This window comes from Cetorhinus maximus, chromosome 24 (assembly GCF_964194155.1).
Source record: "Cetorhinus maximus chromosome 24, sCetMax3.hap1.1, whole genome shotgun sequence".
Lineage (NCBI taxonomy): Eukaryota > Metazoa > Chordata > Chondrichthyes > Lamniformes > Cetorhinidae > Cetorhinus > Cetorhinus maximus.
This window is the reverse complement of record NC_135902.1, coordinates 5,405,872-5,477,960: the sequence shown is the minus strand read 5'-3', so window position 1 is coordinate 5,477,960 and position 72,089 is coordinate 5,405,872. Positions and strand designations below refer to the sequence as shown.

Here is a 72,089-nt window from a genome sequence, read left to right as displayed (position 1 = left end):
GAAGTTTACAACCCGTAAAAGTAAAAGTTAGCACACAAGAGTAGAAAGAATAGCGTTGTTGCCTAGCAACGGGGCTGAGGCGGAGGGGTGGGGGGGAGGGGGGTGCAGATAGGTTGGTTTCTCCCACAGATATACCCCCAGAAGTAAAGAAACAGCAGTTTTAAGTTCAGTTGAAGCAATGACCCCAGAGAGATTGGACACTGGGAGAGGGAACTGCAGATTCCCCAAAAGAACAAAGAGGTCCCAAGTAAAGAAAGACCTCAAAAATCCAGGAGAGTGAAAGAGGGGAAAGTCCAAAGGAGACCCTGTTGTCAAAAGAAGGACAGAAACCTGGGAAAAGTTCCTGTTAAGTGAAATTAAGAGTGAGGGGCAGAGAGAAAGGCTCCAAGCTTCAGGCTTAAAATGAGAACAGTTGAAGGTCTGTAATTCTTTGCTATGGGCATGTGAAGCAGTGGTGAACTGTTAAGGCTGAGTTGGTGAGAGAGAGAGTGCATGGAAGACAGTTTGAGTGCACGTGGTGACTCAGGGAAGAGGCACGTCAGAAGGAGAGTTTGAAACACTGGAGGTGAGGCCTTGTGGAAGGTGTCTGGAGAGGATTCCAAGGTGAGGTCTTGGAGATTGGAGATTAGAAACACTCATGTGAAGGGCAGAATTCAGTGAGACTGATTGTCTCACAGCGTGATAAGCGTCTGGGGGAAGAGTTGAGGAGAGATCCATCTCATCTGGTTGAGGTGACATCTGTTACTTGGTTTCAGAGTGTGGTGTGCGTGACCACAGGGCGCCATAGGTGTACATGGACTGGGTCCTCACTGTGTACATTAAAGTATAAGATAGCTTTTGTGACATTTGTTATGCTTACAAATCTGTATATATCTGTAAAGGTTCAGTTGTGGGTGAAGGAGTATTGTAATATAGTTAATCTTTTCTTGTTGAATAAATGTTTTATTGTTATGTAAAATGTTCACCAGTTGGCTCCTGTGACTCTGTTCAGTAGCTACTCTCCATGTATTTAAACAAACAAATAAATGTTAGGATCTATCAGGCTGGAATCCACCCTGGGATCAGACTTGTCCAGAGGTACTCTCAGCTGGGATTGTAACACAGAACTAGATAGATTCTTGATTAACCAGAGGGTGAAAGGTTATTGGGGGTAGGTGGGAGGTTACAATCAAATCAACCATGATCTTATTGAATGGCGGAGCAGGCTTGAAGGGCTAAGTGACCTATTCATGCTCCTAGTTCTTACGTTTGTACGTTCATTTGTTCGTATGTATCCATCCAGAATGACATAAAAACACATATGTATTAAGAGCTGGCCATTTGGCCCCTTGACGCTGCTCCACTGTTTGATAACATCACCTACATATATCAGTGACTACAACTCAAATGTACTCAATTGGCTGTAAAGTGATTTGGGACATCGTGAAAGGTGCTTTATAAATGCAGGTTTTGTCTTTCTTTCATTACACTGGCACACTGTAAGTAGCGTGACTGTAGCGATGGTGAAATTCGAGGCCCAATGCGGAGCCTTTAAGGATAATTAATCACGGCGTAATCAACAGATGTTGATCTGAAATTGCTACATTTACAAAACAGTTCAACCCTGTAGCTAATACGACCTTACAATTCTGACTTCTCCAGTGCCAATCCGCTGTTATACAATTATATTGCACACTGTGAATTTACAGCCTATCCACAGGTTCCGTATGACATTGCATTACATTTGTATTAAATAAATGTGCAAATAGCAGTTTAAGAAATCAAATTTTTGTTTGACGTGTGAGCCCCTCCACAACCTCCTCACCAACATCCCCACCATCCCAATCTTCCCACCAACTTCCCCATGAACTTTGCATCCAACACCCCCTCCAACCTCCTCCCAACAACCTCCCTCCAACCCCATCCCCAACCTCTCCCTCCAACCCCATCCCCAACCTCTCCCTCCAACCTCCCCACAACCCCCCTCCAACCTCACCCCAATACCCCACCAACCTCCATCCCACCAACATCCGCCCAACCCCCTCAAACCTCTCCCCCAACCCCTTCTCCAACCTTTCCTTCCAACCTCCCAACAACCACCCTTCCAACCTCACTTCAACACTCGCTTCAACTCCCCCCACCCCCTCCCCAACCTGCCCCCCTAGCCCCTGGACCCTGGTGTTTGGCACCATTTGCAACCCCCTTTCCTGGGCCCAGCATTCACTACACCTATGTTGTCCTGCTTCACACAATTTGAATTTCTGCATAAATTGCAAGGTCTTCCACTGAACACACTGTGCCTGATTTCCTGACCACTGCCACGATGCTTCTATTTTGTTTCCATCATCCAATGTTTGTACAACATGTTAATTGGTTAAATGGTTACTTCTTGGAGACAAGAGCTATTCCTTCTACTTCTCAAGCAATGATTCAGATACCTAGACAGATCTAATGGTGACATCCAATACAGTCCTAAAAATGATTGCTGAATGCTGCATAACTTTGTAACACATAGAGCCACCACTAGAGGAGGAACTTGAAAATTTTGAGGAACAGGTAGATGTATAGTTCTTTCCTCATTCTAATTTGATTTCTTTCAAAAAAATGTAATTTGTAAAGCAAACAAATCCAAATGTAAGGTAGAAAGGAAAGGGAGAAAATTACACTTTGTGGGAGTTTGCTGTGTGCAAATTGGCTATTGTGTTTTCTACAATTCAACAATGACTACACTTGAAAAATACTTCATTGGCTGAAGAGCACTTTAGGATGTCTTGATTTGGTGGAAGGTACTATATAAAAATGCAAGCCTTTCTTACATCATAAGTGAATCTCCAAAAGTGCTTTTGCATTTATCAGAAAGCACAGGGAAGCTAGGTCATGGATTCCTTTATTGAAGGATAGCTTTTTACTCTTCGTCCAGATGCCATAAATAGAACGATACATCCCTCAACCATTGTTCTGGTGATGCTAAATTTGTAGTCAGTCAAGAAGTAGGTAAAAATAGTACTAAGGATATATTATTCTTTTTTAGTTCTCTACAATAAATAAGATGATTATGAAAATTAATCATGCAAGATTTGATGCAAACCCAGGCACAACTACAACTGGTGAGATAAATGAGTGAAAGGTAGATTTGCGTAGGCTGACATAGACTGGTATTTTCCAGACTTATAAAATTCCTGGGCATTGAGACCATTTCCGGATACCTTTGTGGTGGAATGTCTGCCTGCATGATCTTACAGGAGGCAACAGCCAATTAAGAAGCTGCCTCTCCATTCACCGTCCAATTAGGGCTGGTGGGCGGGCACATGGATGTGTGAAGTCCAATTGGAAGGCCCAATGGGAAGGCCAGCAGAGGTGAGCGCTGCTCAGGCAGAAGGAGAGCTTGGGGGTGCATTAAAATGGAGGCGCTCATGAAAATGTGCCGATGACATGGTTAAAAAGAGGGCCCACAACTGTCAGGGCCATCAGCATGGAGAGGAAACGTCTTCACCAGGATGCGTTTGGTCATGGAAGTTCTACTTTTAGCCTTTGGGCTCATTGATACCACCATGTGCATCAGTATACGATTGCCCTCTGTCATCCCACCTTTGAAACATTGCTGGGCTCCAGACATGGCAAAGTGTTCAGTATATCATCAAAAAATGTCAATGCAGTGTCACAATATTAGATCATTGTCCTTTTAAGAACCTTAATTAGCTTCCCGCTGCTGTCAGATGGGTAGCCATTGTTGCTGGAAGCCCGCCTTTGGTAAATCTCCACGGAGGTGGAAACACATCAGGGACCGGGCCCCACACACCATGCTTGTTAGAGGGGAGACCGTGGTGTAATGGTAATGTCACTGGATGAGTAACCTAGAAAGCCCAGGTGAATGCTCTCAGAGCGCAGGTTCAAATCCCACCACGGCAGATGGCGGAATTTAAATTTAATTAATAAAATCTGGAATTGAAAACCAATAATGGTGACCATGAAACTGTCATTGATTGTCATAAAAGCCCCATCTGATTCAGTAATGCCCTTTAGGGAAGGAAATCTGCCATCCCTGCCTAGCCTGGCCTATAGACTCACAGCAATGCGGGTGACTCTTAACTGCCCTTTGAAATGGCCTAGTGAAACACTCAGTTCTAGGGCAACTAGAGATGGGCAAAGAATATTGGTTTTTCCAGTGATGCCCACATCCCATGAAAGAACAAATAAAGAAATTTCCATGCCCCCCCCCCTCCCACCCCAAAGTATTCTTATCCATGCTGATTTTCAGTAGTTGACTGGTAACCTGACAAGAAGCTGTTGAAGGGTCAATTTTGTTAGGCAAGTGATTAAGAGTTAGGGAAAGAGTTAGGTAGATGGAGTTAAGATGCAGATCAGTCATGATCTCATTGAATTGGTGGAACTGGCTTCAGAGGCTGAGTGGCCACTAATCTGGTTCCAATGTTTCGCAGGAGTAAACACGTACATCACTTTCCACATGGGGTTAGGGCCTGGGATTTCCACAAAGCAGCAAAAGTTTTAATAAAGTGAAAGGTGAATTAGTAAAAGCAACCTGTTTATAATCTTCTCTGGTAGAGCAAAAGCTATGGCTGCAATTTTCCCAGCCCTGTGGAGACAGCTTTAGAAATAGACCTCAGGTCTATTCATTCTGGTACAGTGATTGTGCCCCTCTGTCCTATTTGCAGAACAGTATCTAAGCCACAGAGGTTTCTGTTGTCATTGAACTAGATAGGGAAATAACATTTTTATTAGATTGAAGCTGATTCAGATTCAGTGGTCTCTAGTCCAGATATGAATTAAACTGAACAGCAGTTGCTAGACTATTCGCATATTCCTAGCCACGGCAATTGTTGTGTTAATTTTATGGGATTTTTTGCAAGAATGGAAGAAAATATAAATCACTTCTGTGAAAATTTTCAGCAGCTATTCAAAGAATGTTATATTTAACCACTCTTTTGTTTGAATAATGGTTGTACTCCTAGTTAAAATCTCACTTATAAATGAACAATGAACTCTTCAGAGATCCATGTTTTCAAGGTTTCCCTGTAATAACAAATAGAGAGCAGGAATCTATTCTAAACTGATTCTTACTGAGTAACGGAGTGGAGCATATAAATTCCTGAGACAGCGCTGGCTTCTGTATATGTCAGCAGATAGCAAATAAAATGAAATGGCAGTACCCACAGTCCATAGTCCCACTGGCCCAGCAATGTTAATAATGTTTGACACTGACACTGCTTTACTTATGCCTTAACAATACATATTGATTGAGTGCTACACAGCTTCTCACTGAAGAATGCATATCAATTCTCGCTTTCCCAGTATTGGTTTAAACCTTTCCTTGCGTCGGCAGTACTTCACTTTCAGAGCTCAATGGATTGCTGCAGCTCTCCAAAAGCCCTTTTAACCAGAGGAATTACTGGAATGCTTACCCTTGGCAATTTATATCAGCAGGAATGCTTGCAACAAGTTTATAAATCATTATCTATATACATATAGAGATCTTAAATACTATGAAATACTCTAGGTGGCAAGGGATATGTTAGGCGTTGGAAAGCTTGTTTTAAATAGGTTGCACTCTTGCCTTTAAGGTCTGGATTTTACGGGGTGCTGTATTCCACACCCCCCACCCCACCCCAGATCCACCCCCGGCTAAAAAGTTGGAAGGGAGTCCACCCTCGACCCTGATGGCTGCCTCGCAGCAATTTAACGTTGGAAGCAGCGTTCATTGCTTTAAGGTGAGATGCCCGCCCTTGCCTCGCGAGGGCATCTCGCCTTAGAGAGCTGTCAGCCAATCGGATGGCCGGCAGCTCTGTAGTTGCAGCAGTGCCACCCAGAGCAGTGGTCACTGCTGGGACGCAAGGCAATCCCAGCACACTGAAGAACTCAGGTGAGTCTGCGGGAGGGGAGCTCAGATAGTAGGGGGGGGTGGCATCCAGGTTCAAGAGGGTGGAGGAGAGGGTTAAAGGGAGGGGATGACCTTGGGGTGCTTCTCATGACCCAGGGGACCTCCAAAAGAGCCCCCTCCCCTACTTGCCTGACACCCACCCACGCAGCTAAAGCTGCTGGGACTCCCAAATGGTGTAGGCCTCCCCTGCTGCAGGTGATTGAGGCCAATTTCTGGAGACTGACTGGAATTTGCCAATCAGTCTCCAGGTCCCCAGAGGTGGCGGGGGATAGTTTAGCTGCGCAGAGTCCCTCCCTGCCTGCCTGAGAGCAGGAACAGCGACAGGCTGTCCTGTGGAGAAGTTTCCCCCACTCCCACAACGTCCCCTGATGAGTGGCCTGGCTGCAAGATCCATTTTTTAATTCAAGTTTAAAAAGCCTCCATGTTAAAGCGCCCTTTCCCTCTTTTACAGCCTGCTCCTCCTCTCAAGCTGGAAGGCCTCTGATTGTCTGCCCGGCTTCAAGAGCCTGCCCATCATTATCTGAAGACAACAAGCCCGTCTCCTGGCCAATTAACGGGGGCACCGCTGTAAAAGTCTCAGTGAGTGACGGTTCCCCCAAAACCCGGGAGTGGGTTCGGGACTCAGACATGGCCCCGACCTCTGTTTCCCGCCCCTGGAGGGAAAATCCTGTCTCCACTGAGTGCTCCAGTATTTTTGTGGTTTTAATTGTGATCGCAGAGCAACTAATGCACCAACATGTGCGCTTGACTTAACATGATTGTGTCAATAAAACCCAGTTGAAAGAGAACAGTATAGGCCAAATATCATCCAAGGTGTTGCATGCCTGAAGCTTTGCATTCATTAGATCCATAGACCAAACATCAGTTAAAGACAACAGCGTTAGCTCCTTCTGTTTTTTAGTGATCTGAGCGGCTATCCTCAAAAACTACTTGAAAATAAGTAGATAAAGGTAAAATACTGCGGATGCTGGAAATCTGAAACAAAAACAAAAAATGCTGGAAAAGCTCAGCAGGTCTGGCAGCATCTGTGGAGAGAGAAACACAGTTAACACTTCGAGTCCGTGTGACTTTTCTTAAGGTTCTTCTTCTGTAGAGTCATACGGACTCGAAACGTTAGCTCTGTCTTTCCACAGATGCTGTTAGGCCTGCTGAGTTTTTCCAGCATTTTTTGTTTTTGAATAAAAGCAGATATGCCTTTTTAAGAATAATCTCATGGAACAGGAAGCTTTCAATCTTTGAACTTGTTTAAAATATAGGGGACTGTTTTCCTCTGTGCACTCATGATCATGAGAATATGAACCTACTTAGACAGCCTGGGTTTATGTGGCGTCTTTAATGTATTAAAATACTCTAATACACTTCACAGAAGAGAGAATGGACCTCAACAGAGTTAGAAGCCTTAGGAGGGACCACAGGAATATGGAATGGAACTAGAAAAATGGAGAGGTTTAGTGAGAGAGTTCTAGAGACTATGATCAAGAGATTTGAATGATCAGCACAGCTGAGAAGAGTGGCAGGAAGGTGGGATGAGCAAGAGGACAATGAAGAGGATTGAATAGGGTAGGGCGGAATTAAAGGCCGGAGCAATTATTGCAATGGTCAGGTTGGGTGAGAGATTTGAAAAAAAAAAAAGAATTTTGAATAAAATGCATTGGAAGACAAACAAGTAGCTGAGGTCAATGAGAGGGTGGGTAAGCTGGATTTGTCATAGTGCAAGCTCTGTGGGTGATGGAATTGGGTTTTGTAGAGGGCTGAATTTGAGAGGCTGGGTGCCAAGAGGAACTCTTGCCTTAAATACCTCAAAAATCATGATGGGTTTGACATGTTGGAAAGATCTGAGCTTGATCTATGGAGTTCCTCATTTCAAGAAATTTGCAAGGTGATGGATAATATTTATCTTGCCTTGAAGGTGTCAGATAGTTTTAATATTTTCCACAAAACGCTTGAATTTATATAGCGCATTGCATGTTTCTCAGAAACAATGAAAGCATTCCACCGAATGTGATGTACATTTCCCAGCTATTGTTGTATAGGTAAACACAACAGCAAGATCAGGCATCAGTGAGGCAAATGACCAATTAAAGTGATTTTTAGTGTAGTTAGGTGAGGGAGGAATATTGGCCAAGATTCCTAGGGACCTCTCCATAATCCTTCAAATAGGGATGAGGGATTGTTTCAATTGAATAACAGGTGGGCCAGAGATTAGCATCCCATCTGAAAGGTGGTACACCTAATAATGCAGCACTGTCTCAGAATGACCCTGAACCACCAGCCTAGATTATATACTGAAGCCTTGATGAGCCAACGCCTACTGACCCTGAGGCAAACAAGCTACCAACAGAACAAAACTGGCAATTGTAGCCTACGACACCATCAGAAACTTGCTATCAATCACAAGAAAGGAAAATACAGCTGGAACTTGAAATTTGAAACATCTTTTTTTCAATCAACTAGGAGGCAGATAAGTCTGAGCCAGTCTTGGCCAGAGACCAGAAGCCAGTCTTGCTTCATTACAGTCACTTGCTTTCCCTTTCTTGGGTCTTTGCAAACAGGGAACAACAAAAACATTTTGGCAAGGTCCAACCAGTGCTGTGAACCTATAATCCTTACATAATATATGAATGACCTTCCGAGGAAAGGGATAATACATCTCTTTCAACCTGTGGGCAACATCTCTTACTACCAGAGAGTAAACACGATTCACGCAGCTGTGTGGAGAGTGTATAAATGAAGATTCTCTCAATTCCTGTTGCCTTGCTCCTTGTTATTCTTCAGCTTGCCAATTCTGTTGCAGTCTCCCCTGAATGCCAGTATCAAAGTCCATGACTAATGGGCTCAGCTGGAGCTAGGCTGTTTTGTTCATTAATGATTATTGGTTTGGGATTTTCTGAAACTGTTTATGTGATTATATATGTCCTACTTTTGAATGTGGTAATTATGAGCATCCTATGGATATTGGTGAACTCTCAGGATTTCCAGACAGATACACTGCTGACTGTCATTGTCTTCAAGCTTCTACCAGTTTTAACTACAGCTCCTCCTATACTCACTTGAGAAAGAAGAGAGATGTATAAAAGTCGCAATAATCAACAGAGAGTGAAAGAGGATCAGTGAAACAAGAGGGGCCAAAAGTCAACTTTGGATCGTTTAATCTAAAAAGACAATCCGAAATTCAGGTGAGAACTTTTGTCGGTTTTTTTCTCTAACCTCCAGCCCTACGACTCTCCAAGATCTCTGCACTCCTCCACATCAGCCCTTCTGCACATCCCTGATTTCCATCACTTCACCTTCACTAGTCATTCCTTTAGCTGCCTAGTTCCTAAGCTGCGGAATTCACTCCCTGAACCTCTTCTGCTCTCCACCTCACTTGACCAAAATGTTAACCTATTCTTTGAAAACTAATTGACTTCGAGAATTTCCAGTGTTTTCAGAGTTCCGGAATGTATTTTGGGCTTATTTTGAAATTCATAGAATCATAAAATCATAGAATGGTTACAGCAGAGAAGGCCATTTGGCCCAGCCTGTCTGTGCTGGCCCTCTGAAGGAGCAATTCACCTGGTGCCACTCCCCTACCTGTTCCCCATAGCCCTGAACATTCTCCCTTTTCAGATAATAAATACTTCCCTCCTGAATGCCTTGGTTGACCTGCCTCCGGCACACTCTCAGGCAACATTCCAGATCCCTACTACTCGCTGCATGAAGAGGTTTCTCCTCATGTCGTTTTTGCTTCTTTTGCCAATTCCCTCAAACCTGTGCCCTCTGGTCCTTGATCCTTCCATCAATAGGAACAGTTTCTCCCTATCGACTCTGTCCCCTCATGATTTTGAATGCCTCTATCAAATATCCTCTCAACCTTCTCTTCTCACTGGGAACAATCCCAGTTTCTCCTGTTTATCTATGTAACTGAAGCTCCTCATCCCTAGAACCATTCTCATGAATCTTTTCTGCACTCTCTCTAATACCTTCACATCCTTCCTAAAGTGTGGTTCCAGGATTGGGCACAATACTCCAGGTGAGGCCAAACCAATGCTTTATACAGGTTTACAAAACATACTTGCTTTAGCACTCTATGACCCTATTACTAAAGCCCAGGATGCCGTATGCTTCACTAACCACTCTCTTAACCTGTCCTGCCACCTTCAGTGACTTATGTACATATTCAGCCAGGTCTCTCTGCTTCTGCACCCCTTTCAGAGTTGTGGGAATGGGATTTATGAGGAGAATGCCAAGAGGCTTCAATGGGATAAGACCATAAGACCATAAGACATAGGAGCAGAAATTAGGCCATTCGGCCCATCGAGTCTGCTCCACCATTCAATCATGGCTGATAAGTTTCTCAACCCCATTCTCCCGCCTTCTCCCCGTAACCTTTGATCCCCTTACCAATCAAGAACCTATCTATCTCGGTCTTAAATACACTCAATGACCTGGCCTCCACAGCCTTCTGTGGCAATGAATTCCATAGATTCACTACTCTCTGGCTAAAGAAGTTTCTCCTCATCTATGTTCTAAAAGGTCTTCCCTTTACTCTGAGGCTGTGCCCTTGGGTCCTAGTCTCTCCTACTAATGGAAACATCTTCCCCATGTCCACTCTATCCAGGCCTTTCAGTATTCTGTAAGTTTCAATCAGATCCCCCCTCATCCTTCTAAACTCCATCGAGTATAGACCCAGAGTCCTCAAACGTTCCTCATATGTTAAGCCTTTCATTCCTGGGATCGTTCTCGTGAACCTCCTCTGAACCCTCTCCAGGGCCAGCATATCCTTCCTGAGATACGGGGCCCAAAATTGCTCACAATATTCTAAATGTGGTCTGACCAGAGCCTTATGAAGCCTCAGTAGCACATCCCTGCTTTTATATTCTAGTCTTCTCGAAATAAATGCCAACATTGCATTTGCCTTCCTAACTACCGACTCAACCTGCAAGTTAACCTTAAGAGAATCCTGGACTAGGACTCCCAAGTCCCTTTGCACTCCAGACTTCTGAATTCTCTCCCCATTTAGAAAATAGTCTATGCCTCTATTCTTCCTACCAAAGTGCATGACCTTACACTTCCCCACGTTGTATTCCATCTGCCACTTCTTTGCCCATTCTCCTAACCTGTCCAAATCCTTCTGCAGCCTCCCTGCCTCCTCAATACTACCTGTCCCTCCACCTATCTTTGTATCATCTGCAAACTTAGCCAGGATGCCCTCAGTTCCTTCATCTAGATCATTAATGTATAAAGTGAAAAGTTGTGGTCCCAACACTGACCCCTGCGGAACTCCACTAGTCACCGGCCGCCATCCTGAGAAGGACCCCCTTATCCCCACTCTCTGCCTCCTGCCAGACAGCCAATCTTCTATCCATGCTAGTACCTTGCCTCTAACACCATGGGCTCTTATCTTACTGAGCAGCCTCCTGTGCGGCACCTTGTCAAAGGCCTTCTGGAAATCCAAATAGATAACATCCATTGGCTCTCCTTTGTCTAACCTACTCATTACCTCCTCAAAGAATTCTAACAGATTTGTCAGGCATGAACTCCCCTTGATGAAACCATGCTGACTTTGCCCGATTTTACCATGCACTTCCAAGTATTCTGAAATCTCATCCTTAATAATGGACTCTAAAATCTTACCAACAACCGAGGTCAGGCTAATCGGCCTGTAATTTCCCGTCTTTTGCCTCACTCCCTTCTTAAACAGGGAGGTTACATTAGCGATTTTCCAGTCCTTCAGGCTAAATGAGTGGGCAAAAATATGGCAGATGGAGTATAATGTGTGGAAATGTGAAGTTATCCACTTTGGTAGAACAAACAGAAGTGCAGAGTGTTTTTTAGATTGAGAAGTATTCATGCCCAAAGGGACCTGGGTGAGCTTGTTCACAAGTCACTGAAAGCTAACATGCCGGAGCAACAAGCAATTAGGAGGGCAAATAGTATGTTGGCCTTTATTGCTAGAGGATTTGGAGTAAAGAAGTGTTGTTGCAGTTGTATAGAACCTTGGTGAGACGGGGCCTAGAGTATTGTGTACAGTTTTGGTCTCCTTGTCTAAGAAAGGATATACTTGCCATTGAGGGAGTGCAACAAAGGTTCACCAGACTGATCCCTGGGATGGCAGCATTTATTGCTCATCCCTAGTTGCCCTTGGGAAGGTGGTGGTGAGCTGCCTTCTTGAACCGCTGCAGTCCATGTAGTGTAGGTACACCTACTGTGCTGTAGGGAGGGAGTTCCAGGATTTTGACCCAGCGACAGTGAAGGAACGGCGATATATTTCCAAGTCGGGATGGTGAGTGGCTTGGAGGGGAATGTCCAGTTGGTGATGTTCCTATCTACCTGCTGCCCTTGTCCTTCTAGATGGTAGTGGTCGTGGGTTTGGAAGGTGCTGTCTAAGGAGCCTTGGTGAATTCCTGTAGTGCATCTTGTAGATGGTACACACTAATGTCCCTGTGCGTCGGTGTTGGAGGGGTTGAATATTTGTGGAAGGGGTGCCAATCAAGCAGGGCTGCTTTGTCCTGGATGGTGTCAAGCTTCTTGAGTGTTGTGGGAACTGCACTCATCCAGGCAAGTGGGGAGTATTCCATCACACTCCTGACTTGTGCCTTGTAAATGGTGGACCGGATTTGGGGAGTCAGGAGGTAAGTTAATCGCTGCAGGATTGTCCTATGAGGAGAGATTGAGGAGAGTGGGCTTGTATTCTCTAGAGTTTAGAATATTGAGAGGTGATCTCATTGAGACATACAAAATTCTTAGAGGGCTCCACAGGGTAGATATAGGAAGGGTGTTCCCTTGGCTGGGGAGGGGGCTCTAGAACTAGGGGACACACTCTCAGAATAAGGGGTAGGCCATTTAGGGCTGAGATGAGGAGGAATTTCTTCATCAGAGGGTTGTGGAGGCTCAGTCATTGAGTATGTCCAAAGCAGAGCTGGATAGGTTTCTAGTTATTAAAGATATCAAGGTAAATGGGGATAGAGCAGGAAACTGGTTTGAGGGAGAAGATCAACCATGATCTAGCTGAATGGTGGAGCAGGCTTGAGAGGCTGAAAGGCCTAAACCTACTCCTATTTCCTATGTTCCTACGCTTTATTTTATATTGTCTCTCTGCTTTCTCCCTATCAAATTGAATCACTTCATAATTCTCTTCAGTAAGTTTCATCTGCAACTTGTCTGCCCATTTCTCCAACTTATCGATGTATTTTCAAAGTTCTGCACTATCCTCTTCACAGTTCACAATATCTCCAAGTTTCATGTCACCCGCAAGTTTTGAAATTGTGCCCCGTAACCCCAAGTTCTAGGTCATGAATATACATCAGGTAGAACAGGGGTCCTAACACTGACGCCTGGGGAACTCCACGATAAAACTTCCTCCAGCCTGAAAAACATCCATTAACTACTCTCTGTTTCCTGTCACTCAGCTAATTTAGCATTTCAAGGCTTTATTTCAGGGCTCATTGGTGTCTCCAATGTCCCCAGAGGATTTGACCGCGTGGACCCTTCCAGGTATCAGACAGCCTTCTGTAACCCTGGTAATGAGGATTGGGGTCTCCGCAGGTGACACCTTCTGTGAGGAGGAAGAGAGGGGCAGAAGGGAGAGGGGGCCAGGTGTCCCAATGCAGCTTCCAGGGGAGGGACCTGTGGGAGGAGAGGTGCAGGCACAAGGGGGGCAGGGTCTGCAGGTAGTCCAAGGCGGAAGGGGCTGCAGGAGACGTCACTATCCTGCTTCCAGGGTTTACAGGTGGCAATGCAGCCACCTCAATATGTCCGAGCTGCAATGCCAAAGGAGACTCCGCCTCTCCAGGGAGACTGTGACCTCCATTTGTCAGATGATTGGGCCTGAGATCAGCTTCAACTGTGTGGGTGGACACCCCATGCCAGTGGCTCTGAAGGTCACAGTGACCCTCAACTTATATGGTTCCGGCTCCTTCCAGGGTTCAGTGGGGAATCTGTGTGGAGTGTCCCAATCAGCTGTCCACAGTTGTGTCAAGCTGGTGACAGAAGCTCTGTTCAGGCGAGTACTGACTTTTTATTCATTTCCAGACAGACGAGGCCAGCCAGGCTGAGTGAACCAGAGGCTTTGCAGTGATTGCTGGGTTCGCCCACATCCAGGTTGCAATCGACTGCACACATGTGGCCATCAAGGACCAGCGGGTCAGCCCAGTGCCTTCATCAACAGGAAGGGATTCCACTTGGCAAACGTCCAGATAGTTTGTGACCACAAGATGCAGATTCGGCAAGTCTGTGCCAAGTTCTCTGGCAGCTCCCATGACACTTACATCCTCAGACACTCCCAGGTGCCGGGGCTCTTCACTGCTCCAGCCCGACTGGATGGATGGCTGCTGGGTGACAAGGACTATCCATTGAAAAGGTGGCTTATGACGCCTCTCCTCCAACCAAGAACAGAGGCAGAGCAGCGTTACAATGGGAGTCACGCCTCCACAAGGGTGGTGCTAGGGAGGGCCATAGGTCTTCTGAAGATTTGTTTCTGATGCCTGGACCGTTCAGGGGGAGCACCATAATACCCCTCAGAGTGGATGTGACTGATAGTGGTCACATGCTGCACTTTCCACAATCTGGCACTGGCAAGGGGGGTCCCACTGGAGGAAGAGGATCTTGACACAAAGCCACAGGCCACAGAGGATGAATCCAGTTGTGAGTCAGAAGAGGAGCACGGTGAGGAGAACGCTGAGGGTGTGGATGCAGACGTCTGTAACCTCCAGGGAGGCAGGGACACCAGGGGCACCTTGATCCAACGCTCCTTCAGCTAGGCTGCCAAAGATCTGCTTCCACCTCATGCCAGGGCTGCCGCCTCCATCCCGGATTCTGAAATGACCCTTTCATTTCAACCCAAAGTCCACTCAGTGCCTGTGCAATAAAGTTCAGAGCCACTCACGTCCAGCATTACAGACTGGCGTACCCTGCACCAGGAAAAAAGGTGAAACATACTCAGGTTATTACAACAAAAGCAAAATTTATGTAATTTTCACACTCAAAACAAATTAACATTACCATCTCTGGTGTTCATTTCCACACCAGTAAACATAAACAAAACATCACAGAACAGAAGATCACCCATGTCCAGCCCCTCTTGTGCTCAGGGTGCCTTAAACTTACATTTACGAGAGCTACATCCTGGTGCCCACCACCACCCCCCCACCACTCGCTGACAGCGGCTTTGGAGACAGCCCACTAACTCTGCTGTCCTGTTGGCCTTGATGACCTTGGCGGGCGTCCTCTGGCCCCGCCTGGGAGGGAGCTGCCAGTTCCACGGCTGGCACCCCTTCCCAAATGGCGCAGCCTCATCAGATGCCATGGTCAGGAGCTTCTGCCATCATCCAGAGCGCCCTGAGAGGAGCCCGCACAGACGACAAGCAGCTTGTGCCCCAGTGTGAGGTCACTCTGGACCTCCCTGCTCACCATTGATGGACAGGCACCGAGCTGGGATACTTGGTGCCTCATCCATCTCCCACACTGGCACTGACCACCTGAGGTAATTGTCTGTGTGAGGGCTTTCAGGTCCGAGAGCAACCCCAGGATCCTGGCCCTGGAGCTGCCTCTGCATGAGAGTCGCCACTCTCTTAATGGAGGGGGCAGTGCGCTCGGCCATGAGGGTCACCGCAGTGCTCATGCTCCACAGGGACTCCTCCACAACAGAGACCGTGGCACGCAGACCCTCATGAATCTCCGCCAGATCCTCCCGCACATCCCACTGGACATCCAGCACCTGTTGCCTAATGGCTCATCATCTGCCTTCAACTCAGCATCGTCCTGGTCTCCAGCAGTTCTCCTACTGCCAGCGCCCTGGGCACTCTGCCTGCACCTCAGGTGAGTGTGAAGTGCCCTCACCGCTGTGCACTGACATTCTAGCCGCCGATCTAATGCCCACTGAGGTGCTGGTATCTGTGCTGGTGCCTGGTTCAGAGAGCGGGTCTGGTGCAGGTGCAGCTGAAGCCAGGCGGTCCTCTGGTATCAGGAGTGGATCTTCAGGGTTCTGTGAATGAGTGTGTGCTGGGAATCTAAGGGAGAACAACAACATGTCATTAGTTTATGTTATCACACTGTCACTGTGTATGCCAGGTGCCCTGGTGAGGCAATGGAGATCTGCATCATGATGCCATCATCTTTCAGTGATCAATGGGGACTCTAGTTTTGAGGCTCCCATTAATGATGAGACTACACAAGAATGTTTACACAATCCAGCACTCTCACCTCTGTGCACTGCACTCTTGCCTTCATCTGACACCCCAGCCTCTCCACATTCAGCTGACCGAGGTGTGTGGTGCCCTCTCCAGCTCCAAGGCGTCCTGCTCAAACCTGGTTAGGAGGTTTGGGGGGCCTCTGCCTGTCCGTGACCTCTCAATTTGGTTATGGCCCCTCTTCTCCTGAAAGGACAGAGGAGCATTGATTAGTCCACTCTCTACCTGCAGCACCTTTGCAGCCTGGTCAACCCCACCTGAGGAACACCTCACAGGGCACATCCAAGTCGTGGCCCTCGAGCCACAAGGCACTCAGTCCAAGCAGCCAGGGCTCACCCCCTTGGCCAGCTCCAGCGTCACTGACAGTTGGCACTCAGACTCTATCACCCTTGAGCTCCATGGGGGGATGACCAGCCCTTCACCACACTGATCCATACCAACGCGGTACTCACCCTTCCTGAGCGCAGCAGGTATTTGAACCTTTTGTGGCACTGCACCCATGTGCGCCACACAACATTGTGGCTGCTGACCTCGGCTCCCAAGCTTCCTTTGTCTGGTGCAGCGGCCTCCTCCTGCCATCTCTGGGGATGGGGGTGCCCCTCTTGGCAGCCACCTCCTCCAAGAGCCCCAAAAATGGGGGCCGAGTGCCCACCCAACCTGCCCTCCCGCCTGGCATCTCCAGCTGCTGTTGAGGCCATAGCTTCACTCTCCAGAATGCAAAATATGATTCGTCCCTGGTAACCTTCAAGGATCTGCCTCTGCCATTTTTAAACTGCCCGCCAGGTTGCCATTGGATCAGGCGGCAGAGAGACCCCCAAACCCGCCCAGACCTTCCTGACCATTGGGAAGACAGGCTTCATGCTGGGCCGGTCTTAATTAGCCACCCAGCGTGAAATCGTGGCCTTGGGCCGATCACGATTAGGGGCCTGTTTCCTGACCACTCCTGAGCCCACCAATCACGTGTGCCCGCCAAGGGTAAAATTCAGGCCCCAGTGTCTGAACTACCTCCACTTTCACCATGGTCTGGGCAGCACCTCCTTCCTTGGTAAAGACAAATGCCAAGTATTCATTCACTTCCTCAGCCATTCCTCCTGCCTCCCTGCGTGAATCCCCTTTTTGGTCCCTAATTGGCCACACTCACCTTTTTGCTATTTATTTGTCCATAGAGAAGGCTTTGGGATCCCCTTTTACTTTAGCTGACAGTCTCTTTTCACACTCTCTCTTTGCTCCTCTCATTTGCTTTTTCAATTCCCCTCTGAACCCTCTATATTCAGCCTGGTTCTGCTTGGTATTATCTACCTGACATCTGTCATAAGCAACACTTTTTCTGCTTCGTCTTAATCTCTATCTCTATTAAAGTAACAAGTAAAACAGGTGAACATTTTATATTATCAAGGTAGATCAATTAATGTCTATTTCTACCAAACTTATATTTCCGTTCTAGGAGCAGCAAGTATGAATGTGCTTTAAACAATGGTTGAGGCTTTCGTTTGGAGTCGGAATGTGTTTTGAAAAGAGTGCTGAATATTTGAAAAGGAAAGCCAATGTTCCTTAAAGGTGTGTTGAGGTCAAATTTTACATTAGCAAGAACAGAAGACCAGATTGTCCTTTTGCCTGCGACCTGTCAATATTACCAGAATTCTGGGAACAGAGAAGGCAGAATTTCTGGGCCGCATTGAGGTCAGGAATGGGGGGAGATGGGCCCTCGAAATACTGGCAACGGCCGACATGCCATTTTCCCGACTCCACTCCTGGCACTGGCCATTTTGGTGAAGGCAGGTTCAGGACTCGGCAGCGATACCCACCTGGCAGTGATACCCACCTGGCAGTGATACCGACCCGGCTGTGATACCCACCTGGCAGTGATACCCACCTGGCAGTGATACCCACCTGGCTGTGATACCCACCTGGCAGTGATACCCACCCAGCAGTGGTATCCAACCGACAGTGATACCCACCTGGCAGTAATACCCACCTGGCAGTGATACCCACCCAGCAGTGGTATCCAACCGACAGTGATACCCACCTGGCAGTGATACCCACCTGGCAGTGGTATCCAACCGACAGTGATACCCACCTGGCAGTGATACCCACCTGGCAGTGATATCCACCCGGCTGTGATACCCACCTGGCAGTGATACCCACCCGGCTGTGATACCCACCTGGCAGTGATACCCACCTGGCAGTGGTATCCAACCGACAGTGATACCCACCTGGCAGTGATGCCCACCCGGCTGTGATACCCACCTGACAGTGATACCTACCTGGCAGTGATACCCACCTGGCTGTGATACCCACCTGGCAGTGATACCCACCTGGCAGTGATACCCACCCAGCAGTGATACCCACCTGGCAGTGATACCCACCCAGCAGTGGTATCCAACCGACAGTGATACCCACCTGGCAGTGATACCCACCCAGCAGTGGTACCCACCCAGCAGTGATACCCACCTGGCAGTGATACCCACCTGGTAGTGATACCCACCCAGCAGTGGTATCCAACCGACAGTGAAACCCACCCGGCTGTGATACCCACCTGGCAGTGATACCCACCTGGCAGTGGTATCCAACCGACAGTGAAACCCACCCGGCTGTGATACCCACCCGGCTGTGATACCCACCTGGCAGTGATACCCACCTGGCAGTGATACCCACCCAGCAGTGATACCCACCTGGCAGTGATACCCACCTGGCAGTGATACCCACCCGGCAGTGATACCCACCTGGTAGTGATACCCACCCAGCAGTGGTATCCAACCGACAGTGAAACCCACCCGGCTGTGATACCCACCTGGCAGTGATACCCACCTGGCAGTGGTATCCAACCGACAGTGAAACCCACCTGGCTGTGATACCCACCCGGCTGTGATACCCACCTGGCAGTGATACCCACCTGGCAGTGATACCCACCCAGCAGTGGTATCGATCCGACAGTGATACCCACCTGGCTGTGATACCCACCTGGCAGTGATACCCACCTGGCAGTGATACCCACCTGGCAGTGATACCCACCCAGCAGTGATACCCACCTGGCAGTGATACCCACCTGGCAGTGATACCCACCCGGCAGTGATACCCACCTGGCAGTGATACCCACCTGGCAGTGATACCCACCTGGCAGTGATACCCACCCAGCAGTGGTATCCAACCGACAGTGATACCCACCTGGCAGTGATACCCACCCAGCAGTGGTACCCACCCAGCAGTGATACCCACCTGGCAGTGATACCCACCTGGCAGTGATACCCACCTGGCAGTGATACCCACCCGTCAGTGATACCCACCCAGCAGTGCTATCCAACCGACAGTGAAACCCACCTGGCAGTGATACCCACCTGGTAGTGATACCCACCCAGCAGTGGTATCCAACCGACAGTGAAACCCACCCGGCTGTGATACCCACCTGGCAGTGATACCCACCTGGCAGTGGTATCCAACCGACAGTGAAACCCACCCGGCTGTGATACCCACCCGGCTGTGATACCCACCCGGCAGTGATACCCACCCGGCAGTGATACCCACCTTGCAGTGATACCCACCTGGCAGTGATACCCACCCAGCAGTGATACCCACCCAGCAGTGGTATCGATCCGACAGTGATACCCACCTGGCTGTGATACCCACCTGGCAGTGATACCTACCTGGCAGTGATACCCACCCAGCAGTGGTATCGATCCGACAGTGATACCCACCTGGCTGTGATATCCACCTGGCAGTGATACCCACCTGGCAGTGATACGCACCCCAAAGTGGCAGCAGACAATGAGGCTCGTTAAGAGCCTTGTTAAGGTCACTGAAAGGAGGCCGACAGAGATTTTCAAGTTGGCCTGTTTCCTGACCTGACACTGGGCTATTTAACCACCTGGAAGTGAGCACCTAGCGGCCGGCTGGAGGGAGAGGCGGTGGGGGTGGCGGGGGACGGATGCCAGCACTAACAGGCAGGGCTAATGGCCTTCCCTGCCAGTCTGGTTGTGGGTGGAGCCAATGACCACTCGGTCGAGGAACTCACCCCTCCCCCAATCCCCCACAGTGGCGGCCTGGCCACAGTTTTTTTTTCTTTTATTTACATTTTTTAGAAAGTTGGTGAGGGGTCACCTCCATGTCGAAGCACCCTCTCGGTTACTTACCCTCTACTGCAGCCTATTGCTCCTCTCAGGCTGGAAGGCCTCTGATTGGCCACCCAGCTTTGAGGGGAGCCTGGTTCTCACTCTTCATTGGAGGGGGAGCCTGAACAAGGCGGCACCTTCCCTGGAAATCCAAGTTCAGTGACCCCGCAAGCCTTACCCCCTGGGCCGTGTTCGGCACCCATGTCTCCTACCTTAACGCAAAGATTCAGCCCTGAGTCCTTACAATGATGCCAAACACTTCAAACTGAATTACACAACATCGATTCGCCAAGCACAATGTGGCTGCTTTAAAAAAAAATAAGCAAAAGTAAAAAAGTGTGGGATTAACTGCGGTGTGGACCTAATTACTGTGTTCAACTGTCCTAATGATAGGAAAATTGCAAAACGCTTTCAAATACTTGGATAAGTTGTTGCAGATGATTGAAAAGAAGCAGCAGTGGGGACTCACAATGGCCACAGTTCTTGCGAGAAGTGGAGAGAGGCAGAGATGTGCCTGTGTCTTGTTGGCCAGCAGCTGTGAATGCAATAAACTGAAACTGAGCCAAGTCGTTCTTTGTTATTTTGGAAGGGTCCAATGTGCTGGGCTGGGGGAGGGGTTTGAATGGCCACCAAATTGTTAATTCTGATGAAGCCTGACTGGTCTGAAAGGATTTATTGATTGGATGCCTTTCAAGTCTACCAAACCCCTGCACTAATCCAGTTTAAGCCTGCAGTGTCCTGCAAGCCTTTGATCAGTCATAAGCAGAAAATCCAAACAGCCCTAGCCCAATATGGCCCGACTCTGGGCAGGATTCTGTTCTACAGTGGTATCCGTTGGCTTTTAATCATTCTGAATTCGCAAAACCAGTCTCTTAGGTACAGGGCAGATTTGATGCTTGTTGTTCTGTCGGGTTCAATGTAACGGTGTCGGACTGATGAATAATCAAAGGGGATAGCAGAAAAGCCAGGCCTGTCAATCGGTGGAGGTGAAGCCTGAAAATTGTCTTTTTGATCAGTGCTGCAGTGCCCTGTGCAGGTATTGTGGGCTCTTGCGATTTCGTGACGAGGGTCTCAAATGCCACTTTCCTCTTCAGCTTGTGTCGCACGTTATATCGGCAGAGAGGGAAAAAAGAAAATCACCTCATATGTTCTTGAGGAGAACGTCCACTCTGGAAAATCAATATGAAGTTGGCTGCTTGGTCTTATATCTACCCGGCGGGTCTCCACACACATTCCTTGCCGTCTGCACATTCGTTTCAGCTCAAGCAATCCTGATTATTTCATCTGCAGGGATAATAGGCAGGTTGGAAGGAGACTTGTACGGTCATCTTAAGATCGCTTTGAAAGGGCCTTTCAAAATGTCACCCGTGCACGTTTAAGACAATAAATTTATGGGTGCGAGGGAAAAGTGCTAAATTTGAAAACAAGTCACTTTATGATCATCCAAAAAACCTCTTTGTTCTCCTGAGTTTGAGCAACTACATCTGCTTTGTGGCTTCATTCAGAAAGCTTCCAATTCTGAAGGAATTATTTTTACACGTGTGCCACAACACAGGTGCTGCCACATTCCTTCTACTTTTGGCTTTTGGTGCTTTGAAGCGACTGTTTCTCTTTGTTGACCCAGGCAGGCTGAATTTCCAAACCATTTAAAATAAAATACACAGAGAATTTTAATTTACTTACGTGAGCCTTAATACTTTTTTCGAACCATTAAGTTAAAGTTAGCGCAACTCGATGTGAATTCCACTGCTGGGAGTTGGCAGTGGACGCATTTTCTGAATCCATGGAGAATTAGATTTTAATTGAGTTCCTGGACTATATGTGACACCATTTTAAATTGTGGGATGCGCAGATTGTGATCCACAGCTATCTACATCTTTGAAATAGAGCGCATTTTTAAAATCTGTTCACAATACCGGGTGCAGCTCATAGTTTTCAATATTTGTCCATTCAGGTTTGTGAATGGGCAACTTCATTCAGGAGCCTGGCCCCTAGGGTTCTTCTGCTTTATGCTGTAAACATTACCAGGGCACAATGAAAGCAAGATGACCAAACAGAGAAAAGCAGGAATAAAATATACACAACGATAACTTAGATTTTTATGGCACCTTTAGTGCAGTGAAACAACTCATAGGAGTGTTATAGAACAAAATTTGACACTGAGTCATAAGGTGTTATTAGGACCAGAAAGAGATTAAGGAGGAGAGAGAGGTAGAGAGGTGGAGAGGTTTGGGAGGAATTCCAAAACTTAGGATCAAGGCAGCTGAAAAGCACAGGCGGAGATGGGAAGTGATAGAACGCAGGACGTCAAGAGAGCAGAACTGGAGGAGCACAGCTTCTCAGGGGGTTGTGGAGATGGAGGCAGAGGTAGGGCGGGGTGATGCCATGGAAGGGTTTGAAGACAAGGATGAATATTTTAAAGTAGAAGCATTGCTGGACCTGAAACCAATACAGGTCAGTGAGCACAGGGCTAGTGGGACAGGGATACAGTGTGCACATGAATAACTGTAAAAAAGATGTCTCAAATTTATATATCAGTTTTCATGACCTCAGGATGTCCTAAAGTGCTTTACAGCCAATGAAATACTTTTCAAGTGTAATCATTGTTGTAATGTAGGAAATGTGGCAGCCAATCTGCACACAGCAAGCACCCTCAATCAGCAATGTGATAATGACCAGGTAGTTTGTCTTTGTGATGTTGGTTGAGGAATACATATTTGCCAGGACACCAGGGACTCCTCTTTTACATCCACCTGAGAGGGCAGATAGGACCTTGGTTTAATATCGCACCCAAAACATGGCAGGTCTGACAATATAGCACCTCCTCAGGACTGCACTGAATTATCAGCCTGGTGTACAATTTAAACTGGGATCCATTTAAATTGGATTACAATATAAACTGGGATATAATGTAAACTCGGATACAATATAAAATGGGATCCGTATAAACTGGAATACAATATTCACTGGAATACAATATTTACTGGAATACAATATTTACTGGAATACAATATAAACTGGGATACAATATAGACTGGGATACAATATAAACTGGGACATAATATAAACTGGGCTACAATATAGACTGGGATACAATATAAACTGGGATACAATATAGACTGGGATACAATATTCACTGGAATACAATATTTACTGGGATACAATATAAACTGGGATACAATATAGACTGGGATACAATATTCACTGGAATACAATATTTACTGGGATACAATATAAACTGGGATACAATATAAACTGGGATACAATATAAAGTGGGATACAACATAGACTGGGATACAATATAATCTGGGACATAATATAAACTGGGCTACAATATAGACTGGGATACAATATAAACTGGGATATAATATAAACTGGAATACAATATTCACTGGAATACAATATTTACTGGGATACAATATTCACTGGAATACAATATTTACTGGGATACAATATAGACTGGGATACAATATAAACTGGGATACAATATAGACTGGGATACAATATTTACTGGGATACAATATAAACTGGGATACAATATTTACTGGGATACAATAGACCGGGATACAATATAAACTGGGATACAATATAGACTGGGATACAACATTTACTGGGATACAATATAAACTGGGATACAATATAAACTGGGATACAATATAGACTGGGATACAATATTTATTGGGATACAATATAAACTGGGATACAATATTATCTGGGATCTGTATAAACTGCGATCATATAACCCGGGATCCATATAAACTGGAATCTATATAAACTGGGATACAATATAAACTGGGAGACAATATAAAGTGGGATCCGTATAAACTGGGATAAATATAAACTCAGGTGCAATATAAACTGGGATACTATTTAAACTGGGATCTGTATAAACTGGGTCACAATATAAACTGGGATTCGTAAAAAACTGGGATACAATATAAACTGGAATACAATTTAGACTGAGATACTATATAAACTGGAATCTATATAAACTGGAATACAATAGAAACTGGGATCCATATAAACTGGGATACAATATAAGCTGGGATCTGTATAACCTGGGAAACAGTATAAACTGGGATACAATATTAAATGGGATCCATATAAACTGGGACCTGTATAAACTGGAATACAATATAGACTGAGATATAATATAAACTGGGGCATAATATAAACTGGAATCTGTGTATATTGTGATCTATATAAACTGGAATACAATGCAAACTGGGATACAATATAAACTGGAATATAATATAAATAAGACCATAAGACCATAAGACATAGGAGCAGAAATTAGGCCATTCGGCCCATCGAGTCTGCTCCGCCATTCAATCATGGCTGATAAGTTTCTCAACCCCATTCTCCCGCCTTCTCCCCGTAACCTTTGATCCCCTTACCAATCAAGAACCTATCTATCTCAGTCTTAAATACATTCAATGACCTGGCCTCCACAGCCTTTTGTGGCAATGAATTCCATAGATTCACCACTCTCTGGCTAAAGAAGTTTCTCCTCATCTCTGTTCTAAAAGGTCTTCCCTTTACTCTGAGGCTGTGCCCTCGGGTCCTAGTCTCTCCTGCTAATGGAAACATCTTCCCCACGTCCACTCTATCCAGGCCTTTCAGTATTCTGTAAGTTTCAATCAGATCCCCCCTCATCCTTCTAAACTCCATCGAGTATAGACCCAGAGTCCTCAGACGTTCCTCATATATTAAGCCTTTCATTCCTGGGATTGTTCTCGTGAACCTCCTCTGGACCCTCTCCAGGGCCAGCACATCCTTCCTGAGATACGGGGCCCAAAATTGCTCACAATATTCTAAATGTGGTCTGACCAGAGTCTTATAAAGCCTCGGCAGCACATCCCTGCTTTTATATTCTAGTCCTCTCGAAATAAATGCCAACATTGCATTTGCCTTCCTAACTACCGACTCAATCTGCAAGTTAACCTTAAGAGAATCCAGGACAAGGACTCCCAAGTCCTTTTGCACTCCAGATTTCTGAATTCTCTCCCCATTTAGAAAATAGTCTATGCCTCTATTCTTCCTACCAAAGTGCATGACCTCACACTTCCCCACGTTGTATTCCATCTGCCACTTCTTTGCCCATTCTCATAACCCGTCCAAATCCTTCTGCAGCCTCCCTGCCTCCTCAATACTACCTGTCCCTCCACCTATCTTTGTATCATCTGCAAACTTAGCCAGGATGCCCTCAGTTCCTTCATCTAGATCATTAATGTATAAAGTGAAAAGCTGTGGTCCCAACACTGACCCCTGCGGAACTCCACTAGTCACTGGCTGCCATCCTGAGAAGGACCCCCTTATCCCCACTCTCTGCCTCCTGCCAGACAGCCAATCTTCTATCCATGCTAGTACCTTGCATCTAACACCATGGGCTCTTATCTTACTGAGCAGCCTCCTGTGCGGCACCTTGTCAAAGGCCTTCTGGAAGTCCAAGTAGATAACATCCATTGGCTCTCCTTTGTCTAATCTACTCGTTACCTCCTCAAAGAATTCTAACAGATTTGTCAGGCATGACCTCCCCTTGATGAAACCATGCTGACTTTGCCCGATTTTACCATGTACTTCCAAGTATTCTGAAATCTCATCCTTAATAATGGACTGTAAAATCTTACCAACGACCGAGGTCAGGCTAATCGGCCTGTACTTTCCCGTCTTTTGCCTCACTCCCTTCTTAAACAGGGGGGTTACATTAGCGATTTTCCAGTCCTCTGGGACCCTCCCTGACTCCAGTGATTCCTGAAAGATCACCACTAACACCTCCACTATCTCTTCAGCTATCTCCTTCAGAACTCTGGGTTGTAATCCATCTGGTCCAGGTGATTTATCCACCTTCAGACCTTTCAGTTTTCCTAGCACCTTCTCCTTGGCAATGGCCACCATACTCACCTCTGCCCCCCGACTCTCTTGAACTTTGGGGATGTTACTCGTGTCTTCCACTGTGAAGACTGACGCAAAGCATCTAATCAGTTCCTCCGCCATTTCTTTGTTCCCCACTACTACTTTTCCAGCGTCATTTTCCAATGGCCCAATGTCCACTTTTGCCTCTCTCTTACCTTTTATATATCTAAAAAAACTCTTGCAATCTTCTTTTATATTACTGGCTAGTTTACCCTCATATTTAATCTTCTCCCTCCTTATTTCTTTTTTTAGTTGTCCTCTGTTGGTCTTTGTAGGCTTCCCAATCCCCTGGTTTAACTGGCATCCATATAAACTGGAATCTATGTAAACTGGAATACAATGTAAACTGGGAAACAGTATAAACTGGGATCCATATAAACTGTGATACAATATTAACTGGGATACAATATAAACTGGGATATATATAAACTGGGATCCACATAAACTGGGATATATATAAACTGGGATCCGTATAAACTGGAATATAATATAAACTGGGATCCACTATAAACATGTGAGAAAATAGCAACAGAAGCAAAGATGAGGAAAACAACATTCCTTATTTACTCTGTTTCCCACATGATGCAGGATTGGCTTTTTTTGGAATCCAATGTTTCTATACTGTATCAACAAAACCTTCAGAAAGAAATCCAGAAAAAAATACCTTAGCATCGGATCACTAATTGTCCAAAGTTCAATCTGAAAACAAGATGAAAGGTCACAGACCTGAAATATTATCTCTTGTTCTCTCTTCACAGAGGGTGCCAGGCCTACTGAGTGTTTCCCGCATTTTCTTTTTTTAAGATGTGTACCTTGCTGCTTGGTGCCTGCCAAAAGCTTGAAATAGCTCCCATATCCCAATTGTGCTCTTGACATGCGTGTAAATGATGACATCCAAAAAGATCAGCACAGTCTTTTATCTTTGTACTCATCACAGGTCCACACATTAACTGAAAAATATTCTCTTCGTAAAAGTTGATGTAGCTTCAACTTAACATTCAAAACTTCGGCCTTGTTACAGATTCTTATTGGTCAAGATAAAATACAGAGACTTTGTGCTGTGACAGAGGAGAGAGCTCGGGTCCATCACAAGGTCATTTCAACAAAGAGATCTCATATGGACATGTTACACGGCAAAGTGTTATATTTAAAATTCATCTAAACGTTCACAGAAATGAAAATGATTTGAGAGACATTGGGCCTGTTGGAAAAGGAAAAAAAATAAAACACTCTTCCAAGCTTTCTGTGAATTTATCAATAACTCCTGAAATAGTCACACCATCTCAATCAATGTCAGCCCAGACTGTCACGTGGAGGACAGGGTGAGCACATCCCGGTGGTGATGTAGCTGGGATTAGGGATTTACACAGATTTGAAGAGCCTAAATTTGCAGCATTTTCTTTCTTGCTGCTTGCACATGCAGCTGTGCTCATGAAAACCGCTGCAAACTGTGCCCACAGTTGTGGTTAGCTCAGCTTTGAGAAACATTTGACAATTTAATAAAAGCATTTACGTGGAAAGTAGCCCAATTCAACAATAGAATTTATCCGCATGGAGTTGAACATCCAACAATTCACTAATTCTCATCTCTGCTGGGAAGTAGAGGCATTTAGATCTGGAATTTGTGATTTATTGAGAAGATTGGTGGCGATGTAGAGCCAGGGTTCACCAAAACTTTGCTTACGTTGCTCTGCAACGTTTGTGAGGGGCCCTCTTGTGGCCACACCATCACATGACAGACAACTGGGAAATGGCAGCAATGACAGCAGGTGGCCACAAGATGGGGCTGAATTCACTCGATAACTGGTTTTGCGGCGTATTGTGTCGGGATTTCCTGGAGCGAAACAGGGATGCTTAAAACAAGGACAAGAATTTTAATGTCAAGCCGTTGCTTGATTGGGAGTCAGTGTAGGTCAGTGAGCATGAGGCGGGTGGGTGAGGGGGGGAGGAGGACTTGCTGTGAGTTGAGACACGTGCAGCAGAGCTTTGGATGCCCTCAGGTTCACAGAGGGTAGAGTGTGGGAGACCTGCTAGGAATAGCGTCGGAATAGCAAAGTCTAGAGGGAACAAAGGCTTGAATGAAGATTTCACAGTGGGTGAGCTGAGGCAGGTGATGTTACAGGAGTGGAAATAGCCTTAGTGATAAATACGAGGTCAGAAGCTCATCACGGGGTCAAATGTGACATCAAGGCTGTGAGCTGATTGGTTTAATCTCAGGCTGTTGCCAGGGAGAGGGATGGAGTCAGTGGCTAGGGAACAGAGATTGGAACAGGGGCTGTAAACAATGGCGTCCGTCTTCCCAAAGTTTAATCGGCGGAAATCCCTGCACATCCAGTCCTGGATGTTGGATAAGCAGCCCTGATGATTTAGCAACAGCGGAGGGGTTGAGAGAGGTGGTGGCGAGGCAGATCTGGGTGTCCCCAGCGTGCAGGTGAAGGCTTTGCTGTGCTTTCGCGTGACCTCATAGAGAGGCAGGGTGTAGACGAGGAGTAGGAAGGGGCCACGGATCGATGCTGGTGAGACACCAGGGGTAAAGGTGTGGGAGCAGGAAGAGGGGCTGATGCAAGCGATTCCCTGAATACGATTATTGAAATAAGCTTTGAACCAGGTGGGCAGAGTCCCACACAGCAGGACAACAGTGCAGGAAGTTGGGGTGGTCAAGCACGTCAAAGGCTGCAGGCAGGTCGGGAAGGACGAGAAGGGAAAGTTTACCTTTGTCACGGTCACACAGGATGTCATCGTGACTTTGACCTTTGATAAGAGCTGTTTCAGTTCTGTGACGGGGAAAACCTGATTGCAGGGACTCAAAAGTAAGAGATTTGGTAATAAAAATGAGTTAATTTCTTTTTCGAACCAATATAGATTGATAGTTACTGTATACCTCATTAGTGGCTTATTTCATCTGTAACATGTTGCCGTTCTTTATAAAAACTATGTCACTACACCTGATAACGCTTTAGAAAAAAACTTTGAAAAGGATCCTCTCTTGCTCTCCGCCTTTAATGACAGACCCACCTGAGGGAGCCGCACCCTGATCCCACATTCACTCCTCAGAGGCCAGTGAGCTCCCAGTAAAAGTCCCCAGAAGCAGAATTGGATGTTGGACAGGGAAGGAGAGGTTTCATCATCATTAGGGTGACTCTGGAGCCATAGGAACCAATGAGAACATGGGGAAGAGAGGTGGGGGAAGACATTTTACTCTAACAACTGCTAGGCTTGTTTCCAGAACGTTCCACACATTTTGATATGACAAGATGTGATATAGCCAGGATATTAATAATGCCTTCTCGCCTGTGTATTGGACAGTGGGCTCTGAACCCTGGGTGCTGGTAGCCAGTGATCAACAGATTTTATCAAACAGTTAATATTTTCCAAAATTACATGGCGTAACCCACTGTAACTTAGTTTGTTACAATACGACTAGCATGGCAGTCAGCTCATGGCTACAAATGATCCCTTCCCACATTTATCCCTGAATGAGTAGCAGGTTATGAAGTTTAGCTGATGAACTAGAAACTTACAGCCCTAAATGCCAGTCTGCGCTTGCTTTCGTTGCTGTCTGTCAGCAGGTGCAGCCTCAGAGCCTGAAGCTGATATTTTACCCCTCTCCTTGATCCCACACTGAACGTCCCACACGTCTCTGTAAGCTGCAGTGTGGGATTCCTGTTCACAAACTTGATGAAGAAACCTTTCAAACAAAGTCCAGTGCAATGTTGCAGACAAAGCAGCATTCAGCTGATTATAGAATCAAGGAGTCGCAGAGAAACTGAGGTCAATAAAGGGGGTGACCTTTCCAGTCAATGTGGGGGTGGGGGGCGGGGTGATGGGGGTGATAGGAAAACCCTTCCAGTGACTGCAATTATGACTGACTCTGAGGGAGAGAATGAAGTAGTTTTGGGATAATTATTACAGGTCTGAGACATCACTGGGCATCAGAAAAATGTCTTCTTGACTTTAATGTTTAAATAGATCTTAGATCATATAATTTAACTAGAAAATTGTTCCTTTTTTTTAAACAAAATCCCATTATCCCATTGTGCTGACCTGTACACTGGATGTAAACATATGGGGGTTCATTTCCTGTGTTTTTCCAGGGCAGGGATCGCTTTGCTATCACCGGTGTCAGTTTTTGCTCAGTTGGTAGCGCTCCTGTCTCTGATTAGCAAAGTTCCCGGTCCCCACTACTGGGCCTGAGTACAAAAGAATCAAGGCTGACTGCCCAATGCAGTACTGCGGGAGTGCTGCATTGTCAGAGGTGCTGTCCTTCTGATGTGACATTAAACCAAGGCTCCAATTTGCCTGCGTGGATGGATGTAAAAGATCCCAGGACACTATTTTGTACAAGAGAAGAGGAGTTATTCCCAGTGTCTTGACCAATATTTATCCCTCTATGTGTTCTTGTTAGCAATGCAGAAAGAAGCTGTAGCCAAGTTTCAGGCCCACGTTGACCATTACTGCTGTCGCAATGTCGTGTGGTAGCTGCTGGTCCCTTGCAGCAGATGGCACAGCTGGTGCTGACCCTGAGAAGACATGTTACTGTTGGGTTCTTCTGTTTATTGCAAACATACCAATACATGACAAGAACTGGCAAAGCAACAATATGGGTTCTTTATGCGTAGATAAGATTATATACAGGCAATGGTAACTGGGAGGCTGTGTAGACACGTCTGATCTGTAAGACTGCCTACAGAGTCTACAGGGTCATAGGATTATACATCACACCTGGTCTCATGGTGGGTAGTGATAGACAGCAGTTTAAGATACGCACTTTTAAAGGTACATGTACCTTACATCACAACAGTTAACACAGTCCTCCCCAGGTGAGTTTGCCCAAGCCCACAGAAGTGGTTGGACAAAGCTGGCATCTGATCACCCTGACGTGACCTCTATTGGGCAATGCCGGGTAAGGGAGGACACGCCGTGACTGAGGTGTTTCTGAGCCTTCCAGTATGTAGGTTAGTCAGGGATTAACATTTCATCGTGATGCCACTGGGAATCTGCTGCTGCAGCCAACGTTGGCGTGAGGAACATCTACCAACAGCGTCTGCCTAAGTGGGCATCGTTACCAGGAGACCTAGAACATCTCACTGGCAACCCGGCCTGTCTAGTCACTCTGTTTCCCCAAATACATCAGCTCAAAGGATTCCTGGTGGCAAATAAAGGAAGTGTAAAATCAAATAAGTAGTATCAGTAACTAGCATAAAGGCTCATCAAAGTCTAAGTGCCAGCTTGAAACACAGACATAAACACAAGAAGGACCATTTAAGTGACCTCCCACCTGTAGGTCTGCCTGAGGCCCCTAGTCCTCCAACCACCAAATTTAACGGCTGTGTTGGAAACTCAATGTCCAGCAGGCCTGAGGGCCCAGCAATGGTATCCTTGTCTCACTGGCCCCTTCTGCATGTGTTAGTGACATTCCTGCCGGCCAAGACTGGGCCCAGCCTTAGACAGGCGTGAATCTGGTGGATGGATTACTGCTGGATTGGTATATCTCTTGCAGCCCGTGACTGCCCTCATTTAGGGTGTCTACAGCAATAGACAAATCACACACCCCCCCACCCTGTCCCCACCCTGTCCCCACGCTCCACTCCCCAAGCTGAAGTGGAGGTGGCAGAATTTCTTGTCTGAAATTTGCTAACTCTGTATTTTGGGTTTGTTCAGGATATGCTTTAGAATTAGGTACTTTTCTTACAGAAAAGCACAGCTTTAAAAAAATGTGGTCACAAAGCAGTTCTTGCTTTAACATAACCATCTGTCCTATTTAAGAGGTGCTGTCAAGTGCCAACAATAAATATTTCAGCTATCGTTCTCCCCTTCATCTCTCAGTTTCCTTCTCCTTGTACTATAGCCTCCTTTGTGGTTTTAAAACTCAGTTCCTTTTTCATTATGTAGTTCAGACAATACATGTGGATTGAGTTACACAGCTGATATTCATTACGTCGGGATCCAAAATAATCCAATTGCCATGGTACATAATGAATAAGGCAGCCTGCAGTTGGGTAAATAATTTACTCACATGTCCTGTCATTCTCAGACGAGTGGCTGGTTCTGTCCATTTTATCCATAATATTTTAAACGGCGAAAGGCTTCTCAATCGGGTATCTATTTTCTATGTTGTACTTTGGTGGCAAAGAGGTAGTGAGGTTAACCACGAACCAATGTTAAAGAAAATTATAGAATTAACTTTGAGTATTGCTTAAAGAGAGACATGATTTTTCACCTCGCACCCATCAGGACAGATGTGAGAATACCAAGTTTCAAAGGGAGCAAAAATTTACACGGTATGAGAAGAGGGTGCTGATTGGTTGCCATGTTGACCCTGATTGGGAGAGGCGTTGCCATAGAGAAATGCACCAGGGAACTATTGTTCTCCTGTGCTTTTGCTTGATTCAAAAGAGGCACAATGCCTGGACATTTCCTATTCCCTGCATAGGAACACATGTAGCTTCTAGCAAGTGTAAGTGAGCCACATGGTGAGCCCGACTGATAGCCTTAAATTGGTTGTTGGTGTAATCCGTAGCACACTTGGGATTATTCATCAAGTGCTGTCCAATTGCATTAGATCTAACATTAGATTTTTTTGTTCTGAAGGATATTCTGGAGTTTTACTTGAATACCTTTAGAGATCAAAGAGAGGTCATACAGAGCTTTCCCTTAGAAATTAAATGGGTTGATTGATCAATGCACAATACAATTGAGTCTGTCTGGTTCATGGATGGAGCAGGTTCATGTCCTTCCATAAAACCCTTTTCAGAAGTTTTGTGTTTCGCTATAAACTCGCCCAGCCCGATATCCTGTGTAAATACATGTCTGCGTCTTTAAGCTCGGTCCGATTATCTCAATAATCAGCATTTTGCGGATTTATTTCCGCTCCTTATTTCTTGGTGATAAAGTTCAAACCCTGCCCTCAGACAGCTGTGCTTGTTCTGTTGCTCCCCTGGTCACTGTAAATGCCGCTCCAGCTGCTGATCAACGTCAGGGGTCTCGCTTTGAAATGTATTGTTTTTAATGGGAATGCTATGGAATCTCAAACCTGCCAGGATTAAAAACAGGCTGGTGGAGTACAGTCAGTACTCTGCCTGTTGTGAACAGCTGAAGGGATGTGCTGTTTGATGGGGGCCAGTCGTTGGCATGTACGGCGCACGTACTTGGCATTGACTGGCACTGAAACCCATAGACCACATCACTCATTTGTGTGGTCGGCAGAACATCTTTTTGGCTTGACAGCAGCATCCTGTTAGTGGAATTTACTTTTCAGTTAGCGGAAAATTTAATTTTCCTAATTTTGTTATCTTATTTCCTGCCACCTATTTAAGTCCACACCGATGAGCTGAACCCTTTGAAGAAAACTGAGTGAGATTTTTGATGCCAGTTGAATTTTACTTCATTCATTCACATGAGGAAGTTCCCCTTCCTCCCCCTCTTTCCACAATCACCAGAGTTTGGCCAATATTGAGAGTTGCCAGTGGAGAACAAAGCAGAGGAAAAGCATCATCCCATCACTTTGTGACACAGCATTTCATAAATTCCACTTGGTGGTGGGGTTGGCGGACCAGGCGCAGTACAAGCTAATAGGATGTTTTTGTTTATTGTGAGGGGAATTGAGTACAATAGTAGGGAGGTTATGCTTCAGGTGTACAGGGCACTGATGAGACCACATCGGGAGTATTGTGTACAGTACTGGTCTCCTTATTTAAAGATGGATGTAAATGCGTTATAAGCAGTTCAGAGAAGGTTTACTAGACTAATAAGAGGAATGGGCGGGTTGTCAAAAGAGGAAAGGTTGGACAGGTTAGGCTTTTATCCACTGGAGTTTAGAAGAGTAAGAGGTGACTTGATTGAAAGATCCTGAGGGGTCTTGACAGGGTGGATGTGGAGAGGATGTTTCCTCTTGGGGGAGAATCTAGAACTTAGGGGTCACTCATTTAAGACAGAGACGAGGAGAAATGTTTTCTCTCAGAGGGTCGCGAGTCTTTGGAACTTTCTTCCTCAAAAAGCAATGGAAGCAGAGTCTTTGATAGATAGATTCTTGATAAACAGTGACCAGGGGAGCAACAGTTTAGGGGTGGGCAATAAATGCAGCCTGAGCCAGTGACACCCACATCCCAAAAAGGAAATAAAAAAAGGGGGCGATGAAAAGTTATTGGAGGTAGGTGGGAGGCACCAATCAGATCAGCCATGATCTTATTGAATGGGGGAGCAGGTTCGAGGGGCCGAGTGGCCTACTCCTGCTCCTAATTCACATGTTCGTATGTATGTCTGTACGCAGGCATAGAAATAGACTTAGATGTTCAAATAGTCACAGGCCACTACTGTTCCTGTGCTGTACATCAGAGGGCGGGAATTCTATCTGAAGGGCTGCGGGTAAGGGTTAAATGATGAAGATGTGGGGACGGGGACAGATGGATATTCTGGAGTTTTATTTGAAACTTTTGGGGAGATCAAAGAGAGGTCACTCAGAGTTTTCCCTCAGAAATTAAATGGGTTGATTGATCAATGCGCAATACGATCGAGTCTGTCTGGTTCATGGATGGAGCAGGTTCATGTCCTTCCATAAAACCCTTTTCAGAAGTTTTGTGTTTCGTTATAAACTCGCCCAGCCCGATATCCTGTGTAAATTCGTGTCTGCGTCTTTAAGCTCGGTCCGATTATCTCAATAATCAGCATTTTGCGGATTTATTTCCGCTCCTTATTTTTTGGCTATAAAAGTTCAAACCCTGCCCTCAGACAGCTGTGCTTGTTCTGTTGCTCCCCTGGTCACTGTAAACGCCGCCCCAGCTGCTGATCAACATCAGGGGTCTCGCTTTAAAATGTGCTGTTTTTATTGGGAATGCTGCCAGGATATTGGACAACTCCAATTTCTAAACATGATCTATTCCGTTACCAAGGTTTTACACTGGAACATCTTTTTGAAACTGCAGAGTTAGGGGTTATTACTCCATCGTGCACAGTGTTCACTTTCAGCTGAATGGGTTTAGTTTTAAAGTGAAAGAAATAATTGGACAATTTTTTGGATAATGCGTTTATTTTAATGTTCTGAGATAGTAAGGATCCTTTAGGAGTCATTAAATTTGCCCAGAAACTTGATTCCTAATTTATCTTTTGTAGCAATAGATTGTGATGCCATTCCTACAATAAGATTCCTCGTGTCTGTCATCTGCATTGCCAGTTACTTACACCTTGCTTTCTGAATCGAGTTGCCAATGAACTTCGTCATTGGTCAGGTGCTCAGGCCTCCCTTCATAAGAAGCTATTTCCCCCCATTCCCTCCAAAGTGCGATCGAGAACTTTAAAAACAATTTGTTCGCAGGACTTGGGCAGGGCCAGCACTAATTGTGCTTGAGAAGATGTTGGCGAACCACTTACTTAACAATCGGTGGTGACAGTCTGGAATGCGCTGCCTGGGAGGGTGGTGGAGGCGGGTTGCCTCACACCCTTTAAAAAGTACCTGGATGAGCCCTTGGCACATCATAACATTCAAGGCTATGGGCCAAGTGCTGGTAAATGGGATTAGGTAGGTAGGTCAGGTGTTTCTCACGTGTCGGTGCAGACTCGATGGGCCGAAGGGCCTCTTCTGCACTGTGTGATTCTGTGATTCTGTGAACTGATTGGCTTGATAGGCCACTTCAGAAGGCAGTTAAGGGTCAACCACATTTCTGTGGGTCTAGAGTCACATAAAAACAGAAGATTCCCTTCCCTAAAGCGTATTATGAAACTAGATAGGTTTTTTTAACAACAATTCACAATGAGAGAGGAGCAATAATGAACTAAAATAACAATTGAGAGCTTGGGGAGAGGGAATATTACAGGGGAGAGGAAAGGACTGGGAGTAAGGGAGTATTGTGGAAGATGGCAATGGAATCTGCTTTCAGTCAGGATGTACTGAGCACTACTTACCAATTATAACAGGGGGAAATAAAAGATCAAACTATCTGAGTGTGTAAGCAAGCCACAGATGATCAATAATTAACGACTAATAACGCTCAGGAATGAACCAAATGTAACAGGTAAATTCTCCAATGTTCCCAGCTGAGAGTCATGCTTGAGGGTCAGAAAGTCAGTGACAGGCACTGTAGTCTCCGATCTCTAACCATGTGATATTGCTGAGTTTACCGTTGCGATTTGTATTTATTCATTTTGCTTTTATCCACTTGATTAAGCTTAGGTTTAGAGCAAGTGTTTTGTCGTTGTTGGCATCTCCTTAAAATCTGGCCTCTTTTGTCCTGGGATATTATGGGATGTCATATGGCACTAAATCTCACCAGGTCCAAATACTCTTCAAATAAGCTCCATGAGCATATTTGGGGCCTCAATTCACACAAAAAAAAGTAATGTGAATCGGGATGAAAACTAATGTTTCTCCAACTCTGAGCAAAGCTTTGGAATTCGGTTCAAAGCCAAAACCACAGAGAAATACAAATAGACGTCGCTGCTGAAATGATGCTTCGATTTGATGATTCGCACACGTGGAACAAGCGATGGCTAGTGGAAAATTTGTGAGCTTTGTAACTGCCCTGTATTTCGCAAGAGCGGAACTGGTCTCAGCTGTCCTGCTTTGGCCCCTTTTTTCCTGACTGTTAATCCATCAGTTAAGGCTGCGTTCTGGCTTTGTGCCTTTGTGCAATCATCAGCTTTCATCAGGAAAGCTATCCGTGGCTCCACAGTGAATCATATCTTCCACCAAATCAGCAGATGTTTAATAACCTTGAAATCTCCAGATTGTGATAATATCACATCAAATCGCTAGGTTTGATTTTCTGTGCCTCCCTCTGCGGGTTTCTCAACAGAACTAGGGGGTGGGAAATGTGTTGGGTGCATTCTGCTGAGTTCCCCTACCTCCCCCTTTCACCGTCCACCCCACTGCAACGTTCAATGGTTTGATTGATCTGTGTTTGATTATGTTGGTCTGCTCACTGATCCACGTTCACTGTACTTGATTGCTTAAGCCTGCGGGTGGAGGTGCCCGAGAGTTAAGTAACTGACGCCATCCAGAAAGTTCTGAAAGATCTGGGAATCTGAACTGAGACTGTGGGCTGAATTTCACACTGATCGGGCAGGCAAGTGCCCAACCTGATCGGGCATGAAATTGCGCAAGAGGACGTTGGGTGAGCGTCCTGACATCATCCCATGCTCGTGCGATATTTCAGTTGGTGGGCGCACGCAAAAGTGTGCCAACAATTAAGAGGGCAATTAAGCCCATTAATGGGGCAGTTGTCTGTCATTTGTGTAGCCCGTCCAACCTTACAGTTGGCAGATGGGTGAATCGGCCAGGCGGCCTTTGTATTTTTCATTAAACCTCACCCAAGGGCGGGATGAGGTTTCTGTTATTAAATAAAATAAAAATAGAAATCTGTGAACAGCATTTTTACAATCTATATGTTCAGGTGCCTGATTGTGATGCTTGGATATTTTTTTTTCCTGATTTTTAAAAGGTTATTTCCTGAGTTTCGGGTCTTCGGCTCCCTGAGGCAGCTCTCTCTGCCCTCAGGGAGCTTTCTGTTAGCGCTCGTCCGCGTCATCACCCGCCTTCTTCCCGTCCCCATCCCGGCAGCGCTGAGTTTTTCAGCGCCTGCTTCATGCTGGCTGGGCCGTTACTTGTTCAGCCAGCGTGAAATCGCGGTTGGTAGTGGATTGCGGTCAACGGTACCTGTCCCGACCGCTCCCAGGCCGATCCTTCCCACCCACCAAGCTGAAGATTCAGGCCCACATGTGTGGAAATCCCTGTGAGTTCTCAGATATTTTTAAGTACTGTACATAAATGTGTTGTAGATTTAGAACTAGCGTCACCCCTGCATCTCCGTGAGATAAATCAGATGTACAGCAAACTAGTGAATACATAACACCCACAATTTTACTTAGGATTGGGTAGGATTTTAACTGTTAATATGGAACCAGATTCCTAGCTGCCTGTGGCAGAATGAGGACACCGTGATTTTAACTGTCAGATCTCACAAACATGCTGCTGGCCAACTTCTTGCTGGGAAATGCAAGCGACCCCTGGTTGTCCATCAGCACTTCAGTAAGTTTGGGGACTGGGGTGATGTGGTTGGGGGGTTGGGGGGGATTGGCTTGCGAGGGTGGGAGAACACTCTCCTGGTATGGAGAGTAGGAGAGGGCGGAGCCCTTGTGGAGCCTGGAGGTGCACTCTTGATCTTTGGACTTCAAGTCACCTTGAATAGTCTCTTCTGCCTTCGATCCTCGTCTCATTTAACCTCACCCGGTCGGGGACCTACATCAGCTTCTCCTGCTCAGGCTGGAGTTAATATCCTGGTCGAGGCTGTAAGATATCAATCTGCAGGAGGAACTCTGCCACCTTCATTTGGGTGCCTTTGCTCTGAGGAACAGGTTAAAATTGAAGATGGCAGCATGCAGGCACTCAGTTTTAATTGCCTACCTACCTGGTTAAAATTGGCCCCATTGTTCTGATTGTTCATTGGAAGTGACCTACGCCACGTCTGTTTATATACGTGTGGAATGCATCGGAATGATGGATTTCAAACAATGGAAAGATAGCATCTGACATATCTTCTGCGTTCCATCAGTACCGAATGTCATACCTGCCCTGTCCCTCCTGGGCGTTCAGCATTGCCAAGATAGTGAAGTTGGCTCCTTTATACTTTGAAACCCAGCATAACAACTACAGCAGGCTTCTGATAACACGCCACAACCCACCAACCATTTTCTCCCTGGCAGGCTCTTGGTGAGGGCCACTAAAATTATGCAAGTGAACTTCAGGCCAGAAAATTGGCCTGGACAGACGCACAGGCCTCGACCAGGATATTAACTGCAGCCTGGGCAGGAGAAGCTGATGTGAGATGACGATGGAAAGCGGAAGAGGCTATTTGAAGGTGAGTTGAAGTCCAGCTGAATATAAGGTTAGCATGGGAAATCTAGGTCAGTGAATTGGAACCTGGACATCTTAACTCAGTTTATATTCAGATAAGCCATGGAGACCAGCTTGTTATGACCACCATTAATGACCCCTGTACCAAAAGACTTGGTTTGTTTTATGATTTAGTTTCCCTCCACAGCTTTTGTGTTTTGCCCTCAATCCGTGAAGAATTGACCACCTTTGCTATTTTCAGTGTGTATCTGAACAGAAGCAGTGCAAGTCTAGGTGTATGTGTGTGCACATCACCGATGGTGCCAACTTTCCATCCCCCATGTTACACTGTTTTATGGAGCTATGCATGGGGTTTTGTGGCTCAGTAGGTTGCACCCCTGCTGCTGAGTTAGACGCTTTGGGTTCAAGTCCCACTCCAGGACTTGTTGGCCACGGAAAAAGTGTTCACGAGGTGGTTCAATCAGGTTAATAATCAGCCTGCTAATTCTTCCAATACTTTCCCATTACTCCCCAAAGGGAGGAAAATGTGTGTGAAGATACGAAAGAAAGTCAAGATTAACCCCCAGGCTGAGGAAGTTGCTCTTTGCCATGTTGTGATATTAAAACTTTACTCATGCACCTTGAATGGATAATTTGAGATCAATTTTGTGTGTTGGAATAATCAAAATAAATATTGGGTGTGCCTTGGGGGTTATGTCTAGTCTTCTACGAGAAGGACACAACAAAATGCACACAGGCTTTATCCTAATGATAGCCCTAATATTAATCACAGCCTTACAGGAGCTCCTCCTGGAATTTTACAAACCCTTGTTCCAATCTTAATTTTTAAATTTTCTTTTTGGGTAAGTTTTGATGAGAGCTGTTCGGACGCAGCATATTGGAGTCTGTCATAAGACACTGAGCAGCCTTTAGTCCTTTGAGGCTCCTCAGGAATGTGACTCATGTCACACAATCCACAGGTTGTTCAATGAATTAAGCAAGAGGAGAGTTTCATTCTCAGCTGTCGCTTCCTTGGAGGAAGGGAAATATCTGAACACGTTGACCCCCTAACCTCAGAAATTTGGAGAGCCTGTAACTGTGACAGACTTCAGATTCAGTCCTGTTGACACTCCTGCTGCACAACAATAACTCGATTGAAAAAAACGGGCCCAGAATTAATTTCACCAGGTGCTTTTTGTAACGTTTTAACCTGGGTAATGCTTCATTGGAATGATGGGGGAGGTTCCCAGAAGGAAACAACAGTTGGGACCAGTACTCTCATTTCCCAGTTTTACTGATGTTCCATTTTAAGGTGTACAAGACCAGTTCAGACCAGTATTTTTATTTCCCAGTTTTTACTGCTTTTTCCTTCTGGGTTATGGGTTAGGTGAGTGATCCAGGTCAAAAATGACTCTCAGAACTTAAACAGGCCCGTGGGTAAGTCTGCAATTGGTCCCTTCCAATATTGGAATATAGACTTTGCAAGAGCTTCACTGAATGGGTTTTTCCTGCTAAAGGATATAAAACTACAGGGGAAATCTCACAAATGTATTGATTGTCTGGTTCTTTTACAATGAATGACCCACAAGTGGGTCAGAGTTAACATCATTCACCAGCAGCCAGCGAATCTACCTGCCGAACTTTTCAAATGGCTCGATTCTTTTTTCCTGATTCCACAGGCATCCATTGCCAATAAAAAATAATCACAAGTTAACCACGTGTACGTGGTTGAACAATCGGTCTGTATGTCTTATCAAAAAATATTGGCGGAGAATTTGTTCTCTGCATTGCCAGCGTTGCAAGTGCTATGGAAGCCCCGAGGTCACATTGCTTCCGGCGTGGCCTACACCGGGAAGGGTGCTCGTCCCGGAGAGTGTGCGGAGGGCTCAGGTTCCGTTTCTGCTGATTTGGCACATGGTGTGGAAGCCTGTACTGCGCAGGTCCCGTGAACAGTCACTCACAGCTGAACAGGTATCCAACTGCAGGAGCCCTCCTACACACCCCACCCACCCCCCTCCACTCACCTCCACCAGCGGTCTCTCCTTCTTATTGCAGTTCCCAAGTGACCTGAACCCGCTAAGCGTTTCGGATTAAAAAGGTCCTGGCTGGCATTCAGATTCATGCTCACCCTTCAGCCGGTTGTCGCTCAACTGCTGCTTCTTCTTAGTTTTCATTTCTCACGTCCTGCAAGTTGTGTTCAACAACAATAACTCGCATTTACATAACAATGCGCGTCGCTGGAGGAGCTTGTGGTAGCTGAGCGGCAGCACCAGTTTGTTCAGAGCCCCAGGCAGTGCAGGTAAGCCTTTCTTCCAGGCCTACACCAATGTAATTGGAATACATGTCAAAACACTGGCTACAGCCAGTTCTAAACAATGCTGCGCCTGTCATATTCCGTGTGGAATGGTGTTATGGGGGAAAGCGTCAGTGAGGGATTAGGGTGAACAAGATCTGATAACACGAGGGTGACAACAAGGACTTATATTTATATAGAGCCTTCAACATATTGAAACTTCCCAAGGTGCTTCACAGGAACATTGGCAAACAAAGCCTGACATTACGTCACATAAGGAGATATTATGTCAGGTGAGCAAAAGCTTGGTCAAAGGAGTAGGTGTCTTAAAGGAGGAAAGTGAAGTAGAGAGGCAGAGAGGTATAGGGAATGAATTTTAGAGCTTGGTGCCTAGGCAACTGAAGACACAGCCAATGATGTAGCATTTATAATTGGGCATGCACAAGAGGCCAGAATTAGGGGAACACGAATATCTTGGAGGTTTGTGGGGTTGGAGCAGATTACAGAGATAGGGAGGAGAGAGGTATGGAGGAATTTGAAAACAAGGATGAGAATTTTTAAATCAAGATTTTGTTTGACTGGGAGCAAGTGTTCGTCAGTGAAGACAGGTATGATAGGGGAATGGGACTTGCCATAAGTTAAGACAAGGGCAGCAGAGTTTTGAATGACCTAAACTTTATGGAGGGTAGAATGTGGGAGACCAGTCAGGAACGTGTTGGAATAGCCAGGTCCAGAGATAACAAAGGCGAAGGTTTCTGCAGCAGATGAGCTGAGACAGGGGTGAAGTCGAGCAATACTACAGAGCGGGAAATAAGTGGTCTCTGAGATAGTGCGAATATGAGGTCAGAAAATCACCTTGTGATAAAATGTAACAACAAGATTGGGAACAGACTGTCTTAATCTCAGACTATTGTGAGAGGGATAGAGGTAGCTAGGGAATGGAGTTTGGAGCGATCCGGACTGTAAACAAGTTTCAGTCTTCCCAATATCTAATTACTAATGTTGAACTAGTGAGACTCCATCCTCCCCTAATTCCACTGGCCTTGAGAAAGCGAGGCGGGGGCTTGTCTTCCTGAGTCCAGCTTCTGTTCAGACCTGCTCCCCTTTATCACATTCCATCTGCAGACAGAACACTAGTTTAAGGAGTCCACGCTTTTTCAAATTTGTGCCAACATTCCACTGCAAACAACATCCTCGCTGTCAGGGCATGTCTGAGATCTTCCTCACCGTCGCTAGGTAAGGCCGACTTATCAATCTTGCTTTGTATCTGCAATTAGAAAATGTGCATGATTGCTCAAACCATTTTACTCTGCCTCAGATGTTTGAATAATGCACACATTACATTCAGTGGCCCTCAATGTGGGCAGTGGCTTGGCTCAGAATTGACAAGATTTCTATCCTGTGATTATCACAGGTTAGGGGTCCTACCGCTCCGCTCCAGGAAATGCACCACGTCTCACAGTTGACCCCAAGGGAAACAAAAACTGAAAGCTGTAAAAGCCAGTATTTGACTCGCTCGGACTGTTTTACACTATCATGGAAAGACCTGACTGAGTGGGTCAGGGCATAGGGTGGAATCATCCCAGATTTGCAGGTGGGAGAAAAGTTGTTTTACCCGCCGGCCGCAATGGTGGGTTTTCGCGCCGTATCGTCCCATTCCCGCCTCATTAATTATGCAGCCACAGGAAACGCGCCATCTCGCTGGCGGGCAGCATCTGATTTGCCCGCCATACCTTTACCCCTCGCTGTTTCCTCACGCAGGGTGCCACATTTAAACTGCAGCCACGCGCACTTCTCAATGATCGCAGCCCAGGGCTGCTGCCATGAAGACATGGCCCCAAAAGCCTAGAACAGTGCAGCCCCCTGATTCAGTGACACATCCTCGGGACGCCTTCTGGACACTGTGGAGACCCGCTGCAATGTCATCTACCCCTGCTCTGGCTGCAGGATGCCCATCAGTCTCACCACTCTGGCTTGGGAGGCGGTGGCAGAGGTGGTCAGTGCCAATGCTGCACTCAAGAGGTCAGCCATCTAGTGCAGAAAACAGGTGAATGATCTCATCCATGCCGCCAAGGTAAGGCAACCACCTTATCACCCTAAACTCACACATTCAAATGGCCATCACACATTCACTGGCATCTCACTCACTGCCAGCTCAAGGGACATCACCACTCAAACTCTCACACACACCCTCACATCTTCACCTGGCCTCATCTCCTCTGGAGACTGTCTCCTCAGCCCTCACCATCTTGAGGCCACTTGCACAGGTCTACATGTGCTCCTCACATGTATCCTGGGATACCCTCCTTCCCCAGTACAGCCCTCACCCTGCAGCCTCTTCCCTTGCCTGAGGCCACTTCTCCCCCTGCCCCAAAGCAAGCCCTAGCCCTGCAGCCATTGAAAAGTCACCCCCGCCTTACAGCTGGTCAGGTAAGTAGAGACCTGCCTGTGAGCCCCCTAAAGATGATGTGGTGCTGCCTGCACAGATCAACGTGTGTCCCCACACACACCCTGGGACACCCCCCTTCCCTAGTACAGCCCGCAGCGTCTTCCCTTGCCTGGGGCCACTACTCCCCCTTCCCCAAGCACTCCCTCACCCTGCAGCTGTTGAAAAGCCACCCCCGCCTTTTGGCTGGTCTGGTAGGTAGAGACTGGCCCCAGAGCCCCCCTAACAGTGATGTGGCACTGCCTGCGAAGCCTGGCACTGATGACTGCGAGTGCTGCCCGAAGCAAGGTGGGCAAACAAACCTCACGGTCCAGAGTGAAGTGCAGCTCACCAGGTGCAGGTTGCTTTTGTACATTGCGGAGCGGACAATCGCAAACTGGCTTCACGGTGGCATGAAACTGATTTTTGGTCATCTCACCATATTGTTCCCCCCCTCCCCCCACCCGCCATGATGCCTGACGCCAAAGGAGCCAGAAAACTCCCGCCATAGACAGAATGTCCCAGTTAAACAACTGCTTAATCTGTTTAAATTCAGCAGGAAACTTACCCAAAAACTGTCAGATACTCAAATCACCAATATCGCCGGTGCAGCCAGGCAAATTTACCCAGAGGAATGATTTACAATTTACCTTTCACCCAATTATTCAGACCAAAGAGAAAGCAAAATTATTGGCGCAGCAATGCTTTTCTATAATTTTACCGTGCTGGGACTGCAGCTGATCTTTTGGTTTAACATCTCATGTGAATGATACTGTGACAAGTAGGCGGAGACCTGAAGATTTCCTGGACAGTCTGGTATGAGGAATCCACCCAATTAGTATTTTGGAGGAGGTTCAGCGGAATGGTACCAGGGAAGCGGGGTGAATGGATTTCAAAAGGGAATCGAACGGGCACTTGAAGAAATTAAATTTGCAGGGCCACAGCCATAGGGTGGAGAATGGGGCTGGCTGGATTGCTCTATGGAGAGCTGGCACTGAGAAGCGATAGAGTAAACTATGAATGTTCCTCTTAGAGCAGAGAGATTAAGGGGAGATTTAAAAGAGGTGGTCAAAATTATGATAAAGTAGATTTTTGATGCTTAACACACCTCCATTAACAAGTGACAGGAAGGAGAAAATGAAGTAATAATTATAGAAGCTTCATACTGACTTGTGTTGGAATAAGGGACCACCTCAAACTAGGGAAGCTGAACACCTTCAATCTGTTCTCTAATCAAGCAAGATACTGTTCTGTTAGTAAAGACTGAAAAGCTTACCCTCAAATGAAGTTATTTTAACCTATTATAGCTCTGTCAATCAAGGCAGGATTTGGGATGAAATGTGGAGAGATGGTGTGGACAGAGAGCGAGGCCTAGATTTCCGATTAGCATTGTTTCAATGCTGGCAGTGACCCATTTTAATATCAACTGCGTTATCTAGGCAGGAGGGAGAAAGGAAATGTACAAGTGTATAGAAGTATGGAGGGAGGGCTGCAATCTGGACAGTTAGCTCCTGTCCATCTCATTGTATGGAGTTCCTTTGTTCACTTACACCGAGTTTAAGTCCTTTGTCATGAAGATGTGCTTTATGCACAATAATGATTTTTAATCCATTGGCTGGAAACATGAATGAACTTTTAATAACAAACCTTTTAAAATGCAGATGAAAATGATTTGAACTCAGAGCCAAGATGGTTATCTGACTTGCATTACTGTACATTCCACATTTCAACCCCGTTGGGATAGAGACAGCATGTCTGCAAAAACCGATCAAAGACAATGGACTCAGAGAAATGTGAATGAACCATATTTCCTAATCTGTTAGCACCATGTCTAGATACTTAACCGGGTGGAGACACACCATCAAACCTAATTGCTTGAACAATGGGACCCTGGCTAAGTGGGGGAATTCCCTGACCTGATCTAACCAAGTTACAATTGGAATACCTGATCATGGTTGAAGTATTGGTCAGTTGGAGAGGGTGATCACGTGACAAGCAAACTCTCTGCGTGTTTTAAGCCCATGTTTTCTCAGAAGAGCCGAGGACAAGCAGCTGAGAACCTGAGAGCGAGATCATTGCGCTCTCTCTCTCTCTCACTCTCCACCCAACCTCCAAGATTTTGGGCTCTGTCTGCTATTGTTTGACTCTCCCTCCGTGTGCAGCAGACGGAGATTTTACAGAAAGAAGTCAACTCCAGAAAAACAGGTAGATCATCCACCTGCAGTTTTAAACCACCTCAATGCTGTAAAGAGAAGGCCACTGAGTGAAAGCGGCAAAATCACCAGATTCAGTCATCGGAGTCACAGAACTACAGACCGTGAATTCCTTTTAACTTTAATGAACTCTAATTTGGCCAACCTATCCTTCCCCACTCTGTATTCTGTATTCTGTATTTGTGTGTGTGTGTGTGTTGATGTATTTTTATTATTTTACTGAAGTACATTAAGGCTAACCTCTTTCTTTGCTAATCTCAAGAAAACCTGTCCTATTGGTTCTTTTATGATCACGGCATGTAACCAGTTAAGTAATCGCTGAATTGGTAACTATATCCTTTCCAAGCAAAAAGAAAAATCTACCGCAGTCAAATGAGGAGAGGGAAAAGAGGGGAGCACCTCGATCCCTCCTCACCTGGTCATAACACATCTTTACCATTATGTCGGTTCTTGGATGTTTATCGCCGCCTTTTGATTTAAATTTAATTTCAGGGATGCAATACTCGGTATGTTATCTATTTATTTTATTTAATCAGAGAAACAAACCCCTGGTGGACGCTGAACACAATGGGAGGGTAAGCCTCACAATATAAGTTTGGTTTCTGCACACTCCTATTATTTATATAGTCTAATTCTTGTTACTCAGGATATTCAGACACAACTATTCTCTGTGATTACATAGAAGTTGACAGAAAGAGTTAACTGCTTCCGGGCATTTTATTGCATACTTCAGGTGTGGTTCACTTAGAAAGCCTGTTTCAGTTTATTTTCAAAGCAGTCGCTGCCCAGTTCCTCAATGGCTGCTCCAGACTCCTCAGAGCTGGAAGAACAGTTCACTTGTTCAATCTGTTTAGATTTCTTCAAATCTCCGGTAACAACCTCTTGTGGACATAACTTTTGCAAAGGCTGCCTCGAGCACTTCTGGGAAATGATCCATATTCACAGCTGCCCACAGTGCAAAGAAACGTTCGATCCAAACCTGCCTCTGCAGAAGAATGTCATTCTGAATGGGCTGGTGGAAAAGTGGAAAAAAGGCATCACAGAATGCGAAATTGTACAAGAGACTGAGACGCTGGAACAATCATCTGAATCAGAAGCTAAATTGGAACCAAGTCAGGAGGGTGAGCAAGAGATAACTTGTAAGCTAGACCCTGAGCTTGAGTGTGAGAGTGCAATAGAAAATGAACAAAGTGATGAGATTGTCACTGATCCAGATGAAGTGGCCTGTGATTCCTGCATTGAAAAGAAGTTAAAAGCTGCAAAGTCCTGTTTGACTTGTATGGTGTCTTACTGTGAGAATCACCTGAGACCTCATCTTGAAAACGCAGCCTTTAAAAACCACAAGCTGATCAACCCAATGAAAGACATTGAACAGGGAAAATGTTGTCTGCACAAGCAGTATCTGGAGTTCTTCTGTAAAAACGATCAGAGCTGCATCTGTGAGGAGTGCACACTGGAGAAACATGTGTATCATGAGATAATCTCTGTGGCAAGGGCAAAGACTGAAAAGGAGGTCAGTGTGATTAACCAACGGAGGGGATGGGAGTTAGAGAGGATGGAAGTCAGAACAAAGTTTCAGTAAACAGCAAAACACGGTTCAGCTGATTATATAGTGTGGAGTGGGTGGGGGGTGGGGGGGGGGGCGTTGGGGGTAAGGGGGGGCGGGGAGGTTACACAGCCTTTCCCTCCAAAACTGGTTGATGTTCAGTAAACCTTGAATCACAGACACTTTTGGCTGAATAAACTCAGCAATAGGTTCCTGCCATTATTTTGGATTAAAGGCTTAACTTGAAATTTGGAACCAACTTGAATCAAAACTAAAAATTATCTTTTTAAAAGTCTGAATGTTGCTGCAACTATATGTGTTAGTCCTCTTTCCCTAAAAATGTATTCCTGTGATGGTAATTCAGAAGGTGGGAGTGACTGTGGCAATGTTTAGTCATTTCATACTCCTTGTTAATTTTTCCACTTTGTATTGCCAGTTTTGTTGGGACATGATTTGTTACAGAAGGAATGTGTATTCGATGTGTATGTGTTGAATACCTTTCCTTTTTGTGAGGGGATTTGAGAAGGATGGTTTTAATGGGGTATGCTTAACACATCCAGTTTTCCATCTTTTTGATGCAATATTAAACTCGGTGGAGGTAAAATATCTCATGGCATTATTTTGAAAAAAAAACAGGAAAGGTCTCCCTGGTGTCCCCATCAATATTTATCACAAAACACTCACATTCTTTAATAATTATCTCACTGCTATTTAGGGACTTTGCTGTATGCAAATTGGCTGCTGTGTATCTTCCATTGTACCTGAAAAGTATTTCATTGGCTGTGAAGCGATTTGAGACATCCTGAGTCCATGAAAAACACTCTATAAGACTGGGTGACCGCTTTGCAGAACACCTTTGGTCTGTCCGCAAGCATGACCCAAACCTCCCTGTCGCTTGCCATTTCAACACTCCACCCTGCTCTCATGCCCACATGTCCGTCCTTGGCCTGCTGCAATGTTCCAGTGAAGCCCAACGCAAACTGGAGGAACAGCACCTCATCTTCCAACTAGGCACTTTACAGCCTTCTGGACTGAATATTGAGTTCAACAATTTTAGATCATGAACTGTCTCCTCCATCCCCACCCCCTTTCCGATCCCCCTTTTTTCCAATAATTTATATAGATTTTTCTTTTCCCACCTATTTCCATTATTTTTAAATGTATTTCCATCCATTGTTTTACCTCTACCTTTTAGCCTATTTCGATCCCTTCCCCCCATCCCATCCCCATTAGGGCTATCTGTACCTTGCTCGTCCTGCTTTCTACCCTTAATGTCACCTATTAGCACATTCCTTAGATAATAACACCACCTTCAACACCTCTTTGTCCTTTTGTCTATGACATCTTTTGGTTATCTCCACCTATCACTGGCCCTCTATCCAGCTCTACCTGTCCCCCCACCCCCCCACCTTAAACCAGCTTATATTTCACCTCTTTTCTATTTTTCCTTAGTTCTGTTGAAGAGTCATACGGACTCGAAACGTTAACTGTGTTCCTCTCCGCAGATGCTGCCAGACCTGCTGAGTTTTTCCAGGTATTTTTGTTTTTGTTTTGGATTTCCAGCATCCGCAGTTTTTTGCTTTTATACTCTATAATTCATTATTTCTTTAGTTGGGTAGGTATGTGTCCGACCTGATTTCTTTTTTATTCGCTCATGGGATTGGGTGGGGGTTGGTGGGATGGGGTGGGCATCTCTGGCTAGGTCAGCATTTGTTGCCCATCCCTAATTGCCCTTGAGAACTGAGTGGCTTGCTCGGCCATTTCAGAGGGCATTTAAGAGTCAACCACATTACTGTGGGTCTGGAGTCACGTGTGGCCCAGACCAGATAAGGGCAGCAGATTTCCTTCCCTAAAGGACATCAGGGAACCAAATGGGTTTTTATGACAATTGGTTCATGTTCATCATTAAACTTTTAATTCCAGACTTTATTTTATTGAACTCAAATTTTACCATCCATCATGCTGGTATTTAAATGCCCAGAGCATTACCCTGCACCTTTGGATTAGCACCACTACCACCACCGCCACTCCCTCGTTGTTAATGTAGTGGGGAAGTTTGAGTTTTCTGGCATCTCATCCAAGCGCCTATTCTTTATGCACGACCCTTGGCAACAAATATAGCTGAGTTCCTGCTTTTGAGTACTCTTCCGTGATCCTGTTGTAAAATTTGTGTAGGAATGGACATTGAGCGAAGTCAGGGGGGAGAATTTTCGGCTCAGTGAGCTGGGGCGGGGCCCCCTCTCCAAGGTGTAAAATGACGTGGGCTGACATCGGGCGTGCGTCCCAGTGTCACCGCGTGTCATTTAGGTTTTCAGTTCAGCGGGCACGCAGCCAAACTGTCAAAGGCCTGTTAAGGCCATTAATTAACTAACTAAACCTATTGAGGTTATTAAAGCTGCCCGTCCAACCTTAAGGTTGCTGTCAGGCGAAGAACCCAGTCGGCCTTCGCATTTTTCATGGAACCTCATCCACGGATGGGATGAGGTTTCATGAAGGGTTTATAAATTAAATAAAGTTTTTCATTAAAGCTCATTGACATGTCCCACCTAATGTGACACTGTCACATGAGGGGACATGTCTTACATTTTTTTCTTTATTAAAATTTTTCAAACTTAAAACTTATCTCCCTGAGGCATCTCTGTGCCTCAGGGAGATTTCTGTGCTCTTTCGCGTGCATGCATCATGCTGGGTGGGCCTTAATTGGCCCGCCCACGTAAAATGGCAGCGCAGACCCAATCGGGGCACCGATTAGGTTCACACCCGCCCCAGCCTGCCCCTGCACAACACCCCCCAACAGGGGTAAAATTCTCCCCAGGATCACACTTGGCTGCAATGACTGTTGTGATGTATATATACCTTTAAGGGTACATATCTTAAACTGCTGTCCATCACCCAAAGATGGGTGGTGATGTATAATCCCATGTACACTGTAGACAGAATACAGCAGCAGTCCTACAGGTCAGGTGTGTCTACATAGCCTCCCAGTTACCATTGTATGTATGTGAACAAAGCTTCAAACAAAGAACCCATATTATTGTTTTGCCAATGCTTGTTGTATTATTGGCATTCTTGTGCTAAACAGAAGAACACAATAATGATGGCTAAGGTGAAAGAAATTGACAGGATATTTGATTTTGGGGGCACTGCTTTGATCCTGACCTCAGTTATTGTCCACATGTGCACCAGTCTTTCAACAAGATCACTGGAGAGTGCTCACAAGTAGGAACTCTGGCATGTTTTTCCTCCTAACGCAAGGTGATCTGAGATCAGCTGTAAAGCTCGACTTCAGCCTTAGATGAAATCAGTGAACTGGTGCAGTTCTGGAAATGGAACTCAAGACCTAATGGTTTAGCACCAGACCCGGTGTGTCCTTGTCAACTGAGTCATGGATGGGAAGGGCTCAATCTTTGCAGTTTCATTTATTCATGTCGCTAGGTTGGGCATTTCGCCAGTAGGACTGAATCTGTGCATTATGTCCCTGATATTCAATGACTCGCAGATAAGGACCTCAGTCCTTGCCTAGAAAGACTCACAGATGGCAAGGTCATCTTATCCAAATTACTTTGCTTTTTCTGCCTGTAAAGAAAAGGTTTGATGTGTGAATAGTTTTGATCTTTTTGAGCTGGTGCCTCACAGAGTCCTACTTTCCACTGACAGAATTAAATGTGCGTGAGAGGGACCATGTGTGTTCGAGAGCTGGTCTACACTTTGAGAAACTGATGAATCTTCAGGAAGTACTGAGGCAGCTTGGGCCAAATGTTCAAAGCCTGCTCCACCTAAAGCAGATGTTAGTGACTGACAAATAGCAATGATGAATCATAGAGATATTTTAAACATGTTGCTAATACTATTGGGACAGCGAGCATCTTCAACTAGTGTTAGCAATCTGAATGAACCAAGGAGCTTGATATCCAAATGCAACGCCTTAAAGTAATGCAATATGTCAAGGGGAGTAGGAAGAATCTGAGTTTTTATAGCACCTTATCACCTCAGGATATCCCAGAAATGCCTTATGAAAATTCAAAAGGCAATTCTATAGGTCAGCTATGAAATTTAAAGTCATTTTCGGCGACTGTATTGAAAATTAAATCTTAGTTTCCTTTATAAAACCTTGGGATCAGACAATAAATGTGAAGGGATTATTCATGACCCCTGCTCCATTAACTCAATCAACTATTTGGAGAATCACAGAGGAGAATGTCTGTTTACTCCAGGGGATTTAGCAGGCAATCCATAGTAATGTACAGTGAGACTGAGATTTTGTTGGCTGCTACTGTGTGCTCAAGATTGCTTTCTTCATTAATAAGTAGCGTGCACAATGACTTTCTTGTGTTACTAATCATACATATTAAGGCACTTCATAAAATGTTAGACTTAAAGTTTTGTGTTTGCAGCCAAACGTTTTGAGAGTTTACTCCCTTGCGGTAACACTTGATATTCCCTACCAATGCTGGCTGCTGTCCAAAGAGCAGGATATATTAACAAAGGGTGAGCTGGAAGAATTCTGTTGTTAGATCCTACAATGCTGTAGAACTTGCTATGATTCATTGTTTTGAGTCACCATTAAGATGTTGTTTATCTTCAGTGTATACATGGTCCATACTTACCAGCTATTTCTGTACTTTCCATAATGATTTTCCAGAATGAACTTCGGGAAACCAAAGTCAACATTGACAAGAAAATTAACGCAGTGGCAAATGCAATTGAGAAACTGCAGAGTAACACTTCCTGCATCTTCGTAAGTCAAACACTAACAATGCAGAGCCTGCCTCTCCTCATACCTCATATAAGATTCTGATGGGGCTAGACAGGGTAGATGCTGAGAAGATGTTTCCCCTCGTGGGGGAATGTAGAACTTGGCAACTCAGTTTATTAATAAGGGGTCTCCCATTTAAGATGGAGATATGGAGGAATTTCTTCTCTCAGAGGGTCATTAGTCTTTGGAATTCTCTTCCCCAGAAAGCCGTGGAGGCGGAGTCATTGAATATATTCAAGGCTGAGTTAGACAGATTTTTGATCTACAAGGGTTACATGGTGGACAGACAGGAAAGTGAAGTTAAGGCCATAATCAGATTGGCCATGATTTTATTGGCCAGGGCAGACTTGATGGGCCGACCACCCTACTCCTGCTCCTATTTCTTATCATCTTACGATCTCACACAATTTGCATTAGACAGGGTCCATCCGTAGCTCAGGCTTATATCACACGGCCTCCTGCACCTAACGTGTGAGCAGGTGAGGGAGATTCAATTTTTGTGAAAAGAAGTGTTTAGTTTTCTATCTGATAAATATCAAAAATGGGCACTGGGTGAGGGGAAATCCCCAATACAAAATTCTGGGAACGTTTTCCTGTCTAAACAAGGTGGGAGCATCTTTCTTCCTGCAGCTTTTCCTTGCTCCTCTCGTGAAGACGCTGCTGGGATCTGATTCCATGGATACGAATTGACCCCAATGACTTTACCCAAGTGCCCACGTATGAGCCAATTGAAGTTCAGCATTGACAAGCTATTTTAACATGCAAGCCATCAGAACCAAATCTGATCCTACCCGTGTCCAACTTCCCTACATGCATACTTTGCAGCACCAAGCATTGTAGAGCGATTGGGAGTGGTAACCCCTCCTCCTCTGGCCTGGGAGAACTGTGGACAGCTGCAGTAATGTTACCTTGCGGAGACCAGCCTGGTGTATCATGGATGGAAGCTGCTATCTTTCTCAGCCACACAGCTCAGTACCTTATTGGACAATCCATTTACCCTTTGAGGCATCAAGAGGGTTTTACCAACTGTTCAACACAGTGTAAGTTTACAACTCTGCTTGGAAAGACTCCTAGAGGAGCCGGGTAATGTAATAGATTTGATCATGCATGATACGTTTTGACATATTGAAGAGAGAATTAGACCAAATCTCTGAATTCCAGTAGTAGTAGCCATCATTTCTCTTCAGAATCCATGGTGTCAAATAGTTTTCTTTGATTATACTTTCCTGAAGGCTATAATTTATACTGGGGGAATAGTTCCACAGGCTTCGGCAGACATTTGGTGCCTTGTTGGGGTAGCCAGTCTCCGAGCGAGCCCAGGCAGTTATAAATTTTATTCCAGATTTGATTGCCAATTGCTATTGAGTTTGCCCAGCTGTGGCAGCAGTAGGGGAAATGGCTCTCCTGTCCTTGGCAAGCAGAGTAACTCCTCCCACCGGCCATTTTACTTCATCTCACTTCTCACTCCTGCACTGCTGCCCGAGCTAACCTGTGTTCTCAGGCTGTCCATATCACTGTTTATTCAGGCAGGAATTTCACTACAACATAGGCCTGAATCTTCTGGTCAGCATGCGGGGGCCTGCCCCACACACCGACACGTGCGTCCCGAGGTCACCGCGCGTTATTCTGGTCTTCCGTTCGGCGGGCGTGTACCGGAATCGGCTGTGTGCCCACCGAACTGTCAAAGGCCTGTTAAGGCTGTTAATAACCCAATTAAAATAGTTGTCAGGGCTGCCCGTCCAACCTAAAGGGTGTCGGGCAGGCGAAGAGCCCAGGCGGCCTTTGCATTTTTCATGGAACTTCATCCACGGGCGGGGTGAGGTTTCATGAAGGGTTTATAACTTAAATAAAAATTTTTATTGAAATTCATAAACATGTCCCAGCTCATAGGGGGGGCATGTCTGAATAATTTTCTTTATTCTTTCCTTCCATTTTTCATGATGAAATTAATCTCCTCGAGGCAGCTCTGTGCCTCAGGGAGATTTCTGCGCTCTTTTCTGCGCTTGCGTGAAAGAGCGCAGGCCCCGACTCTCCCTCCTCCTCCACCCGGCCCGCACAGGTAGCGCTGAGCGCTTCCGGATGCGCATCACACTGGTCGGACCTTAATCAGCCCGCCCACCTAAAATGGCAGTGCGCAGTTGACCGCGGGCGATGATTGGCTGCGCGTCCGCTCCACCCACTCCCCCCCCAGCCTGTCCAACAGGGGGAAAATTCTCCCCTTAGGATTATCAACAGAAAAGCAAAATATTGTGGATGCCGGAAATCTGAGATATAAATAGAAAATGCTGGGAATATTCAGCAGGTCAGGCAGCTTTCGTGGGGAGTGAGAGAGAGTTAACGTTTCAGGCCGATGACCTTTCAGTTCTGATGAGAGGTCATTGGCCTGAAACGTCAACTCGGTTTCTCTCTCCGCAGAGGCTCCCTGACCTGCTGAGTGTCTCCATCATTTTCTGTTTTTATTATAGGGTTACCAGATCCTCCTCTCTCCCCAGGTGATCCTGGAGTCTCCAGGAATTATAAATTAAAATTCTATAAACTGCTGCAAGCGACCCAGGAGAAAAATCACGCAGAATCCTCAAAAGGAATATTGAGTGGCGAATCAGACTGATCTTGTTACTAGTCTCCGTTTGGTCTTTTACAATCCTGGAGACTATATTCTGCTGAAATGTCAAAGCGAAGTGTCCTTACCCTCTTTCAGCCGTCTTACTGCTGTTCTGATAACTGCTACGTACAGTTACTGTGGAGTCGCTGCTGTTTCACATAATTTTAACAATCAAACGTAACTCTGGCTCCTGATGAACACTTCTGGTGTACATCCAATCACAGCAAGTGGCCTATAGGTGAAAACAGGTACACACCATCCAGAATTCAAAGCAGAAACCTCCGCAGATCTGGAAGCGCCTGTGGAGTGAGAAACAGTTAACAATCCGAGTCGAATAAGAGTCTTCTCCGAAACTGAAGGGAGGGAGAGATGTGACGAGTTTTACGCTGTTGGAAAGGGGCAGGCAGAGGTAGAACAAAATAGGCAAGGCTTGGGAAAGGGTGGATGGCGGGAGAGATTAAATAGCAAAGATGTCACAGAATCAAAGGGCAAGGGATTAGTAATGGTAGTGGTAAAGAAACAAAGCACCTCCTGGGACAGAAGCGTTCAATGCCTTAGTCAGTCTCTGTGGAGAGAACAGACAGTAAATGGGGGCAATTTTCACTGAATACTTTAGGCAATAAATAGGTAAATAGGTGGCCAAGGCGGAATCTTAATATAAAAAATTAGTTTAGCAGAAAACGCCATTTGGTAAAGGAGTTAAAGCCAACAGTAGGAACAACTGCCACTTAAAATATCTGCTAGTGTGACATTTTGATAAATATCACTTCAACTAATGCCCTCTCCTCATGACCAACTGTTTGGGATTAATCGTAGTGTTGATGGTGAGTACAAGCGCTACTTAAAGGGGTATTCACCGCTTAAAGAGATACTCACCATTTCATGGCCAGTGATGCTGGAGCTGTGAAGCACACTGGGAGACTGTCTGAAACACTTTTTCAAGACTTTACCAACACCTCAACAACTTCTATTCTGGAAATTATTTGGAGGCCTTGAGGAGTAAGCTCTGTGTAACTCCACCTTATTGGACCGCTTATAGGAGTGTAGGGATTGAAGGTATAAACTTTCCTACTGCCTATCAGGGGTTACGTGATTGTTCTTGATGAATGAGCCCTAAGTGCGGGTAATCCGGGAGCAGAGCTTTCTAGTCATGGACCTGGTTGAAGAATTTAGCTTCTAAAGGAGATCTGTAATAAAGTTATCTGTTTCAAGTAGGAATCTGTCTGGTCCGTCAAGTCATTACATTTGGCGATGAGGGTAAAATAGCTCCGACGCTGCACCTCACCTTGGGAATGTGAGTACATCAGATCTTAAGAAGAAAGACAAGTATACTCACCATTCATGCCACTCTTCGGCAGAACCGACCCTTATGACGCGTCTATGGAAGACTAGAGCCAGTATGTAGAGCACCTTGGCTTTTAATCCGTGGCGAACGAAATTACCGCAGAGGAGAAGCAGAAAGCAATCCTTTTGAGTGTCTGTGGTAGCAAGACATATAACCTCATCTGCAGTCTGATGGTCCCATACGTGCCCAATTCTAAATCTTTTAACAAATTGGTCGACCTTGTGAAGACACATTTTTAGTCGAAGCCATCAGTAATAATGCAGTGGTTTAAGTTTAACTCCAGAGTAAGGGCGTTTCAAGCAGAAACCTGTCCTGTATGTCAAGTCATTATAAGGAGGCATCAGGAGAAAGGAAGGAATAGGGGGAGGACATGATGGAAATTGGAGCAGCACCGACTGCTGAGGGACAGAGGATCAAAAAGGTGAGATTTACTCCTTTTCCATTGCAGATACAGGACATCTCTCCTCCTCTGGGCCTCTTCCACAGGATGTTTCCCTCGGTTCCTGAACCATTCTGCTATGAACCATTGTGTGCCAGCCAGATACGTTCAGTGGAAGTGGCTGTAAGGAGCCAACATACACTGATCCCTGAAAATTGCATCTAATCAACACCCGAGTATTAAACCTGTAGGTTTCTGGTTTAGTGCCTCCAGGCAAATTCAAATTATGGTAATTAGCAATTAGCACCAAAATTGGATGCTAATTCCAGACTTTCCAACAGGTCAAGTCTTATTAGTACTGTCATTAGCACTAAGAGCTTAAGTGAAGCAGACCAGATCAACCCCAGGCAGAAAGGGTTTCTGGTGGTGACTCCTGGTTGTAATGAGAACATCATGGTTCTCAGTAACATCATGAAAGGGGCCAAACACAACAGGAGAGAGCGTTAGCACTGTACCCAGTTAACGCCCGTTTCCACCCTTTGGCCAAGATAATCTTCACTGTTTCAGGTCTTCTGCTTAGGGGTTCCAGCATTTTCAATTTTTGCATCAGATTTCCCGTGTCTATAGCTTTTAAAAAAAATTTTTGGTCCACTATTTGGGACAGTGTATCCTAGCCAAAAATGATTTTAAGGCCTGTTTTCATTCATTCAGTGGGCATTCACTTAAACTGGGCACTGTGCCTTCAGGTCACATTTCCTAGATCAAAGTGGTGCATGTTCTAAGGGAGATGTTAACAGTTTTTGGTACTAATGCGTTGATCCCCTTATGTGTTTAAGTACATTGTCTATTCTAGAATTCGGTATCAGAGGTGAAGAGCAACATTGAGAAGCAGTTCAGTGAGCTCACAGAAGCGGTTCAAGATGCACAGAGAGAGGTGCTGGGATTTTTGGAGGATGAACAGCAGGCTTCGCTCAAACAAGCTGATGGGATCCGCACTCACCTGGAAAACAATAGCGCACAGTTGAAAAAGACCAAGCAACAAGTGGAGGCACTGATGAAGCTGAAAAGCTCGGTTCAGTTCTTACAGGTGGGCGATGTTATCAGCAGGTTTACAATTTTCCTATCGCCATGACCCGACCACTCACCGCAAAGGTCTGGGAATAACACGCGCAGTGAATTCTTCCTTCCTGAAGAATGTTGGGGATGGGGTTGAGGGTATTTGTATGTATCTTCATCCAATTCCATCATCATCACAATTAAAAGTGGGGAAATCCTGGTCAGCAAATCATATAGGAAGATGAAGACGGAGGACAGCTTAAATGTTATTTAGTGTGCCTTATCCGACTGGCTTAAAAGTGAAATACATTTTTAATTAACTTATGGAGAAAGAAAAGCTTCAATTTATACAGCTCCATCCATGACCTCAGTGCCTCTCATCATCGCCAGTTGTTATGTTCTACTCATGAGTCGCTTTGCTCGGGAGCGTTGGTTGCACACGTATGTACGGCTAGTGAGGTGACATACTGAAAACGCAGAGACCAATAAAAGGTGAAGCACATGCTGTTTATTTACACAGATAACACAGCACTAACATGTTGTGTGCTTCTCCAACCAGATCCTACTTCTAGACTACTACTTAACATGTAGTCCGCACTACACAGCAGTTGGGTCATACAATTTTGCTTTGCAGTCAATGAAGTACTTTTAAAGTGTGGTCACTGCAATGTTGGAAATGTGACAGCCAATTTGCGCACAGCACATTCTCACAAACAAAAATGTGGCAATGACCAGTTTATCTGATTTTGCTATGTTGATCCAGGGAGAAATATTGTCCAAAGACACCCGAGATAACTCCCCTGCTCTTCTTTGAAACAATGCAATGGGATCTTTTATGTCCACCAGGGAGAGCAAAAAACAGGCCCTGGTTTAACATCTCATCCAAAAGACAACACCCTTGGCAGTGCCTCAGTATTGCGCTGAATGTCAACTGAGATTTTTGTGCTCCAGTCCTGGAGTGGGATTTGAACTCACAACTTTCTGTATCAGAGGCCGGGATTTTCCGGCCCTGTTGCGGGCGGGACCTGCCTCGGGTGAGGCAGTGCCCTGGCCAGCAGTCCATTGACTTGCGGTGGGACTGGAAGATTCCGGCAGCGGTCGGGTGCAGAAAATCCTGCCCAGAGACAAGAGCACTACGAACTGAGCTGCAGCAGTCACACCAGTAAAACACTGACTTAGACCTGTTGGGCTGAATGGCCTGTTTCTGTTCTGTGACACTCTGTGTCATACGTGGAGTAAAAAGCTACCTAATTTGTACAACACCCAGAGAGCATCTTGCCACTACATACATTATATTATAAATAAGCCCTTTGTCCACCTTCCTAAGATCACTAAATGATGAGGGGTTCATGGAAATTTAGAAACATGAACAAGAAGGCATCTTTACAAAGGGTTCACTAGCTAGACCTGTAAATATCCCAAACTGTCTTGAATTCTTAACAAGTTCGTATCCATTGATTTGCATTCACTATTGATTCAGCATATCTTACACTTTTCAGTGTGTTATGGAAATAATTATTATTTAGGAATTTTGTGAATGGAAGAAAAGCAGACCAGATGATAAGCTGCCCAGTGTGTACATCGGGTTGATAGACAAACTTGCTGGAATTAGTGTGGCTGTTTCCGAATCGACAGAGAACATTAAACAATTACTACAGACTTCCTACAAGGAGAAGCTGAAGGCCTTTTCAAAAGAAGGTTTGTTCATGGTGGCTTTTTACTGTTCACTGCACAAAACGCAATGCCCCCTGATGGCTAATTATTGCATTAACCGTTCCCCTATTCCCCAAGAAAATCTGAATAATGTTCTGCAACAAATTGGTAAATAGTGACTTTTACAGTCAGTTGGGCCAGAATGTGCTGGAGCAGGGCATCTCAGGGTGCGGCCGCTTGGTTAGACTTTTTCCTGCACTATTCAGCTCAAAAACTTTTAGCCCACCAAGTTGCTGGAAGTATGAGTTGATAACATCATAGTGAGGGCAACAGGGCATCTGAGACATTGGTAAGAAATGAGACCAACTGGGCAGCCCAAATGCTTCTACTAGGTGAGCTGGTGTTGGGCAAGGGGGAAGGGGCCTCCTTTGGGGGTCCCCTCTGCCCATCAGAGTCCTTCCCCCCACCTCCCCCCACCCCAAGGTCATTAACCCCCTTTCACCCTCCCCACTGGCCTTGTAAACCCAGCCTTCCACCTCCCTCACCCCCTCTTGCCAGCCAGGCCCTGCTGATACCCTGGACTTACCTTCAGCCCAGTGTATCCTCTTAACCATGGAGATTGAAGGATTAAGAAAGAAACAGTGGAAGGAGGAAGCGTTAGAGTCGAATGAGTTATTGAAGAAAAATAAATAGAGAGGAAGAAAGATTGGATTAAGAGAGAGATGAAAGAGACAAGAAATAAAAATAAGAAAGCGAAATTAAAAATTTAAATTTCACATTTTGTAAAATGTCCAGCATCAATTCATTACCTGAGGGAATGAGATCCCACACTTAAAAAGAAAATGTTCACCTTCTAGACTTGTCCTATACGTTTACACACGACTTACATTCTAAAAGAACTTTTTTAAGTGAAATATTGCTCCCTGGAATCATTGAAAGACTAATTTTGTCAAATAGGAAGGGTAGCATTCTAACTGACCCACTGGAGAGGTTAGATCTGATGCTGTGCACACAACTATTGAGATGAGAAACATGGGGCCAAATTGTGCCATGTCTGGCTGATTTCTGGGTGGCAAACTATGGTGGGGTATCGTGCGTCATCTTCCTGGAGGAGGGCAATTAAGAAGCTGTCTCCGGGACCGCCATCCAATTAGGGATGGCGGGATGCCTGATGGTGTGGGAGGGCCAATCGGAGTGCCTGTAAGGAAGGCCAAGTGGCAAACCCACTGTGAATGCCATTGCTGCTGAGGTAAATGAAACAGGAAGATGGCACAAGATGGAGGTGCCATATTGTCCATGCCCAGCACTATCTGGTGGGTCTGGCTGCAGGTGAAAAGCAAACAATTGTAAGCTTTGGCCTGTGGATGTCCTGGAGGTTGACAATTCTGTCCTTTAAAGTGACCACTGCATAAGGATTCATGGTGCTTGAACTTCCTGCCGCTTAATGGCCAGTTAAGTGTCGCTCCACTCCCCCGCTCCTATTTTACCCAGGGAGGACAGGGTGGCCCAGGCCTAATGGGCAGCCCAGAAGCTTTTACTGTGTGAACTGATGTTGGACAAAGGGGGGGGGGCCTCCCTTTGAGGGCCCCCCCTCTGTCCATCAGAGGCCTTCCCCCCCCCACCAAGGTCATTATCCCCCTTTCACCCTCCCCACTGACCTTGCAAACCCAGCCTCCCACCTTCCTCACCCCCCTCGCTAGTAATGCCCTGGACTTACCTTCAGTCCAGCCTCCATCATCTCCTCTTCTTCGGGGATTGACCGTAGTTGCCGCAGTGGCCACTGCTTGAACCTGGCACTGCTGGGGCTACAGAGCTGCCGGACAATCCCCTTCGCCAGCAGCTCTCTAAAGGCCTTCCCAGGTGGGGGCAGAGGTCTTGCTGTGAGAAAATTAACACCCTACTGAGCATAAAATGGCTGTGATGCAGCTGGCTTTTTCATAGGCAGGTTCCTGTCCAACTTTTTAATGGGTGTGGGGGAGACACGGGGAACAAGGCACCCCTGTAAAACCCAGCCCAATATTTGAAAACACAATAGCGAACAATGAAGCAAGGCCAAATATTCAAAGCAGGTCTGTGTAAGGCATTCATGGTTATTCTCTTTTGCTTTTTTAGAGAAACTCGGATTCAAGACAACAGTGGCTGTGATTTGTGCTTTAAAACACCACTTGAGAGAAAAGCAACCAAAGACAAGAAGTGATTTTCTGAAATGTGAGAATCTTAGCTTGACCTTGAGATTTGACTAAGCATTTAACCCGATAAATTGTATTTTATTTTTCTACTTTTAAGAAGTGTTTTAATCAATGTGGTTGATGGAGAATGTCACTGAGCCTTTACCTTGCAAAACATGCAAATTTTATCTGATGTTTCCAAAGTACCTGTCTAATAAGTCATCTTTATCATTAATGCATTAACCTTTCACAATTTTAGACCTTCTGTTTGACTCAATTACTGTTCAGCTGGTTAGATTTGCATTTACAATGCTTTACAGGTACAGACATCTCCAAAAATGAGAACAACTCATTTGAATTACTTGCCCTTTACCATTTGAGGCTTGCTGAGCTCATCGTATTATTTATGGTGCTTGATAAAGGCTGAGGTGTCACCCAAATCAAGTCGGAAAGAAGCAGGATTTGTGTATTTGCCAGGATATAAGTGGGGATTTTCCTGGCTTTGCACCAAATGGATTGCCTTGTTTAATGAATCTTGGAAAACTGGAACTGTGAGAAAGGTTGGTTGCCCACAACCACGCCCAAAATGATTGAACTTGGTTATGAGGAAGGCTATTGTTGTTAGGTGACTGCACAAGAATATTGGAACGAAGAAAGTTTATTCACTCCGTGGAGCTCACTGTGTCATCTAATCTGATTATTTTCACCTCCATAATACTCATTAACCTATATCCCTTTATTCTTCTGAATGAAGAAATGATCCAATTGCACACTTACTTTCTACATGAGTCAGTTCCCAGAAGAACTGGGAACTCATTTAATCTTTTTCGACTTGACTGAAAGTGCATTGCACTGAGATACATCATCGTTACAGATGTACACAGGCTGTTTGATTTAGAGCACAGAACATTAGGTGGAAGGTTACTCACTGCAGTTTGAGTTAAAGAAGCTATTCTGAAGCTAGTTAGGTGTAAATAGAAGGACAAGGGTAGTCAGTGCAAGGGAGCACCATGACCTGCAGGATCTCCTCCAAGGCACACACCATCATGATGATTGCCGTTCCTCTACAGTCAAAATCCTGGAACTCCCTCACTAGCACTGTGGGTGTATCTACGCCACATGAACTGCAGCGGTTCAAGAAGGCAGCTCACCACCACCTTCTCAAGGGCAATTAGGGATGGACAACAAATACCAGCCTAGCTAGCAACACCCACATCCTGTTAAAGAATAAAAGAAATAGTTTGTTATCATGAAAATGCAGGTGGCAATTGGAGATGGATTTTACAGAATAGCTGATCCTCTCAGTTGGCTTGAGGATTTCTGTATATTGTGAGAGTGGCAACGTTGGTGTGTTTCCTAGGATACAAGGAATACAATGGGAATCTGCAGAGAAAATAACCAATTTCCAATCGGATATTACTCCATTCCATTTTATACAGGGTTGAAACAGCATCTACGAATTTTCCTGGGAGTTTGTTCCGTGTATTCACAATTCTGGGTTAAGAGAATCCTTTAGTTCTAACCTGCAGATTACTGCGTTAAAACACATCCCTCGGTTCAGTTCTGATGAAAGGCCATCTCAAGCTGAAATGTTGGGCGGGATTTTCCGGTCCTGCCCATGGTGGGAATCGTCGCAGGCTGGATGGAAAATTTGATGGACCTGCCAAAGGCCTGTTGGCTTCAACCGTGAGGCAGGAAAATTCCAGTCGTTAACCCTGTTCCTCTCCACAGATGCTGCCGGACCTGCTGAGAATTTTCAGCATTTCCTGTTTTTATTTCAGATTTCCAGCACCTGCAGTATTTTGCTTTTGTGTTAGTGTCCTTTTGTTCTGTGCTGTGACTAAACCAAACAGCCTGTGTACATCTGTAACGATGATGCATTTCAGCGCATTGCACTGTCAGTCAAGTCTATAAAGATTAAATGAGTTATCTTTGCTTTGTGATGCTGAATGCTGAGATATTATTTATTTTGTTCATGTGGTGTGTGAGGTAATTTATTAGCTAGGTTCATCAGGCTGCAGGATCAGGTATTATACAACTCAAGGTTAAATTTTACAATGTTTTCTGATAATCTAAGACTTGAGTTTGAATCTATTCTAGCCAAAGGCATTTCTCTGTCTCACTTTTTTTTCTCTCATATGTACCACGAGATATCTGTGTCAACAATAGATTCTCGGTCCTGATGGCCATGAGGTTAGGGCTGGAAAGCGACCAGAATTCAAAATACTGAGGACGCTGGAAATCCGAAATAAAAACAGAAAATGCTGGAAACACTCAGCAGGCTTGTCAGCATCTGTGGAGAGAGAAACAGAGTTAATGGACAAGGCTTTTCCCCTTGGGGTCAAAATGGAGTCACCACCCCACACTGTGTGGGGAACAATCACCCGGCTGTGGTTTTCCCCGATTTCGACAGTTAGTGGGCCAGAGGGCGGGCCTGCCAGACAATGGAGAGAGGATGGGCTCTGGATGCTGGGAGGCCCTCCAGCTCCAAAGGAGCAGTGGGCTACCTTGTCAGGTAAGAGAGAGAGAGAGGGGGAGAGGGGGGACACCTCCACTTTTTAAATAAAAAATAGACTCAGTAACTGGGCCGCCATTTTGGAGGGTGGCCGCACCTGTGACCAGGGAGGTGGGCTGGGCCTCAAGGCCTGCCTGGAGTGCTGGCTCCAATATCTACTGCCAGGTGGCATCCTGGAGGTTCACTTGAACATTCCAGCCCGCCACTGGGAAAATGGTCCCGGGTTAGAATAGTGCCAGTTTATAGGCCGGCAGCGGGAATTTTCAGGCAGAGCTTCTGACCCTTTGGGGCTGAAGTTCCTGCCAACGACCTTTCTTCAGAACTGGCCCAGAGTTTAATCCTATCTTCTGGGGATGGCTGATGCAGAGTGGAAGTGACACACTAATGCCGGAGAGAGTCCCCTGGTGAGGTTTGAGTGAATGCATTTTTGGAACTACATAGAAAGAGGGAGAGTTTGTCTCAGGACTTAATCTAAGTTTTAATTGATCTGGGATCTTAATTTGTACCTGCTCTCTCCAAAATATTAAGCTAATGTGGACAAAATGTTTCTTAAGCAGTGTAGAATTAATTTCAGATTTTATTTGCAAGTGCGATTTCATTGCTTTACATTCCACTATGCTTAAATGTCTGCCATTATTTCCAGATGTTGCTACACTGGCCTTTGACCCAAACACAGCCCACAGATATCTTCGCTTGGTCAATGATAATCGGAAGGTGTCCAACACTTCACCCTGGCTGCAGCCTTACCCTGATCACCCTGAGAGGTTTGAACACTGGCGGCAAGTGCTGTGCACAGAAAGTTTTTACATGGGCCGATGCTACTGGGAAGTGGAGATCCGCGGAGAGGGGACTCACGTTGGCATGACTTACAAAAGCATCAATAGAAAAGGAGCCAAGAGCAATGGCTGCATCACAGGGAATGATTTCTCCTGGTGTGTCCAGTGGACAGGCAAAGAGTTCTTGGTCCATCATGGTGATGTGGAGGTGCTGGGGAAGGCTGAGAAGTTTAGCAGGTTAGGGGTGTACTTAGATTATCAAAGCAGCATCCTTTCATTTTACGGTGTTGATGACACTATGACCTTGATACACAAGTTTGAATCTTCATTCACTGAACCACTTTATCCTGCATTTTATCTTTCGAAAAAGGAAGCATCAGTTTCTCTGCTTTTACTTGTTGAAGAAGCTGCTCTCAATACAGAAACTGCATAGAATCAACTTTGGGGCTGCAGAAAATGATGCAGTATTCGCCCCCCCCACCCATAACCCCACCCACTCAAATCCACATCATACATCATTAGCTCACATTCCCCTCACCAGTGAGAACAGCAGTGGTTCAAAGAGGAAAAGGTCAGTGAAATATATTACCGCAGCAGTTAAGTGATTGATGGGAACATTTTCATTTTTTGTTTCAAGTGACATTTCTCTAAAATCAATCCCATCTTTTCTAATGTAACATAAATGATTGGACATAAGAACATCAGAGGCAGGAGTAGGCCATACAGCCCCTGGAGCCTCCTCTGTTTGACATGCACTCTTTCCATTCTATTACAGCTGTTGTACTTAGGGTGTTGGTCACTCAAGATTCCAGCTTTTCATTGTATCCTAATTGCTAAAGTATCTGCTCTGTTTCGTCTCGTCATTTGCTGTGTAATGGATGACAAACATTTGGCAACTAACTCAGACACTAAGTGACCGATTCTTACTGTTAAGGTGTAAAACCCAAACACTGGTGCAGGTGAGTCTGCATGTATCAGTGCCGACCCCAGTCCGGGTAAATGGGGAGGGTTTAGCGGCAGGAACGGCATCTGGCTGTAAAACCACCCCCGACAAATCCAGAAAACCTGATTGATATGAAGGTGATCAAGCGGAACCAACCGACCAAGCAACTGTTAAGGTGTAAAAATGAATATTTTTTTTGAATGTGAGTAAATGATAAAAAGGGACTAAATTCTCTTTTTCTCACTTTTCCTCCTCCCCCCCACTTGTTTGGGTTTTGTTTCCTGGGCACCAGTCACGCTTTATCCAAAAGACCATTATTCATAACATATTGTTGGTTTGTCAATCGAGTGTAAGGAGCATCATAAACAAACCTGATCCCATTCGGACCCAATGCTGATACGCCTTCACTTCCAGCAGTAGTCACCAGATAGTACTCAGGCCTGCGAACCCTGACCGATCTCCTCTTCCGCAGTACAAGAAGTACTGGGACCGTTGAGGCACTCCTACCTTTACCCAACCCCGTAGATATCTATCAGGAACGCCAATCAATTCTTGCTAACTTATCGCTCTAGTTTATAATAATTCTAGGCAGGATGGGCAATTCACCACTGCTTCAGCTAGTTTGACTCTCTCTGCCGATACAGAATGGAAATGCCGGCTTATATGATTTTGATGTCGGTCGCTTTTGTTTCATAGGCCTCAGCAGTGATTTCCTTAACGTGTTTTCAAACGTCAAAAACAACCGAGCAAAACCTTCAGTAGACATGTTTGCTGACCCGCAACTGAAACCCACATGTGAATTTGTTGAGACAGAATAAATGACATATTTTGATAAATGACCCTTTTTTGATAAACAGAAGGAACAGAGATGAATGCTGCACCAGGATACGATGATGTGTTGGAGCACTCCTACTGATGCTTTGTAATTAGTCGAATTGCACGTTGTGTTAAAGTGAGACCTCTTGGTCAGTGACTCCATGGAAATCACAGCTGATAGAACATCACTGCAGCTTGAAAAGGCAGTAAAATCAAACCCTGGCTTACTGAGGTACATTTTTGATCCCACATTCCTCTCTCTTTTTTTTAAACTGAGGTAACAACCTACTTGAAATAAATATTTATTAAAAGTTACTTCTTTAAGACTCATTTTTGACTGTTAACTCTTTACACTGAATATCTTTTTGAGCTTTCCTATATCCCCATAGCCCTCACAACTGGTTTTCACAAATTAAACTAGATTAGAACACGGATTTTGAATGTGCGTGCTGGAACAGCAGAATATTCCAGAATTAACAGCATTCACTGAATATTTTAGAGGAGGTGATGATGTAGTGGTATTGTTGCTGGACTAGTAATCCAGAGGCCCAGGGTAATGCTCTGGGAACCCGGGTTTGAATCCCACCACGGCAGCTGTTGGAATTTGAATTTAATAAAACTCTGGAATTAAGAGTCTAATGATGACCGTGAAACCATTGTCGATTGTTGTAAAAACCCATCTGGTTCCCTAATGTCCTTTAGGGAAGGAAATCTGCTGTCCTTACCTGGTCTGGCCTACATGTGACTCCAGACCCACAGCAATGTGGTTGACTCTTAGATGCCCTCTGAACAAGGGCAATTAGGGTTGGGCAATAAATGCTGGCCCAGCCAGTGATGCCCACGTGAATTAATTAAAAAAATATTTAAAAACCTGCTGCAGGTTGACTATAGATATTATGGATAACTTTAACTGGAATAAAAGTCTATTTTAAAAATGAAATGCAGTGCATTTTCATTCTTTGTAGCCAGTTTCTCCCATTTTATCTCGAAGGTACTGACTCTTGCTGGGTTAGACTTGCTGGGATTTCAGCAGCCTATCAAGTGGCTATTCTTCATGTGAGGCTCCAGATAGTGAGTGCTTGCAGTCTACCTGACTCTACAGGCTTGACCTTGCCTCACGCCACGAACATATATTTACACTTTCCTGTGGAGGTTTCACTGGAAACTGATCCCAAGTGCGGTTTTGGCTGATTGCTTTGTCCTGACATGGGTGTGTAAATTCTAGCACCATAAGGATGGCTTGGGTTAGGATCAGTTAACTCTGCACAGACCAGGAATTAAATCTGCAGCCTTCTGGTTTGTACAGTAGCTGCTCACAGTCTTTAAGGCACACATTTAGCAGAGTTGAGTTAGGAATGTGTTTAGAAAAACATGAACTATTGAGTGTCAATGTATTCTTTAACAAGAGAACATCATTGACCACGACAATCAGAACAATTGGACAGTCTAATGCCTGTTTAAATCCTGCTGCGTTTGATTGGAGAGTCACACTGGGCATTTTAGTGTTTTCTTATCACTTTCAACACATATTAAGCTTACATGGAGAAAACAATTTGTATTGCAGCTGAGTGTGTTACTATATGATAAGGGTTGATATCCCATGGTGTTATTAAGGACAACAAAAGTGTAAAAATAATTGTATATTTTAAATAATATATACAATATATGTCTGTGTATTTCCTGTGCCTCCATTCTTCACCTGTCCGGACTATGTTTAGACCTATTGTAATTTTATATAATAACTTGGAAACAGAAGGTGGAATTTTCTGCTCCGGAGACTAAGTGCTGTGGTGGGCATGAAAAGCGGCGAGTTTTCTGATACCAGATGGCGACACCAGATCGTCCGCTTTCAGCTCATTATTTATGCATGAACGTGAAGCACATCGTATCTCGTGGCAGGGAGGGCTGGGATTCGTCCGCCCCGCTGTGACCTCATCGGATTATCTTTCCGGGCTCCATATTTACACCGTACCCATGCGCACCATTCACTGTCTGCAGCCCAGACCTGCTCGCGGTGAGACACGGCCCTGAGAGGTAAGAAGCCGACTGCCCCCACATTCAGCGACAATGCGCTGGGGCCACTTCTGGATGCTGTGGAGGCCACGCTGGGAAATCCTTTACCCCCATGTCGGCAGAAGGAGGTCCACCAACCTCGCACACCAGCTTGGGAGCAGATCGCCAGGGTGGTCAGCGCCAACGCTCCTCGGAAGAAGACTGCCGTCCAGTGCAGGAAGAGAATGAGTGATCTCATTTACTCCATCAGATCAAATCAACCTTCTCCTCATTCTCAACTCGCACTCTCACGAGGCCCACCAGCCATTCGCAGGGTTACAGTCCACAGGGATCTCACACGCTGCTATCAAAAGGGACATCACCACTCGCTCTCTCACACAAACTTTGTCATCTCTTCTCACATCCTGTGCAGCTTGTGTCCTCAGCCCTTTACCAGGTCCACTGAGCACACACAGAATTCAGGCATCCTTATCATCTGCCTTGGCATCCATCCTGCTCACAGTCTGTCCACTTGTCTTTATGCAGGAGAAGATCGCCCACAACAAAAGGGAGAGATCCCAGACCGAAGTGGGGATGCCTGAGCTCAGGCCCCTCGCCCAGTATGAAGAGTGTGTGGCAGAGCTGCCCGGTGAGGACCGGGACCGTGCCTACGCCGAGGGTGAGACTGGCATCCGCCATGCCAGTGAGGACCCATCAACAGCTCCTCATTCATCCGATGAAACTGTGAGTGCTGAGCAATGTTGCTGACTATGCAGCCAGTCACGCATTAGTGCTTCTCTCTGACAGGCACCAGCAATAAAAGGAAGAGGCTCACCGGCAGCCAGCCCATCAGCCCCAGCCCCCACACCACCTCAGAGGATGATCCTGGATGTAGTCCCCTCACAGCCTTCACCCACACCCTCCACCAGCCAGGGACACACACCTCACTGGAGCCTGGTTTTAGAGCAGGATCAGGGTCACAGTCTGGTGAGCACAGCACAGAGTGGGGTCCACAGCAGCCGGAGGGACATCCAAATTCACCGCCACTCGGAGAGCTACTGGAGGCCAGGCCCCTGTAGAGTCCGAGTCAGATGACGAAGCTCCGGACTTAGCCCTCACACAGATGTTGCAGCTGCAAAAATAGACATGGGAACATCTGGCAGGGCTGTCAGATGTTGTCACCAGATTACACCAGACGATGGAGGAGTCTGTCTGCTTCCAGTCTGATGTTGTTGCACCAACATGCCAGTTCACCAAAGTCAACACTCGTAGGATGGCGACCGCCATGGAGACCTTTGCCCAGGACATTGCGCCTGATATTCGCTGGCACCTGCACTCCATCGCTCTAGCCATAGGTGGGATCTGTCAGTGGCTAGGCAAGAGGGGGACGGGACAACTCACCCTCACTCCAGGTACCCCTTCTCCTCAAGGAGTCAAGCAGGGGTCCTTGGGCACCCATAGGGAGGAGGACCATCAGCTGGACACCCCGTGGAGGCGACTCCGGGAGTGTCCACCCGATCCCAATCCCCTCTGCCTGTGAGCTAATCATCTGCAGCTCCTCAGGCTGAGGAGGGTGCACCTGCCCAACAGCAGGAGACCCGAAGCAGGCCGGGCCCTCCAGGTCTCGGCCTTCCAGAGGACACCCGCCAAGGTCATCACAGACAACAGGGCCTAGCCGTCAGCAGCCTGCCTCCACCTCTGCTGTGAATGTCGGAGGTGCACCAAGACGTAGCGGGAGGGTAAGAAAAATTAAGAACTCCTAAGAGCACAAAGGTGGCATTGGGTGTCCACAATCTGTATAGAATCTGCACAAATGTAAATAGGTTTTGACTCATTCCGCTTCTCATGCTCTGTTTGCCTCTGATAATACACTCCATGGTCCATCAAGTGTCACAGATGCCCCCCCCACCTCCCAGATGTCCCATTGTCTACCTCTGCTCTATGGTGCCTAGAACCATCCCATTACAGTGCCTGACCGGACTCTGTGCAATATCGACATGAGTGAAGCGTCTGCCTCTAAGAAAGTTGTGGTTGGCCAAGGCATTTCTGAGACGTCCTTTAGAGCTTCATATAATGTTGCCTCATGAGTTTATAACCTGGAGGCTGCTTTAGTCCCCGATGTTTCTGCATTGTAGAGTGCTCAACGTGGATCTTACAGGATTGACTAGCGATGCCCATGGAGTCAGTGCATCTTTCATCAGCCTCTATGTACTTTCCATCAGCCTTGAATGAGCTTCACTTATGGACCCAAACTCGGAGCTCTTCTGCGCTCCTGTCTGCCTGCAGAGTTACCTCATGTCCATGTGTACATCTGAACCTCACCCCAACATTAACCCCACCTTCCCCCTCCATGATTTAGAGCTATGAGCCTTGCTGACAGATGTTGAGCCTTGCGATTCCTGCTAGATGGTTAAAACTATGCGACCCAGGAGTTGTGTGCAGAGGCCCCAGACACCTGACTTGGACATGGGAGGATGCAGCGCTGGGCCAGGAGGTCTGGCTTGTGTCTCGACACATTCACCCTCTGCCCAGCTCTGAGATGTTCAATCAACATGGTAATGTGTATGTGACCATCACATCAACATGCCTGGGTTCCATGTGCATTTATCAGGATGTTGGAATGAAAATGTGGAGGTCTCAAATGGGATTAGAGTGAGGCTCCGAGACATCTGATGTGTGCTCTTAGTTATCAACACTTGGGGTCCTTAAGGCACAGTTGGAGTATCTGCATTTTCTTTCGGGCCTACGACTAGGAAGCACGGGACACTGGGAGACTCCAAAAGGAGACATGGTCATGAGTGTTTGATAGATATCAGACTATGCTGTTCCTGAAGCTTTCACACTCCACTGAATGATGAGCTGAAGTGCAGCCTCGCATCCATCACTGAGAGTTAAAGATGACTGCATCCTGAAGAGAGACCCAGTATGGTGATGAGGCCTGAACATTTGTCTTGCATGAACGATTGGCTGTGTGGACAAACCGCAGTGTGGATTCAGGATCAACCTCACACATGAAGACGAGAACCACTGAGTGATGGTTGTCTTCCTTGAGGTGCCTTGCCAGACTGCAGGCATACTGCCACGAGAGCACTGAGGATTGCAGTGCTGCTCCTGCCTCTTGAAGGCTGCCGTAGGCAGAGGAATGTTGGTGAGATGCTTGAAGAGGCTTCACCATCTCAACTCTACTCACAAAACACCATGTTGCAGTTATTATCCCACAACAGACAGGTCACATGCTCCTGAGGCCGGCCTTACAAGGATAAGGACATTGTGAAGCAAGATTCGTGAAGTAACTCTTCATTCAGAGATGGATGTGCTGTATTGAGATGATTAGGATTGCAACCAATGTGGTAAGTTGGACCCAGCATGGGGGGTCTGGTGAAGGGGGCTCCGATGAGCGATTTGTCATCATTCTCCTGGAAGCTGGTGGCTATAAGCATGTCACATGCATGCCTGGCTCATCTTGCCCTTATTCCTCTGGAGCCTCAGCTTCCTTGACCTCGTCAAGCTCAGTCCTCTTGACATTGTCAACGTTGAAGGAGACATGCGGGTCCTCCATCTCTCATTCTGGCAAGACATCCCCCTTTTGCAGCGCCACATTGTGTAGATGATGCGGGAGAACCTCTGGGGAGGGTAATGGAGAGCGCTACCTGACCTATCCAGACATCGAAAACATCTTCAAGACGCCAATAGTCTGCCCAGTCAATGAGCGTGTTGCAGAA

General features: G+C 45.8%; 1 protein-coding gene across 2 annotated transcripts; it reads left to right on the top strand.

The window, feature by feature from the left end:
• The first annotated feature begins 46,593 nt into the window (after nucleotides 1–46,593).
• LOC144699618 (tripartite motif-containing protein 16-like protein) lies at nucleotides 46,594–66,547 on the top strand. 2 transcript variants are annotated; one of them, XM_078570683.1, is made up of 6 exons: nucleotides 46,594–47,333; nucleotides 52,009–52,104; nucleotides 57,302–57,535; nucleotides 59,031–59,202; nucleotides 61,270–61,365; nucleotides 64,484–66,547. In XM_078570683.1, exons 1-6 carry the CDS (start codon nucleotides 46,617–46,619, stop codon nucleotides 65,047–65,049), a joined length of 1,881 nt encoding a protein of 626 aa, XP_078426809.1. In that variant the 5' UTR covers nucleotides 46,594–46,616; the 3' UTR covers nucleotides 65,050–66,547. The 2 variants fall into 2 exon arrangements, with proteins under 2 accessions (XP_078426809.1, XP_078426810.1); XM_078570684.1 differs by lacking the exons at nucleotides 46,594–47,333; nucleotides 52,009–52,104 and adding an exon at nucleotides 56,305–56,490.
• The last annotated feature ends 5,542 nt before the right edge of the window (nucleotides 66,548–72,089 follow it).

Excerpts from the sequence above, each read along its gene's own strand:
- LOC144699618 (XM_078570683.1), top strand. The coding sequence starts at position 46,617 with ATGGCTGCTCCAGACTCCTCAGAGCTGGAAGAACAGTTCACTTGTTCA. Across the intron at positions 47,334-52,008 it reads GGGCAAAGACTGAAAAGGAG|AATGAACTTCGGGAAACCAA; the intron begins GTCAGTGTGATT and ends ATGATTTTCCAG. Across the intron at positions 61,366-64,483 it reads AAGAAGTGATTTTCTGAAAT|ATGTTGCTACACTGGCCTTT; the intron begins GTGAGAATCTTA and ends CATTATTTCCAG.